Source organism: Micromys minutus, assembly GCF_963924665.1.
Source record: "Micromys minutus genome assembly, chromosome: 3".
NCBI lineage: Eukaryota > Metazoa > Chordata > Mammalia > Rodentia > Muridae > Micromys > Micromys minutus.
In genome coordinates this window covers 74,792,630-74,864,718 of record NC_137972.1, presented here as the reverse complement: position 1 = coordinate 74,864,718, position 72,089 = coordinate 74,792,630, and the positions used below count along the sequence as shown (strand labels likewise).

At 46.1% G+C, this 72,089-nt stretch overlaps 1 protein-coding gene across 1 annotated transcript; it reads right to left on the bottom strand.

Annotated features, from left to right (window-relative positions):
- Positions 1 to 26,733: 26,733 nt before the first annotated feature.
- On the bottom strand, positions 26,734 to 70,272 carry FAM174B (family with sequence similarity 174 member B). Its single transcript, XM_080913961.1, has 3 exons — positions 69,869 to 70,272; positions 38,264 to 38,395; positions 26,734 to 27,252 (listed from the first exon to the last, which is right to left on the bottom strand). The coding sequence occupies exons 1-3, from the start codon at positions 70,210 to 70,212 to the stop codon at positions 27,249 to 27,251; spliced, it is 480 nt and encodes a 159-aa protein (XP_080770087.1). The 5' UTR covers positions 70,213 to 70,272; the 3' UTR covers positions 26,734 to 27,248.
- Between the last annotated feature and the right edge of the window lie 1,817 nt (positions 70,273 to 72,089).

Genomic DNA, 72,089 nt, shown 5'->3' with positions numbered 1-72,089 from the left:
TTCGGTGAGAGGAAGAGCCATGTGCATCAGCAGGAAGTGGGTATGTTCGGGGCATGAGCTAAAGAGACAGCAGGAAGAAGAGCCATGAGAAAAGTCACAACAAATACTAAAATCAGAAGAGCCTCGGGGTCAAACTACAGTCTATGACATACAGTGGAGCTTGATGGTGACTGCCTTCTCTACAGTCTCTCTGATTCCTGAGTTCAGTGTTCACCCAGAGAAACTTTACACCCCTTGCCAGCCAGTACTTTGGATCTTAATGGCCGGGTAACACTGCCCTTCCTACACACACACACACACACACACACACACACACACACACACACACATCTGCCTGAGAGCTTTAGTGACCAAGAGTCCCAGAAAACACAACTCTAGCCAATGGCACAATTCCCCCAACCCTTCTGATCTAGGAAAAGAGGGTGTGTCCCTTAAAGTAGCTACCTCTACAAATGTGTGGGTCTTTTTTATTTCAGCCATCTATTTTCCCATTTTAAAGGGAGATGTTTGGGAAAGGTTCCATTTGCTTGGATTATGCACAGGTCACTTCAAGAAAGTGTTATGTATTTCAAATACTTAACAATGCTCAGGTGTCTACACTACATTCTGGAACATAGAAACCATAAAAAATATCAGGGGGAGGTGCAGGGGGAAGGATGGTGACAACTGTGATATTCTATACATATGTGACCCTTCAGGGAGTTCAGTCTGGTACAAGCACACCTCACTCGCAGATCTCAAGATTTCCTCCACATCACTTCTCCTTGCTGTGAACTACATAGACCTCTGTTAACTCTAGGATGAACAGATTTCCTTCCCTGTCCTTGAAAAGGTGGAAGATCCTTTTGGACATTGTGCCAGGCATGTTTACCTTATGGCTTTGGAAAAGTATGTCTTTCTAAAGATGTTGCTATTGGGAAAATAACATCCTAGAACTCAGGTGCTTGGAGCCCTCCAGGCTTTCAAGTCTCCCCTGAGTTGTTGTTCGGCTCTTAAATATTCCAGTAAAGCCCATCTCTTTGAAAACCTGAATATATATATCCACACACCTTTGCTTTTAACTTGTGTATTTTAAAGCAAATCCCACCTACCATTTTTGGGCACAAATCACAAGAAGCCACGTAACTCCAGCTGCTATTCCAAAGGATGTCTCCATTCCTTCAAGAAACATCAGCCCCCATGGGGATTCCCCTTCATGAAGTCTTCTGGCCAATAAGGAGATGAGCTGCTCAGAAAAGCATCCAAGATGCTGGTGTTCCCTCACCTTCACTTTGCCCAAAGGCGGCAGCCCTCACATCTTGAGCCACTGAAAGGCAGAGTGTCGGACACATGATGAGTGACCCAGACTCCCATTCCTCCATATCTACAACAGGAATAGCTTCCTCCCATCTGTACACCCCAGGAGTCCTCAGAGATCTTGGGGTGAAAGCAGTCTTGTGCATGTTACTCACGCTTTTATAGATAACTTCCCAAAGGGCAGTCTCTTCAGGTACCTTTGAAAAGGACCTGTGGGGAAAAAAATAAAAGATCAGAGCACATAGGTCAGCTCTGGAACCCAAAATCTGGGTCAAAGAAAAAGAAGCTCAGACTTCAAGGTTAGTTGTGGAGGCTGTCTACATCCAGAGGAGGCAGAGACAAAAAGGTATAGCCTTTCCTTGGGACCCTTACTGCCACCTTAGCCAACTTAACTCTAGAAGTTCTGCTAGAGCTCTGCTAGATGCTCCGGTAGAAGAATTCTTTTTAGACTAATAATCATTTGAATCAATAAATGGAAGCATCTCATGTGAGTGCATCCTGTACCCTTGGCATGCCTGGAGATAAGTTTTCATAGGCATTGCTCAGCCTACTCTGTGCACTATCATCTTAGCATTGTCTAAGACCGACTGAATTATCTTCCAACTCCTGGTTGTAACCTATGGAAGGACATGAGTGGTGGACCTTGGAATTAGAAATCACCTGAGGTGGCATGTGCTCATGAAGAACTTCTCTCCAGCTTGTTCCCTGTGGTGAATCATGACAAACATCCAGAACTCTGGCAGAAGCCCCATCACGAAAACGAAATGAAGTTTGGACAACCTACATGTTGACTGAAAGACAGGCCCTGATTGAGAGGCCTCAGCGGAGCACACCCTACAGATTCACCAGAATCTCACCCTTTTCTCCCTACCACTTACCCCTGCATACTTTCTGTCACTTTTTAGGTAGAGAAGCCAAATGTTAAGGTCTCTGGGTAACACACATGAGCAGTGGTGCCCATGGGAAAGACATTAAGAGAGGGGGAATTTCTGGGGTTGTGGGAAAAGCAGACACTTTTCTCATCCCTGGGTCTCATCTAGGTTAAAAGCCAAATTACCCAGTAAAAACTTTACTCTTTAAGCCTCTCGCATGCACACTCCTTTCTCTTCTTGCTGGCAAACATATTCTACCCGGGGGTAGGACAGTCACTCAAGGAGTCCTTGGTCTTTGACTCCACTACATTTCAAACAGAGGGTTCATTGGGAACTTCTAGAGTTGAGAGCTACTGGGAGTGCTTTCATTCCCAACTTGCAGAAGGTAAAGCTAAAACCCCTTAGACACTCGAGAACTAAAGGACTCCCTACCTGGCCCACTTCCCTCTACCTTTCCCAAAACAAGAAGTCTTATCTGAACATTTCTGAAGGCATGGTGCTGCTCAAGTTAGGGAAAGTGGCCTCATCTTGTTGACTTAGGAACACTGTTGCTCTATCGACTGAGCTGTGTTCCACAGCTCCTAGCACTCTGGAATTGCCAGACCCCAAATGGACCAGACTCTGCTGGTCCATACTGGTCCACTGTAGCTGATACATGCAGAGAGGTTGGGATTCCTTTTCTTCTCTCCTCCTGCCTGATTCCCCCCATTCCCTTTTTTCTAAGCTACCTAGGACACATCCAGGAGATGGATTTTCTCAGTCTTTACAAATCCAGTGATATACATCCACATCTCAGGATTAGGACCACCACAGTCTCCTGAGCTCTTTCATATTTCCACCATCATCTACAGATGTATTCATGTCAGGATAGGAAAAATAAAGAAACCAAACATGATTTTGAAAGAAAAGGGCACCAGACATTTTCTATCACACCATCACATACAAATGCCCCCAGTGTCTCACTGGGGAGATATGATGGGTATTGAGAAAAATATATTCAACAATCCAAGCAATGTATAAGTGCCTTCAAGCAGGCAGCGTAGAGTGGATGATGGATTGATTGATCCATACAGACAGACAGAAGGATAGGTCAGTGGGTAGGTCAATGACCATGGTAGGGGTATGCAAGTCGAAGAGGACCTAAGATACCAGAAAGTAAGGACACAGGACTTGAACAAGAAAGGAGATGTGGGGAAAATGGTTCAGCCAAAAGTTATGAGAAAAAGACAGTTCATAAAATATGCAATTATGATTCATGATGACCTTCTAAAACATCTATGGATTAATGTTGGCTTTTCTCCAAAATATTTCTCTCTCTCTCTCTCTCTCCTCTCTCTCTCTCTCTCTCTCTCTCTCTCTCCTAGAAATACAAACATTAGAAGCAGCATCACAATTTGAGTGGTGACAGCGAATCCAAGTGACATTCTTGGTGACATGCCACAGCTTTGTAAAGGCTGAAAACAACAAAGGCTGATGAGGACAGCATTTCTGCCTTCTACAGCCAGAGACTATACAGTCCACACCTGCCTCTGCACTTCCTCCTACCTGAGTCTCTCACCTTTTGTCACAAGGTATAGAATATGTTTAGAAGCAGAGGGCCTGATGTTTACTTCTTTCCCAAATCAAAGCATCTGAGATACCAAGGGGACAAAAGGTGCAAGGGATAGGAAAGAAAACTCTGCACCTATGCTGTCTTGGACCTTAGGAGATACCTGAACTCCCAAGTCCAAGATCTGCAAGTCTCCCTCTTCTGATCTCAACTCTATCCTCTACTTCTAAGGTTTCTAGGTGTGTGGCTTACTGGCTACTATCCATTTTCATTGCTTAGTAGAAAGCAACTACCTTCTTGATAAGGAGGATAGAAACGATGCGTGCCATCTCTAGATGGCCGTAAGACCATGTGCATCCATCCCCCTGTGCCCTGTGTGCTAGAGTGATGGGAAAGAATAATGGAATGACAGTAACCTTAGCAACCCTGAAAGCCAGTTGTTGATATGACAAGCGGATTAGCCCCATCCCCTGACTGCCAACAAGGCACAGCCTTGTCTCCCTGCCTGCACACCAACACATTAGAGCAGCTCCCTGGACTGTGTCTTGAGAAAGAGAGAAGCATCTATTGTGTCTGAATGATTATCTGTTGTATCTACTTGCTAACATGACCGCAAAACCAGGCTCTTCCTTAAAACATTAGACTGCACGACTAGCTACCCAACTGTTTACAGTTCTAACCTATGATACTTGAGGGCTACGCAGATATTTAAATGAAGGGCTACATAGTCAAAAATGTTTGGAGGTGTCATCCTCTGCTAAGCTAGCCCTCCATTTGAAGTTAAAGGCTGGAGTGAAAATATGCACGCTATGGAAGGATCTAACTGAAGTTTGCCCTTCAAGGGCAACCTGAGAATCTCCCAGAAAGATCCAACTACTCAAAAGAGAACTGGATTCGACATAAAAGATGAACCCTGTCCCTGTCCTGGAGCACAGAGCATGCTCAATAGAGAGCTAGCAAATGGCGGGCTATGGAACACTGTCCTTTCGTCCTGAGCTCAGTTGTGTCTGAGCTCTCTGGCATCCCTGTTTAATTCTGACTGAAGCTGTTATCAGAAACTCGCTGACCTTGGGACAAGGTTTCCAGGCGCTCAGCCTTGAGCTGTACTTGATGCCCTACTCTGCAGACCCCAGTGTGGACATCAAGTGACCTTCTAAGAACATGGCACTCTGTATTGGGCTTTTGTAAAAGTGGGAGATAGGGCGACTTGAATTCAGTGAGTAAGCGGGTTCTTGCCGACCAAGCTGCTTAGAAACTGATGTAATGCCATTAGGTTGGATTGTGTGAGAGAGCAAAACTTGAACAATTTGAGAAGGAACAACGCTGCTCGCTTCCACCCTTAAAGTCCTGTAGAGCTCAAAGTCCCTTCGAGAACCTTCTGAGAATCTCCCCAATAGACCAACTACTACTGCACTGTTTGGTGTTAACTGACATGGCTGTGGTTTGGGGCGATGTAGAAATCTCTGTGGATAAAATGCTAAAAAGAACCTAGACTGGGGAAGACTGACACCCAGCCAGCCACAAAGACACTCTCATAAATCCCTAAGGATGCCTTCAGCAATTCACTGCAACACACAGAGTGCATGTTTACATGTCACACATGGTGTACCTGATGTGTGGTATCTCCCCATTTCCCAATCAAATTTCCCTTGGGATCCTCTATTAAAGACATCTTGCCTAATAAAAGCAAGAGACTGTTCCTACGCTCTCAAAAAAAAAAAAAAAAAAAAAAAAAAAAAAAAAAAAAAAAACTATCCCCAACTCTGTGACACAGAAGCTTCGCCAGACCTGAGGGTGCTTTCCCCTTTTCCTAGTTGTCTTCAGTGACAATAGGATGATGGTCTTAGCCTCATCCTCACCAAAACTGTCTCTGAGGGAGCCACTTCTCTTGATCTCATAGCCATGTTTAGCAGGTGACTAGGCATGGCTTTGGAACATCACTAAAAAGATATTCAAAATCCAGGGCTATAAAAATGTTACCCTGGTTGCTTCCTTCTTCCTTTCTGGCCCCCATGTTCTAGTCATTACTCTGATTTTTTTTTTTTTTCAGAAAGGTGGATTCGGTAAATTTAAGTGCCCTGACTTTTCTGAGCATCAGTGGTGGGTCAGGTGTGCAGGGTTAAGACAGAGACCTATGTTGTTGTTCTTAACAAAGGAGAGACTCCTAGGAAGGTGGAGGAGAGATAAAGGCACTGGTAGTATTCATAAGAGGAGCATGAATGACATTTTGTCACATGGGCCAACACACACACACACACACACACACATGGAGAGAGAGAGAGAGAGAGAATGAGAGAGAGAGAGAGAGAAAGAGAGAGAGAGAGAGAGAGAGAGAGAGAGAGAGAGAGAGATGAAACAGAAATAGAGTCAAGCATAGAACCCAAGGTTTTATGTAGCTGAGTTACAGGGGTAGATGTGGAGCTGTTTTTCTCAATTCTAACCACATTTCAGGAAGTTCAGCAGAAGTCTAAGGCCAGGGCACACAGTAGAGGCCCTTTGTCGTAAAGAGTCAGAGCCTGAAGGTGTGCTTTGATATTTGAGGATCTGTAACCTGGATCAAAGTGATAACGTGGTCCACCAGCCTCAGAAAACAAGTGCCAAGACTTGCAGGAGGGACTCATTCGGGACCACCAGTGTCCCTCCTGGCACTGATCCAGCAGCTTCACTGATGACATGTGGAGGCTCAGCCACATAGATATTTTTGAGAACTGTTAAGCTGCAATAATGCACACACATTCATAGCACATAACACTTCTGTGTCCACATACTGGAAATAAGATGCAAATGATTGTCCGGAAGACACTGTGGCTAAAACGAAGCCTTTCTCAACGTCTGTCTGGTGACAGCAGACCTCTGAACCCTCCAAGTTGTTAACTGGACTCTCAGCTTCTAATAGTCTAACTAAATGAACTTCTGCTCAGCCTAGTCTTTCTAGGCAATAATCCAGGCTGCCTCTGCCTGGCTGGCTGGCTGGCACACTATCTCCTCAACTCTGCACAGCATCCTTGATTTAAAAAAAAAAAAAAAAAAAGGTGCTGACTCCCATGCAACCTGCCCTTTCCTGCAGGTATAGACAAGATCTACCCCCCAGCCCCAAAGGCTAATGATAAAAGTTAAAGAAACTCCAGGTGTCCAGGTCTGTTAGCAAATACTGAAGAGAATCATTCTCCCCTAAGAACAAGTAAAGTATTGGGGGAAAGGGTTGGGTTTATAACACAAAGAGAGCAAAATTTGACCCCATAACATGGAGAATGAAGGATTCTCAAGCTCATCCTCACACAAGTAAAAAAAAAAAGACCCGGGAAATGTGAAATCCACGTGGGCAGGGCTTTTCTTTTTATATTTGTCTGTTTGGGGGGAGGGGGATTAGTCTGTCTCTGGTGTCCAACGCTGGAACTGGCACATAGTGGGTGCTCAATACTTGTAAAATGAATGAATAACTGGGTGGAGAGGTAAGCTTCTTTAGAACTGAAAGTTGATCTGTGGAGCTGTGGGGATGAGGAGGAGCCATGCTAGCAGAGTTACCCAGGCCAGCTCCCCATAAAGCCAGCTGCTGCTTTTCAAAGGATACGTTTTTCCTGCGAGCAGAGAGGACCAGAGAAAACGTGAGGTCTCCACCTCACATTCCCAATGGTAGAAGCCTGGGGAGGTTGTTTGTTTGTTTGTTTTGCTTTTTTGTTTTTTGTTTGTTTTTCTCTGCATCAAACACTGATGAAAAGTCAAGGCCAAGGGAAATGTTTAGACAAAAAAAAAAAAAAAAAAAAAAAAAAAAGAACAGAAAAGAAAAGAAAAAAAGAAAGACAGGAACCACAACTCTTCTGTCCTGGGTTTACCCTGCCTGCATGGTGGTGGCGACTCTAGTGGCTCTTTTGGATGATAACCGTTGGACCGCCCTCTGCTCTCAGTCCAGGGTCCAGAGCCACTACTCTGCCCTTGACCTGAGACCTACCTTGCTTGCTGAGCCTGTGAATCTTGGAAGCTGGTGAGAAACCCCCAAACTAGGCTGGACCAGGAGAGGGTGCTAAGACTGCCACCTCTTAGCACCCTCTCTGCCATATCCTGAGAGGCAGGTGAAACCATCCCTTGGAGCCAATAAGGAAAAGAGGGCTAGACATTAAAGCAAACAAACAAAAGTAGTCATCTTAAAGGCACCAAAGAGATAAGTTCTGGGCAAATTTAGTCACAGAGAAAAGAAGTCAGGAGAACAAGCCCAGACTTAATTGCTGCTTTTTGTCTCAATGACACGGGTAAGATCCAAGTGGATCGGCCTAGAACCTGAGCTCAACTTTTGATTAACTCACTGCCCAGGATCCAGCCATCCCAAAGGATCACTCTCTCAGAATTAATAAGGGCAGACCAGAATTAATCAAACCGACTATTAATGGGCTTGTAGTTCACCTCCCCAGTGCCTCAGAAAACATCAAGTGGTAAGGTTGGATGAGGACCAGGGTGTGTTAGTGCCAACCTACAGCTATTTGCCAGAACAGAGAAATACCTTGTCTGAGAAAAGAAAGCATCGTCCAAAGCTTGGGTGATTCCTAAGGGTCAACCACCCTATATGCCCTTCCTCACCAAGAACTCCTAGATTTCCCTCGATTACAAAATGCTTTTTATAAAGTAAACAAGTAAATCATAGAGGCTCTCCCACAGGGATGCTGATGCTGTCTGGACCATAGAGTGAGATCCTCCAAACTCTCACTGACCCTCACTCTCCTCTTTTCTGGGATGAACCTGGATCCAGATGAAGACTCTACGGAATCAGTTGTGTCTTCCCTAGAGGCTGCTTCTTGCTAAGTGAAGTAAATAAGAAATATTCTAGTTGGGACCATTCAAACACCCCCTCAATACACACACACACACACACACACACACACACACACACACTTTTCACTGTAAGGAGCTATAATGCAGTCTTAGCCTCTGAGGAGCTCTTTCCTCAGGAGGGAAGCAGACTCCAGAAAAGTGGCTCCAGGCTCTTTGCCAGATGGTTTCCCCTGTGAGGTACTCAGATCACATCCTATTTCTTAATTATTTTTCTGAGCCATGCTCGAATGCTCCCTTAGTCCTGCAGTTAGCTTCAAGGCTGACCACTTCTTGAGCTTTTGTTCTACGTCGGGCAGGGGGTGACCACCCTGTCATCTCTTCTGAAACTCTCAGCACGACCACAGATTTTTGAGGGTTTTATTGATTTGTGTCTCAGCAGCTTAATGACTCTGTTTAACGTAGCAAAATTCCTACAAAAGCAGAAACGAGGACTTGCTTTGTGGTCACGGGTGTTCTCAGTTTCTAGAACAGTGCCTGGCAAGGAGCAGAACTCAGAGCCCACTTCCAGGAAACGGATGTCATCACATCCCATGCCTCTCCTGCAGTGCTTGGCTCCTGTTCTTTCTGGAATCTCCCTGCTTCATTTTCTTCCTCTTTTGTCTCCTCCTTTTGTACAAGACTCTCCCTCTTACAGCAAAGTGATAGATGACTAGACTAAAAATAGTCCCAAAGGCCATGGAGGCGATCCTCTGGCTACAGCTGTCCACTGTCACCATGAAAAGTGAACCTTGGCTTGCTGCTCAAGTGCAGAATCCAGGCAGAAGGCAGAAATGCAAACGTCTTTGCCCATTCCAAACTTGCACTGACTGAGAGGCCACAGCAGGGATGTAAGCAAGTGTATGAGGGCTGGTGGGATACCTGGTCTCCTCTCAGGGAAAACTATTAGCTTAGGGCAGGCATGGGGGTTTGGCCAGAGCGAGGAGAGGGCCCCATGCCGAAGCTGAGAGAAGAGGAGTCAGTGGCAGGCACACGGTGAAGAGGAGGTGGACGGTTTTAATTAATCTGGGTTGGGGGGCGGGGTCAAGGTACAGTTGAAAGCAAAAGGCAGACAAAAAGCAGAGATGGTACAAACAGGAGGGTGGACACTAACCTAGAATAAAGAGACTGGCCCATGGCAACTAGACAGGAAGAATGTGTACAAAGCTCTAAGACAAACTTGTGAACATGTGTGTGTCTACCATACACAGACTAGTTGTCCCCAGAATACCCTTCCACAAGACCAAATTACTAACCCCCCCCCCCCCGAGCATTGCATCTTAATCCCAGAACAATGTCTTAGACAGATCTGACTGATACTGGCAGGATCAAAGGACCCTTTGATTCCAAGCACTCCAGCCTCCGAGGAAACCTTGCAAGGTAGAATTGCATCTGGGTTCCTGCGGATACCTAACCCTAAGTGGAAAGCATCCTCACTTCAAAAGGTGGCACTTGCCCTGAACACTGACCTTGGAGAAACCCATGCAGAAGGCATGTGGCATGTTCAGAAACGAGATTAGAAAAATGGCTGTGGATGAGACAGGTGGAGCCGGAAGCAGGCTTAGAGTCTCCTGAGCTCGGTGAATAGTGTCGACTTCTAATCTGTTGTAGTAGGGAGCCGTTGGATCTGTCACCCAAAGGTCTCTACCGATCAGATCGTTTCTGGGGTTAAGCCCTCTAATGGTGTCTGAGGGTCTCCAGGGCAGTCAGGGGACTCTGCAGGAGCAGCTTGCGCACAGCCGACCTTGTCGGGAATGGGGTGGTTGAGAAGGAAGGGAAGCTTGGAGACAGTGGCCAGAAAACCGGCAGGAGTCGGGGAGCAGTATCTGGTTCTCAAAGGGCAAGACAGGAGCTGAACTGAAGATGATGTAGAAAACGTGAGAGAAGCCAGACCCCAGAGATCCCCAAAAGAAGCAAGGAAACTAGGGTATAAAACTATTTTACAATTGAAAGTTTTATTTTAGAAATGTATTCACATCCACAATTTTTTTTTCAAAAATGTCCGTCGCATGAATGCATTTCATAAGAAATGACTACATCGGTGCTGGACAGCGAGCTAGTGTACCCTTCCTGTCTCCTCTTGTGTTTGTTTCTTAAAGCTTATGTGTTCGCATATGCCTGGCTAGCGATGGATTCCTGATGCTCCAAGTAACAAATCTCAGCCTCGCCTTAAAAAGACAGGACAGACAGACAAATGCTGATCACGTGAACAGACTGATCACACTAAAACACAAAGAGTAACAAGGAGCCGGCGACTGCATTACAAACGAAATTTGAATTTTACTTTACGAAATTTGAGAATTTCTTCCTATCCTAGTAAAAGCAAAGCCTGGTCTGTCAGACAGACTGGACACTGGTTTTGCAAACTGTACTTGAAGCAGCTGTAAATGGAGGGACTCTGAGTCAGGCTTTTACTGAGCTGAAGTGTGCCCAGAGCCTGGGAATACGTGAGTTCAGTGACTTGTCAGTGCGAGGCTGATACCATCTTCAAGTGCCTCTTAAGATTCAAAGTAGTTGCTAGAAGAGCGTAGGTACTGAACCGCACCCAGGCGACAACAAAGGTCAGTATCGCAAGAAGAAAAGGTGAAACTGGGACCGTTGTAAAAAAAAAAAAATCATCACTTGAAATTCACTCCCACAAAGTGGAAGAAACAAACTTATCCATAGCCTGTGCTCCCTTAGGCAGGAAGAGTAAAGCCCTGGCGGAGAACACTCACTGCTTTCTGAATGAACAAAGCATGCAGTCACTCAGGCTTCCCGACCCGTTTACTTCCTGTCTAAGTCAGGGCCCGGCCTTTTGCGAACTACCTATTGAGGGGGTCTGGGCTATTAAAAATTCATTCCACGTGACAGAAAATAGCACTTGGTTTTATTTTTTTAATTTGTATTTATAAAGTAGTTTCCAAGATGTAAGTCCACGTCATAACAAACTATTTTGCAGAAATATGGCAAGTCTGTTCATTTACATACAGTAGTGAGTCTAAGTGAAAGGAACTACAAAAAAAGTGTTTGCAAGTTCAACTTCCATTTTTACTGAGCTTTGTGTGCCAAAAAAAAAAAAAAAAAAAAAAATCCAAAGTCTAATTTTTTTCAAGGACAAATGCCACTGTCCTACCTTTTGTGAAATTAAATTCTGATTTCTCTGCCAGACATTATGAAAGTGAAGCCAAAGCGGGATTCCAGTCTAAACCAAACCCTGTGCACAGCAGGTGCAGTGCTTAACCAAATTCTGAGAAGCATGTACATGCTAAGGCTTAACGTAAAAGGGACACGCAAGAAATGGAGTTTCCAGTGAAAAGAGCTCTCAGAAACTTAAATTGAATGTATCAGTTTGAGAATTAAAACAATGGCAGTTTATGACAGTTTTTACAGCTTAGTAAATGAAGACTTAGTAAATGAACCCAGGCTGAAATTCCTGGGAGAGGGAAAGAAAAGTAATCTCTTTTCTCCAGAACCTTAGGGAGGAAAATCCCACAACTTTAATCTCAGGGCTGGTATTGCTGCTCTGGGCCATCTCACAATATGAGAGTCCAGAGAAGGAGAGAGAGGAAATGCATTCATGGAACACAGCCATCTAAAGCGCCTTTTTTCCTCATACACTGGTCTCAACTCTCAGTATAGGACCTGCACAGCGTGCTTTGTGTGCAGAATTTCTCCCGGTCTTAGAGATCTCCTAGACACCAGCGCAGAGGAGGTGACCCTCTGCGTCCCAGATCTTAAGGTGGTCTGACGACATTGCAGTTAGATACTGCTGGCTAGCAAGGTTCGGTGGATAGAGATTTCATGGCCACTGGCCATATCGAACCCTGCCCCACACCTTCTCCGCTGGATAGACCCTGAGGCTTTCTTTGTTTCTGTTTTTCTGTGGGTTTGTCCTTTATAGTTTTCTAATGACCAGATCTGTATTCCCGAGTTAAGAATATGACAAAGTAATCTACCAAAATCACAAGGAAAAACCACTGACTGACTCACACTGCAAATGTTGTACGAAGCATTTCAGGTATACCACAGATGCCTACAGCCTTCCACTATGATTGGCCAGACTGCAGCAGGATTTGTGGAAGAGATGCAGTGAAATGCTTGGGACCCTAATTCTCTTCCCCCGTCTCCTAAGTGGCCAGGGAACCCTGAGCCCCTGTCTGTCACCCAAACTTGTACTATTACGATCTCCTGACCACTGGCAGGCAGGTGGCATGGTGCTTTTTTTCCATCTGGGAATGCACATTTCTCTTTAGATGTTCCTAGAACATGCTTTTCCACATGTTTTCTTGCTCCAGAGTTTCAGCTCTCAATGAAGTCAGAATGTGGAGCTTATTTGAATACAACACTCTGAGCTACATGATCTCATCAAGCCCTACTAAGGGCCCAGCAGGCTTGTGGGCTGCAGAAAGTTACTAAACTCCAGGTCCTCCAAAGTGCCTTGAGAGGGAAACTTCTGGCCCAAGTGCTATCACTTGATGGGGGCTGGGGGTTCTTTTTTTTTCTTTTTTTCTTTTCGAGAAGGTGCTTTTCTGTTTTCTGTGAAGCCAGGCTGGCCTCAGGCCATCTGGCATATCAGTAGACATTTTAGTAGTTGGCAGAGATGGACTTACACAAACACTAATGAATGTGACGTCAACATTAGGGTGCTCCTGGTTTGCAAACCACTGAGGAGAATCTTCTCAATCTTTGGAATCCCGGAGGCAATTGCATGTTTTCTTAAGTGGGATCCATTATGGAAAAACTTGGGGAAGCTGTCCTTCAGAGGCCCTTTTGTTAAGCTCCCATGGTGCTGGTTTTGCATCTCATAGCCATCAGGGTGAGCATAAGCCTTGTGCTGGGCAGCGCCAGGAACCCTGTCCTCTCCAGCAGCAGGTACCAGCTGACCTGCCGGGCAGTGTTCTCCGATGAGGCAAAGGGATCCTAGCTCTTCTGCCCCAGCCATTTATACAGGGTCTGTTAAACATGTGAGTCCCATCTTTCAGTTTTAGGTACACATTGTTTGGTGCCTAAAGGGGTACCAAACAGTCAGAGGGGACCAGGCTCGGTTGTATTTGGGCAGGTGTTTCGCAGCTCCAAAGGAACAACATCAGCGCACTTTAAAAGAAAAAAGAAAAAAAAAAAACTCCAGCTCGACCCCTGGCACGGCCGCTGTAACTGCTTCAGACCTGTGTTTTCCAGATGTTGGAGTATGCCTAGTCTGTCTTTGCCTCTGTAGGTGGCTGGCTACCTACCTATCTGGAAGCCAGCACATGACCTCTGAGAGGACGCAGAGTGGCAGGCTTGGTGGTTCTCCAAGTGGCACAGGTACGGGGCCCTCTCAGTACCAGACGTCAGAGGTGGCTTTCCTGACCTTCACTATGCTCGTCTGAAATGCTAGCTTCCTCCTTCCGGGCTTGAGCGAACGGAAGAATCTTGTCTGGTTTGGACACAGAAGTGCGGTCCCCATGTCAGGATCCCTGGTTGTAACACTCCCTCCTGAGATACCTAGTCTGCCTAGTCACTCTCACTAGCAATCTGCCTTTCGCAGGCTCTTCCAGGTTTGCCCTCCTGGCGTCCTGGTTCTGTTAGGACTCTGCCAGCTTCCTAACCACATTCTCCTCTGCACCATTACACTTGAATTTTCCCAACACACACACACACAGAGAGAGAGAGAGAGAGAGAGAGAGAGAGAGAGAGAGTCTGTTCCCATCCTTTGGACTAGCCTCATAATTCCGTACCGCAGCTTGAAAAGTTTGGACACATTACATTTTTATATTGCAGTTGAATGCTTCTCTTTCTCTCCTCTGCATCTCTTTCTTCCTGGAGCCAGTTCTGTGTCACTGCTTGGCTAGTTTCCAAATGCTTTGTTGTATTCATTTTCTCTAAACAGTGATTGACAGTGGCCCCTACTTTCTCTAACCCAGACTGAACCCCTCTACTCATGGCCCCATCCCTAGAGCTTTCAAACATGCCTTTATGAACTAACCTTTCCACCTTCCCTGCCAAGCCCTCGTCTGTTCAGACTGAACCAGTTCGTGGGGAACCCATGGGTGAAGCCGTTTTCCTTGTGGCTTGCTCCAGGCCTATGTCACACGTAGTGGGAAGGACTCTAAGGCAAGACTCCTTCTCACAAAAAAAAAAAAAAAAAACCTGCCAAGGCGAGTGAGCCCTGTAGGTGTACCTGGCCTCCTCCAAGGACTAGAGATGCCTCTTTTTCTTAATCAGTTTTCCCGGCCTGTAAGTTGGGGTGAAGGGAAGGAAAATCTGTAGTACTTTTTGAAGTCTTTTCTACTCATCAGAAAAACCCAGGCCAACATCTGCACGGCAGGGGAGGGGTTAACTTTCATCCTACCAGGTTAGTTAACCCTTCCTCAGATGTCAAGACTATCTTCTGAAAATCCAGGTCCTCAAGACAGAGTGGGTCCCTGGAGACTGCGGGACCTGTTCTCCACTCAAGTGCCTACTGCTCTCCAAGATGGATGATACACCCCACCAGGCCTGCTGGTCTCCAGTCTCTGGGATGGTATTTGGAGTCACATGTGTGACTCTCCAGCCATGACATCTTTGTCTGGTCCCCATGAGTTTGATTTCAGGAAGTGTCATGGTATCTGAGAGTGCCAGGGACTCAGGTTGGGGGGGAGGTGGGAGGGGTTGTTGGAGATAACAGGGATTGTGGCTCATGCTTGCAAGAATAGAGCACAGAAAGGCAAGAATCAGTGTTGAAACATGGTGTTAGAGAAAAGGCACCCTAAAAAAATGTTCCCTCTCAAGATGGGGCCCTTAGACCACGACCACCAGGGCCTCCTGGAAGTTTGCTAGAATACTGTCTTTGTGACTGCCCACACCCTGAAACAGCATTCTGCATGACAGGGAAGGTTTTTGTGGACAGTGCTGAGGAGTCTTCATGTGATATGTGGCTTTGACCTTGGGGGAGGTGCTCCTGGAAACCCCACTAAGCTTGAATGTTGGTGTCCATGGACCCAGCTCCTCTCCCAATCACCTCTCCTACCCGCTCACTGGGCATATGACACAGCATCTTCTCTCCTGGCTCCAGAGTGCCTCCCTAGGCTCCCCAGACTAGGAAACATGTCCCAGAAGCCTCCCATCCTTAACTCCAGCAGAAGTTGCAGTTGGTTGGCCTGGCCATCTAGTTGGGGTCAACAACCCTACCACTAAACAGTGCCCCCTGGCCCCCTAAGGGTAAAGTTGAAGACTTTCAGACTCCTAAAACTCCTGGTCTCGAAGCTGAAGATACATTCATTCATTTAAAAGTTCACTGTGTTGTGAACCTAAAAAGATTTTACTTGGGAACCCAAAACCATATTTCTCCCTGATGCATGAAGTTAGTCACACACTCCAGTCAGTGCTCAGATGAGTGGCTGTTGACCCATCTCATTTCCTCCTCTGGATCAGAAGGGGATCCCTAGGACCCAGGTGCCCCAGGGAGCATGAAGAGGAGCATACCCCCCAGTCTTGCTTAGACACACACCCCCCAGTTCAAGTGGCCCAGGTGCAGAAGAAGTTTTCTTTCCTGGGGCAGGAACAGTTGGAATTCATATAAACTCTCTGAGCCCCAGTATCCCCTGGGGCTGAATGAGTACACAGATGTCTGCAGTCTCTGTAGCGACTAGATCTCAAACACCTACACTACAAATTCCCAGGATGTCATCCTGCCCAGTGGGGTGCCATCCTCAGGTAGACCTCTGGTAGACACTGCAAGGTGGACCTTTCTGCATTCTATGACCTCATCCCAAAAAAAAAAAAAGGACTAACATGTTAGAGAAGAAAGACAGCAGCCTTAAACACAAAGTCTGATAGAATTTAGTCTGTGACCATGACTATTGGATAGAAACCTGGGCACAAACCATATTGGATCCAAAGCTCACATGACAGCTGTTTCAGAGACAGAAAAGAGCATCAGGGTCACCAGGGGCTGTGATGGCCAAGAGAAAGACTGGTGGTGGGGTTGATAGGTGGTGGGACATGAGCAAGAAGCTCCCACCCCATCTCCTCTGGGGGTTCCTCATAGGACAGGGTCCACAGGGGCAGCAGCTGCCTCTCATGGGCCTCGCCCAGTGTCAAAGTGAGAACAGGTTCAGAGTTGGTGCACTGTTCCATCCGGATGGCTGGGCTTGCCAGGAAGACCATGTTCCTCAGTTGTGCTACGAACATTAAAATGGATCGCCATCCTGCAAATATCATACCTCCATCATTTTTCAGACTGGAAATGTAAAAGGGGGTGGGAAGGAAGGAAGAAGGCTATTCGGCATGTGCTCTTCTTAGGAGTCATAGTGATGCTCACCTCTAACTTCTACAGAAATGAAAGAACACATGCTGTGTGAGGTGAGGAGGGAGAAGAAGGAAAACAAACAGTTCATATAATCGGACTCTCGAGGAAAAAAAGATGCCAAGGCAGAAATACAATAAAAAAAAAAATGTCCTCCATTGGAGAGCTGATCACTCACTGATCACTCACTGATCAGGCCCTGAGGCCTCATGTTTCCCTCCTAGCACTTTATTCTCTGTTGATTCTGGAAGCAAAATATTCTGGCAACTCCACCACCACCTGCACTTCTACCACCTCCACCACCTCCACCTTTACCTCCACCTCCACCACCTCCACCTTTACCTCCACCTCCACCACCTCCACCTTTACCTCCACCTCCACCACCTCCACCTTTACCTCCACCTCCACCACCTCCACCTTTACCTCCACCACCACCTCCACCTTTACCTCCACCTCCACCACCTCCACCTTTACCTCCACCACCTCCACCTCCACCTCCACCAACAACAACAATACCACCACCAACACCACCAACAACAATACCACCACCAACACCAGTACCTCCACCACCTCCACCTCCCCAGGCCAAGTCATTTTCTTGAGCCTGCCCATCAGGATGGCACCACCTGACACAAGTGAGCATTCCATGTACTTTTTTAAATGATGGGTTTGAGGAGGAGGAAGGCACAGCCTCAGAGAGAAAAGACACCCAAACACCACTGAGATGAACTGTTCTGTCTTCTTTATATACTATTCATTGTCCAAAATTTGGTGAAAAAATTACTGTTATTTCAGAACCTTTTGACCAAAAATCTGCCATGTAGACTAGCCTCAAATGTGTTCTCCTAACTCTAACTTCTATGCTACTAATCCAAAGAGCACTAGGGCTCAGTGGTGTCCGCAATAGTGGTCACTATATGACGTCCATCACAGTGCTGAGACACACGGCCTGATTAAGTCTTTAAATGCTCATTTAAAAAATATATATAAGGCTGAATGTTTGAAATGCTGGCGCCTCTCAAGTTTGAGCAGGATTCCCACATCAAATTGCCTCCCTTCTGTGGGAAGAAGGCAGAGCTGGTGTCATGGTCTGCTTCCCCCCCACAAAAGCAGTATTTGAAGAGTGCCTACAATAAAGAAAATGATGATGTGTGCAAGAGGAAGACGCTTGACCTGTGTAATGTTCTTTCCAACCCAGCTATGCCCCTCCGAGGCTGAGCCCACTCTGCTCCTTCTAGAAGCAGGACATGAACTGGAGCATCCTCTCTACCTCCAGCTCCCCACTTTCCCTTTACCAGGGCCACCACTCTCCCAAGCAACGCTCACTACCAACTTCAAACTCTTGCTTCACAGAAAGAACTGCCTCCAAAGAACACAGCCCTGCCCCTCATGTACTCTCTGCACCTCGGGAGTCACCCCACAGACCTGACATCACCAGCCACCCCTCTGTATGTCTGGATCCTGAGTAAGGACACAAAACTGTGTACAGCACCAGGCCTTCAAAGGCAGGCATCTAACTTTGCTAGTAGGAGATCTGGGCAAATGCATTACCAAAGCCTAGGCTTCCTCACTTGAAAGTAGAAAATAATACTTTATTCTGCTCCTTTATTTAAGATATAAATATTAATATAAATATTATAAATATAAAATATACTTTATATTTGCTCCTTTATTCTGGCTGCCATATACAATAACACTACTAAATGCCTGGCAGTGTCACAAAATACCTTAAAAGTCATTAACATGTTGAGTTCACAATGTCCCAGGCAAGAAAAACTCTGACTCTGTTACAGACAAGGAGGCGGGGAGAACTCACAGATGTCAAGAGACACATTACTAAGGTCACACAACACACAAGATGGCAAGTCGTAGAGTCTAAAAGTCTTACCCAAGGAGTTCCTGGCTCAGCTTACTGTGCAAAATGAGTCTCTCTATAACCTAAGTAAAGTTCTTCCAGCATCGCCTGAAACACAGTAGAAGCTCAATAAATAGAAGCTAGCATCTGCCAGGACACAGGCGCCTGAGTAAAGCAGACACACATCACGATGGGCTCTTGTATGGAGCTCATTCCCCTCCGGCTTCAGTAGCCTTAAATCTAGTGAATGTGCTGTCCACCTGGATAGCCCAGCAGGTCCCCACAATGTGTCCACAGGCCCGTGAACACCTGTAGGACACATAACAGAGCACACCTCAATTAAAAACCGCCTCACACCCTCACAACATGGGCCAGTCACTCCTCCCTGAGAACTTCAGTATCCCGGCTGAGTATTCAGTATCTCAGCAAAGTATTGGGTGGGCGGACCGTCCAGACAGAGCCTTAATTCCTAGCAATATCCCATGCCCCTGGCTCAGCTTCCAAATGAAAAAGAGATTATTCCATTTCATTAACTGCTTTATGCAGTGCTTATACAGGCTGGCTGTTCTTCACTTTTGTTTCCACAACATTTCCAGTAATTATGCTCCATGCACAATGATTCCAGCTAAAGTAAGGTGAGAAGAGGACTTGGGTGCTTACTGAGGCCTTGAGGGGATGAGGAGGGAGAAGAACCTCAGATAATGGCATAGATGTCAAGGCAGGCAGAATGAGTAACACCCTCAAGCCCTTGTAACTCAGAGAAATGAGGGTTGTGGAGGAAAGCACACAGTTCTGAAACAGCAGCAATCCCAACACTCATGTGCAAACCCTCAACAGGGGAAACGTCCCACAAACCAAACTCCTCTGGGTCACGGTCCTATGGTCACATCACAAGCACCACATGGGCTTCTTATTCTAAATTTGACACAGTAGGTTTGCATCTTGGTGAGTGCAAAGCCAAAATGAGCACAGCCAAGACATGAAAGAGTGGAGAAAAAAGCATCACCTGTAATGGGCAATGTGCAGGCATGATTGCAAAAGTCACCTTCCCCAAACAGAGAAAGCACAGGATTTTATCTGGAGAGGCAATATATACATATATGTATAAGTATACATATATTCATATAGGGGTCAGCCCATTCTTGAATATGCTCAGTTTAAAAATCAAATTCTTAAAAAAGAGCAAACATTTGAAGGCATGCTTAGCATCAAGTCATGGAGTACTTGTAGTACATATGTAAAAAAAATAAGAGGCAGGGATGGTTTGCACCATAAAGTCCTGTCTTTTTTTTTTTTTTTTTTTTTTTTTTTTTTTTGGTTTTTGGTTTTTGGTTTTTTTGGATTTTCTGTCTCAGACCTTCACACAAGTGACATCCTGCTGGAACTACCTACCCTTCATTCAGGCCCTGGGACCCAGCACACAGGCAGAAACCCATGCCAAAAGGAGGCCAAAACCCAATTTATCAAAGAAGTCCATAGTTCTGGGACTGTATTAACCTTTTTTTTTTTTTTGTCTTCTGTAGTTCCATTTCTGGCTAGCTGTTCTTGCTAGGTGAGGATGTGCTTTTAAAAAAAAAAAAAAAAAACTTTACCCTGAGAAAGGTTGAGGGCTATACTGGGATGACCAAGAAGTTTTCTCTGGTGGGTAACCTACAACAGTTTCAAAGTTTTAATCTTACCTTTGGAAAGGACACCGCCTCCCACTTCACTTTCCTCCAACCCTTTCTACGTATTTTCCTCCTCAAAACTCATGGCTTCTTTTTAGTTGTTTAATTTTTAATTCTTTTTAGTTGTATATATGTGTGTATATATACCTAAATATACCTGCTCAGTTCAGATAATGTTACTTGTATGTATATGATTTCAGGGCTGAATTGAATGAACAACTAGAGGAGTTCTCCCAATCACGGCATGCCTTAGTTACCTGCAATTCTTGGTCTAGGGTTGGGGGCCTCATAGGATGTCAGCATGTCTGTTGTTGGAATCCTTGTCCAGGTTTTGTTTAGGCTCCCATGTTGATGAAACTTCCATGAGTATAGCTTCACTAATGTTTCTAGGAGCCACGGTCTCGTGGTAACTCCCTGACCAACCCTGTGGTTCTCACAATCTTTCCAGCTCCTACTCCATGAGGCTCCATGAGCTTTAGGTGCAGGAGTTTGTGATAGGTCTACCAGTTGGAGTTTGTGATAGGTCTACCAGTTGGAGTTTGTAATAGGTCTACCAGTTGTAGTTTGTGATAGTCTACCAGTTGGAGTTTGTGATAGGTCTACCAGTTGAAGTTTGTGATAGGTCTACCAGTTGGAGCCAGGATCTCCACACAGTCTCTTCTCTACATTCGGACTAGCTGTGATTCTCCTGTAATGGTCTGTTGCAAAGAGACATTTCCTTGATAAGGACCAAGAACTACACTTACCTGTGGGGGCAAGTATAAACATTTAAAACATTTAGAATGTAGCTCGGGGTTATGCTGACTTGGTGGTGTTTGTGGCTTTTCCTCCACAGTCCATTAAGGTTACCACACCATTACTAGTCATTGTTGTAGTTTATAAGCAATAATAGCTAGGTAGGACTATTGACTGCTTCCTTTCCTTGGAAAACTGTATGCTTGGTACCTTCAGGTCAGAAACTATCCTCCCCACCCCCGTCTTGGCCCTCTGAGTACTGTGTCTGAAGTTTGCAGTGTCTTTAGCAATAGGGGCTTACCGTCTACCTCTAGGAACAATCAACAATGTTTTGGGAGTCTCTTGGGGAGCCCTGAACAAAAACTCAAAAAGGGGATTCTCATGCAAACTGGTGGTTCTGTCAGTCTGTGAATTTGGGGGAAGCACTGCCAGCCCACAGTTAGAAAGAAATGTCTTTAAAGATGTTAACCAGGAATCTGCCCAGAAGATGTTTGGCTTGCTTATTAACACCATGATGAGATCAGAAATAAAAGGGAACTTTTGAAAGAATCCCTAGTGAGAATAGCCCGCCCCCCCCCATACCCTGAACCCAGCTTGGGGCAACTGTAAATGGTTCTGCAAAGCCCCAGGTGCCCTGGTAGAATTTAGAAAGGCAAGGCCAAGAAAACTGCTTGCCCAGAGCACAGTCCAAGTCAAGTTATGGTCCGCTCAGCTATTCCTAATATTTGCTATGTACAAGGCCTGCCCCAATATCACACTATAGATGGAATACGCCACTCAATTAACCTTCTACCTCCTATATGATCTAGACCACATATAGCTGGGGTAAAATTACAAAGACATGACACAGCTGCATACAGCTCAGGCAGGAGGAGGCAGGAGAAAGTGACTAGAATCTAAAGTGAAGGTCTAATTAATGACTTTGCCAACAGCTGCCTTTGACAAAGGGCTACCAACAGGTCCAGCCTATGCAGATCTCCTGCAGGTAGTTGGAGCTGTTCTGATTTACATAGTGACAGCCATAGTATACTCACAAGACAGAGTTCCCAACAGGCTCACAGACATTTAAGTGCTCCTAGAAAGGACAATCCCAGCATACCCCTGACCCAGCTTGGTGTAACTGGACAAGGTACTCTAAAGACCCAGGTGACCTGGTAGAATTTAGAAAGGCAAGGTCAAGGGTTCCTGGGCATATAGACCCTTCATTCTGCAAACAGACTCTTTTACTCATTGGGGAGCTACCACCTAAGTAGGGTGCCTCTTGGGACATGTGACCTTAATTCCCATCAGCCCAAAGCTGAGGCATCCTCTGCCACCCCAAATGGTCCTAAAAAGCTTTTAAGGGCCTAAAGTGCTGTCTCCCATCTCTCCACATCAAGTAAACATGTTGGAGAGGGTAAGAGGTTCATGTTCCAAGGCCTACCCCTTACAAGTCTGTGAGCCTGTGTGGTAACTGACTTTCCTAGGTCAGTTCCCATGAAGACAAAGAACTGCCAACTCCATTACATGGTGCTGGGACTTAGAGAATGTTCAAATACCAGACAAGCAGTAGTTGATTTTCTGAGGGAAAGCAATGGGTAGGGATATAGTAGAGAGGAAACAGATGATGGTGTGTGGAAATGATCACAGAACCCCAGAGCATATTCCAGAGATAGGCATAAAACCCACCTTAAAGACCCACTGAGAAACTGAGGAAGAAATTATATGCCAAGGCTCCAGGCATATGAAGAACCCCAAAAGTTGATAATGGTGACTATTCCCAGACACCTATAGGTGTCTCATGCCCCAGTTCTACCTTTTGGTGGGAGGGGTCACTGCCTGGGCTAAGTCCTAGCCTGGGTCCTTCTCCCACACCTCATTCCTCCCCAGTCACCTCTAGATGCCTTCTCCCAGGCCCAATGACCTGTTCTTGACTCTTTCGTTCACTCTAGCATTCTCAACCATGAGCCTATGCTGCACTTTGGCAACATCCCCCATGTGTAGAGTCTTACTGTTCTTCTTGATGACTTTGTCTGGTGAAGCACATGGGACTGTGGAAGCCCTAAGCACTCCCAAAACCTGAAGCTTCTGAAGGTGATGGAGAAGCCTAGAGATGACTGGTTTTGACTCCAGTAGTTGAAAAAGGCTTTCGGGCAGAAGCTACAAGGTTTTGTGGCTTGAAGTCTGTCTGAGAGATACTCATCACTGAGCAACTAAACTAAATCTAACCTCGAAATGATCACAAGGGCTAGTGGAGAAAGCTTGCCCTGGTTCTGTGAATGGCAAGACGGGAACCACACCGGCTCTCTATAGTTCACTTCTTCCCTACCACCCAGCTGGCTTCTTGCAAACTTAACAGATCACAGTGATCTCACCTACTCACAACAGGGGTGTCAGATGGACCAAACATTTAAATTAGAGGCTTTGCTAACAGATACATGCAAATTCATTGTGGCCCCTCCACTTCATCAAAAGCAGCCTATCTCCAGGAAGTTGGAGCGTGCTGACAGATAGTCTAGCCCACTGAGCCTAATGACAGCAAGAAATTTTGAGGCAATTACCAAGGGCGCGGGGGGGGGGGGGGGGGGGGAGTGTTGGGGGGTGGGGGAGGTTGGGAATACTCTGCAGACCGATTACTCAGGCCATAGTGCAGGTAGTGGTTCCAACAACTTCCTGAAATGTTGTTTGATTCCCAACAAGAACAGGAAATAGTGATCTCACAAAGTTGTTTGATATATATTTTACATTGAGGCCACAAGAAGGTTTCCTGAATTCTCAGATAAAAGTCACAAGAGTTCTACCATAGCTGAGCTAGAAACAAGCACTGTCTGCCACCTGTGATGGGAAGACACCTGCAGGCTTTTTTTGGTGGCACATCTATGTGCTTCTGCAAAGCAGAAGGAGTCATCTGACTCTTCCCACAGTCTTCACAGAGGGTGAGCCATAATGCTCTTTGCTGATGCTCAAAGCCTACTCCATCCCCTCTCCCAGAGCTAACAATACTAAGAAACTAATCAAATCTCTTGAAATAGCTTTGTGTTGCCAAAGCCTCATCAGCAAACAGAGGGCACGTGTGTACTCACCCTGTAGAAATTGGTTATTTTCCAATTCCATTTGAAAAGTCCTGAAAGCCAGCATTTTGCTGAAAAAGGCAGGAAAGGCACATACTATAGTCTTAAGGCTTCCACGGGGGCTCCCACGACTTTAGAAAGTACCATTTTTTGAGTGATGTTCCCCCTCTTCCCTACTGTGTCAGCACTTCTGGTAGAAAAATGCAGGTGGCAGGGGGGTGGGTAGGTGCTGGGGGAGACAGGCTTGGGGAGCGAGCCATGGACCATCTATCTCTTCCCTCCTGGACTCTAGTGATTCTTATGGGGCACATGGGGGAAGAGGCTAGGGTTTAGATGGACCAGCCACAAATGGACCCCTGAAACCAAAGAACAAGCTGCACTCGTGGCCAGCCCTCCACCAAAAGAGGCACTGCTGGATTGAGAGTCCCTCTTCCCTCCTCAGGCTGGCGCATCCCTGGATGTCAGGAGGAACAAGACTGCCAGGAAAGCGCTTGACTACAAGAAGATGAATGAACGGCCAGAGAGTCAAGTAGACCACACCCATCAAGTTCTTGGTGATGTCCAACACTGCATGATCACGTGAATGTAAGTAAGCCACTCTACGGTTTTTATCCACCAAGGGATTAATCTAGCCTGGACATGCTTAACTCGCATTTATTTTATAGAACTTTGGGGGGGGCTTTTCTATTTTTTGAGACAAAGTCTTGCTCTGTATCCTGGGCTGGTCTCTCCAGCACTGAGATGACAGGCATGTCCCATCATACCTGACTGTCACGGAAATCTTTCACTGAAACAGGTATGAGGCAAGGATAAGCAGATTTGACTTGATGGGTTCTACATTCTCTGGACACCTCAAGAGTCTCCAAACAAATGGGGGTTCAATACTTCCCCGTCTGAAACAGTTTCTATAACAGGAACAAATGTACCATATGGGGGGGGGGGCAGGGGTAGGCATTTTTCCCTGGCCCTGTTCCATTCATATGCCTCTTTCTAAATCACAAGGACACAGACACCACCCCCCAAGACCCCAGCTCACCCCTATGTGAGCTGTTCCTAAGGTGAGCGTGTGTTCACATTCTTAACCAGTGAATCATCTCACCTGCTCCATCAGAAAGTATCCAAACCCACCACACTTGTGACTCAATCTAAGGGTTATTTTTTTGTTTGTTTGCTTAAAGATCTTTATTTATTTAAGTGCCTATGGTGCTGAAGTTTCACGAGGATTTGGAAGGTCACTGTCCCACCATTCTTGCCAGTCAGTGATGAGTGGCTGGCTGGCAGCCGGATCCGTGGTGTTCATACATAAGGCAGGAGAATGGAGAATCCGGCTTTTCCAGATGGTTCGGCTGCGGTTCTGGGACCCTTGAGTCCCAGCTCCCAGGCTGAGAGGGTGCACAGCTTTGTGATGGCCAGATTCCTAGACTCACCACTGTGCTTGAGTAATGGTGAGAAGAGAGACCCACCTGCTCTGTTTCAAAACCCACCCCTCTGCCTAATGGCAGGAGGACCAGAGAAGTCAACAGAAAAGGCAAAATAAAGGGATCCCAGGAGCACAGCACACCTCATGCTGGGGCTGAAGGAACTGGTGCCAAGCCAGGCTCCAGAGCCAGGGTGGACCTTCCCACCTAACGCCACCACCACAACCCCAGTCGGGAACTAGAGAACCTGACAATAGGATGGCGCTGGCCAAGGTACAAGTTTCCATCCGAAGCCATGGAGGGGGACATTAGACACAAATACACAAACCCTAGATAGAGACAAAAAGGAAACAAGGGCCACCTTCCCAGACCTGATGCCCTCCCAGGGTCCCAAAGGCACTGCTATTAGATCTGCACAGAAGTATACCAGCTACAGCAATATAGGAGAAGGCCAAGTGGGAGGCCTTTGTTTACCTGAGCAGTTAGTCCAGGGCCTATTTCCTCAGGGCATCCCTGGGTACCCAGCCCCCAGGGTACGTGCCCACCTGAGCTCCTCATGAAGAGCCGTGTGAGACCTGGAGAGTTTCCAGTCCAGTTCAGTCCACCATAGCCTGAACTAACTTCCAACAGAGTCCTGAACAGTGCCACCGCCACCGCCTCCTTCCAGCCAACCAGACTACCCTTTGTTTACATTGCTGCCGTGACCTCTCAGCATTACACTTCTAAGACACCGCAGCACTGAGGTGGCAGAGAAAGAATTTACAGCATACGAAAAAAATCACAGAGTTGCCTGACACTTTCCATCCCCACGAGAAAAGACATCATTTGATGAGTGTACACATCCACCCACACACCTACCCCTGCAGTCTGATCCCTGACAATTTGAAATTCTTCTGTGGCCTATTGTAGGGAACCTCTTAGACCGGGTATGTAGGGATGGGAACTTACACATCCATTCTGAAATACCATACGAGTCTCCCCTAAATAAAGCCAGATCTGAAGAAGCTGAAAATCAGGATTCTCCAAGGTACATCTGAAAGTCCTTCAGGTTTTTGAAGTGAGTGTGTGAGTGTGTGTGTGTGTGTGTGTGTGTGTGTGTGTGTGTGTGTGTGTGTGTGCTGGCAAATGTACACGGATGTAGAGGCCATAAATGAACTTTGGCCATTATTCTCTGGAGCCAACCAACTTTTCTGTGGCCAGGTGTCTTCAGTGGGACTCATTAGGCTAGGCTGGCTGAGTAGTCGACCCCAGGGACCCACCTGTCTCCCAGTGCTGAGATTCCAGGTGTGGATCACCATACTAGTTTTGTTTTAATGTGAGCACTAGGGACCAAGTTTGTGCCCCCTGATTGTAAGGTGATCAGGTTATGAGCTAAGCCATCTCCCAAACCCAGCTTTACAAACTCTTCTCTCAACTGTAGCTTCACTGTTATCTGCAGTGGTCCTAGAAAAAAATGCTTTGAAATCGATGTTCCCATCTTCATCTCTTAGGAAGGTAGAAAACCCCTCAAGACAACAGTGGAAAGAGCACTTCAAAGGGGCATCCGAGGGTAGTCAAGGTGACTCTCATCTGGAGGCTGAGAAGGAGCATGACAGTGACATCCCAGGCAGATGCTGGACATGTAGGATGAAGCCAGAGTTTCATAAATAACATCGGTTTGTGTTTCAACACCTCAGGTGAGAGACGGTGCCCAGACGTTGACGGCCCAGGCTGCAGCTGACCAGCTTCCCCACAGGATGCGGAAAAGCCAGGGAAGCTTTACCTGAAAGAAAAGGAGGAAGGAGAATTGTCAGTTCTGCTAGAGCTCTAGCAGACTCCAGACTCTACCATCAGACTCCACCCTGGCAGTTTCTACCCCGCAGGCCACACTGTCACACTCTGTCCCCCTTCCCATTCCTGCTGTGTGAGCAGTCTTCTTCTTTGTGTTCTCTACAGCCCTTGCTCCTCAACCATGAGGCTTTTGAAAACTGTGCTGTCTGAAAGGCACATTCCACTCTTCCATGTAACTGCCCTTTGGCTCCCACACAAGACTCCCGGGACCCCTCCCTCCACACATAGCCCCCCACCCCTCTTAGAACACATGCTCTTTTTTTCCTCAAATCCATCCCCCCTTCCTAGTCCTCCTACAAGTTTTCAGGCCAAAGCATCCAATGGTAACTATTTTAAACCTTGTAGACCCTGCAGTCTCTGTGTCAACTATAAACCCTGTTGTCATGACAAAAAAAAAAAAAAAAAAAAAAAAAAAGGCAGTCAGACACAGTACAGAATCTGAGGATGGTCGTGTTCAAAACTTTATGTATGGGCACTGAAATCTGAATTGCAATCAACTTTTAGGCATCCTGAAATAATAATCTCCTTTTGGTTCTTTTTTTCAAACATTAAATTGTAGAAATCAGAGTTGGGCATGTTGGCACAGACCTGTAATCCCAGCAGTTGGGAGGGGAAGGCAAGAGGACAGGGTGTGAGTAAAGCCTGGGCTGAGAAGCTGAGGCAGGGCACACATAAAACAAAGGTAGAACTCACACTTTCAAGCTACTGTTGCAGTCTGGGATCCACAGTGCCTTCCCCTCCACCCACTGAATAGGCAAGATTGGCACTGTCCTGGGGTAGCAGAATCAGAGGTGAGGCCCAATGGAAGGCTTCCTGGTCATGAGTAGAAGGGGGGAGATTGTGGAACTCTAATCTCTCCCTTTTGTTCCCTGGCTCCTGATGTGGAGAGGGGTTTTGTTATACCACACCTGCTGAGATGGGCTGCAATCAGGGACTGAAGCCTCTGATCCTGTGAGCCAAAATAAACCTTTAAGTTGTCTTGGGTGTTATAATTTAGACCTGGTGAGTGCAAGAACGGTGTGCCAGCCAGAGTTTGATGAGTTGGGCCTATGTAAGCATATGAGGTGTGCCAGCCAGAGTTTGATGAGTTGGGCCTATGTAAGCATACGATCACTGTCTCCTGCTAAGACTGGTTGAACAGGTAGGATCCATGTATGAGCCCACTCATCTAGAACTCCAATTTGAACACAGTGCTGACAACACCAGGGGTACAATATTTTTACCATGGGTGTAATAACTCCACCAAAAGAGCTGAGGAGGGAGCTGAGGATAGACCCATTAAAGCTACTTCCTCCATTAGTGTTAGACTGTGGACCTTACAGAATCATTCTTGAAAAACATTCAAGGGCTGCTGATGGTGTAAGAGAGCAGAGTCAGAGCCGATCACCACCACCACACCAAAACGAATGTCTACAAAGGACAGCCAATGACAGTGACCTGCTGACCCCAGGAAGAGCTGGTGATGAAAGCATTGTAGCATAGGAATATACTGAACAAGCATCATGTGACATTGTCGCCTGCCTGGGTGTTCAAGTTCAGTTGTGACCCCTCAGCTCACAAGTGTCACAGAAACGCCTACAGGGAACAGGGTCCTGTAACGTCACCCCATGAGCTGTAGGAATGAACAGCCACATGTATACACCGGGCTGCAGAGCAGAGGGAGCCTGAGCCCCCCATTCACAACAAAGCTAAACCCTGGGGACATGAGGCAGGCAGAGGAGTCCCTGAACCTACCCATCCCAAGCTCCTTAGCTAGGAAAAGCAGCCATAAGATGCTGGCATTGGAAAGCTATTTAGCCTTCAATTAAAAAGCACTCAAGGGCTGGAGAGATGGCTCAGCAGTTAAGAGCACTGACTGCCCCTCCAGAGGTCCTGAGTTCAATTTCCAGCAACCACATGGTGGCTCACAACCATCTGTAATGAGATCCAATGCTCTCTTCTGGTATGTCTGAAGACAGCGACAGTGAACTCATATAAAATCTCTTTTTAAAAAAATGCTCCAACATATGAGGACACATGCTCCACCATGTTCACTGCACCCTTATAATAGAAGCTGGAAGGAACCCAGATGTCCTTCAACAGAAGAATGGATACAGAAAGTGTGGTACAATCCAGTTGTCCTTCTATAGATGAATGGATACAGAAATTGTGGTATATTTACACAATGGAGTACTACTCAGCTATTAGAAACAGTGACTTTATGAAATTCCTAGGAAAATGGATGTATCTAGAGAATATCATCCTGAGTGAGGTAACCCAGTCACAAAAGAACAGACATAATATGCAGTCACTGATAATTGGATACTAGCCCCAGAAAGCACTGAACACCCCAGAAACAACTTACAGACCTTATGTAGCTCAAAAAGAAGGAAGGCCAAAATGTGGAAGCCTCAGTCCTTCTTAGAAAAAAGAAAAAGAAACCATGTATTCATCATATATTATTATTTAACAAATTTTGTGAGCTATAGTAATATTTTATAAAATAATTAATAAAAAAAGCACTCAACCTTAGATGAGAGGGTCGTCTCTGCTTCCATCTCAAACCTGCTCTCCAGGGGTCTGGCTGCCCAGGAGATTAAGGTAGGCACGGTCTCCTATGCCACGCTGGTGTCTTTGAAATCTAATATTCCTACAGGAAGCTCTAGCCACAAAAGAGGGGCAAACAAGCCTGCTGAGAATTCCAGTCCGCACCCTGGAGGAGCCAGGCTGTCTCCACACACAGAGAGCCCATCTCAGCAGGATGCGGACTGGCAGGGACAGCAGCAGCCAAATATCCTAGCTGCTTTTCCCAGCAGCTGGGTACCTTAGGCTGCACTCAATACAGCTGCCAGGCCGCCTGCCTGCCAGGGATGCCTAGAGGGAACAGAAGTCTCCCGTGGGGTTTGCATAGACCCAAGACGCTGACTGCAACTGTGCACCAAAGCCAACCAAACTCAAAGCACAAGTGAAATCCAAACGCCTCCCGAAATACAGAACCATCCTAAACCTCCAGGGCTCATCGTGCTCCACGCAGGTATTTTTCCCAAACCAAAGCATCCCAGGTATATGAAACATACAAAGAAGGTGAAGGATGAGCTGGGGGTGGAGCTCAGCAGCCGAGTGCTTGGCTAGCCATACCTGAGGTCCTAGGTTTGATACCCAGCATTGCGATTGGGGGCACTGTACCTAGAAGCCTTCCTGGCCTGTGATGTCTTCTCTCTCTGACTGGAAACATAGAGGAAACAAGCCTGGCTGATCCACACGGGTTCCAACTCTCAAGGTGTGATCAGAAAGTTACACCTCTAATAAGAGGCACTGGATCCACCTCACCACCGTGGTGCCAAGCACAACGTTCCTCTTTCCGCTCCATCGTAAAATAACCCAAAGCCATGAATCATCCACATCCGATTTCAATAAGTGTGCTTCCTGGAGGGAACCAGAAACATTTGGTGGACAGGAAAAACAAGACTCTGTGAATAGGTTATCAGTGTGCAGACGGGTCCTCAAAACCACTACGTGAAAATAAAAGGTGACCTTAAAAAACCTTCATTCTTTCATGCTTCCGACATAAAAATACACTGTTCACAGTAGGACACTCAGGGGAGAAAGTGCGCTAAATCGGCCTTAGTAGCACGGGCCTATTTCAACAGAGAAAGCAACGCCCACAGACGTGTACTCACACACTCTGTACTGGCTACTGCTAAGTAGTGAGATGACAGAGATCACAGCAGTCTCATCCCCCTCGGCCACTCAACCCTGCTTTCTCATCTCCAGTTCCCATACACCTGTACATTAGGGAGAACTTCTGAGGCTCCCGGCGGTCAGTTTTCTCTGGACTGGAGTGGCCTTGTGTCTGACCGACTCGCCTCCAAGTTCATTCCCATCATCGTTTTGGTTTTTTTTTTTTTTTTTCCAACCACAAACAGCAGGAGCTTCCATGGGGAGCTCCCGGAAGTTCAGTTCTTCAGGGACCCTGAGGGGAGGTGGGGCAGACAGGACCTGGCAGCAGTCCTGAATGTCTGCGGGAGGCTCTGACACCGGCTGCCCCAGAACAATACTGATTCCAGCGGGGGAAGGCCAGCGATGACAGAAAGGGAGGAAGAAGGGGCAGGAATAGAATGTGCACAAAGAAAGCCGAGGGACCAAGATACAGACAGCAATGGAAAACTGATCATCATGAAGGCTATAGGAGAGGCCCAAGGATGATCCCACGCACAGAGTGAAACTTCCTGCAACAAGGGGAAAACGGGGGGTGGGGGGTGTTTTCCAGCCCAGTGACGGGCCAGGCAACCGCCATCAAGACTCAGAACCTGCCTGCAGACAGCTGAGCCCCCAGAGAAGCCTTGCAAGCGCTCTCCCACCTGAGCCCAAGGTAAGCCCTAAGCCTGCCTGCCACATACCCTCACCGGCTGCGGGGGAGGGAATACCTGGTGATCTCCTGAGCAGACAGGGTGATGAACTGTGGGATTGAGCCTTTGTGGCCCAGCAGGAGGGCCAGGTGACCTGCCATCAAGACTCAGGACCCCACTCAGCAGAAGGCTGAGACCCCAGAACAGCCTCACAAGCGCTCTTCGACCAGAGACCACAGGGAGCTAGCCTCACATCCTACAGGCTGTCCCCAGAAGGGGATCACCTGGAGTTCCTGGAGGACAGATATCTTGGTACACTCAGGGATCGGGTCCTTTCCAGCCCAGCCAGAGGACAGGGTGACTGCGCCATCAAGACTCAGGACCTACCTACAGCTGTCTGAGACCCCAGAGAATTCTTCCAAGAGCTTTCCCACCTCAGCTTACAGAGACAGAAAGGAGTCACTACAATCAGAACTCACCCCCTGCCCGAAAAGAGACCAACAACCAGAAGCAATGTCATTCCTGAGCCTATGGGCCCTCAAATACACAGGAGAGACAGACTCCAGTCAGAGACAACCAGATCACCTATAATCACAGACAACAGGATGGCAAGAGGAAAATGAAAGAACCAAAGCAATGGAAACCAAGACAACCTGGCAACATTAGAACCCAGCTCTCCCACCACAGCAAGCAAAGGATTGCCAAACACTCCAGCAAAAAAAGACTCAGACTTGAAATCATACTTCATGATGATAACTGAGATCTTTGAGAAGCATAAATGACTCCCTTAAACAATTACAGGAGAACCAGGTGAAATCACTTAAAGAACTACAGGAAAACACAACCAAACAGATAAAGGAGTTGAAAATGGAAATAGAAATAATAAAGAAAACACAAATAGAGACAACCCTAGAGATAGAAAACCTAAAAAAGAAATCAAGAGTCACAGATGCAAGCATCTCCAACAGACTAAAAGAGATGGAAGAGAGAATCTCAGGGGCCGAAGACAGCATAGAAAACATAGACAAAACAGTCAGAGAAGATGCAAAAGCCAAAAAGCTCCTAACCCAAAATGTCCAGGAGATCCAGGACACAATGAGAAGACAAACCTGAGGATAACTGGTGTAGAAGAGGGTGAAGAATATTAACTAAAAGGCACAGTAAATATCTTCAACAAAATCATAGAAGAAAATTACCCTATCCTTAAGAACGAGAAGACCCCGAACATACAAGAAGCCTACAGAACTCCAAATAGAGTGGACCAGAAAAGAAACTCCTCCTGACACATATTAGTCAGAACACCGAATATTTGAAACAAAGAAAGAATTCTAAAAGCTGTAAGGGAAAAAGGAAAAGTAACATATAAAGGCAGACCAATCAGAATTACACCAGATTCTCAACAGAGACTATGAAAACTAGAAGATCCTGAAGAGACATCATACAGACCCTAAGAGAACACAAATGACAGCCCAGGTTACTATATCCAGCAAAACTCTCAATCACCATAGATGGGAAAACCAAGATATTCCAGGACAAAACCAAATTTACACAATGTCTGTCCACAGATCCAGCCCTACAAAGGATGATAGATGGAAAAATCCAACACAAGGAAGGAAACTACACCCAAGGAAAAGAAACAAAAATAATCACAAAAGGAAACCAAAAGAATAAAAGCACACAAACGTAAGTCTACCTCTAATAACAAAAATAACAGGAAACAACAATAACTATTCCATAATTTCTCTTAACATCAGTGGACTCAATACCCCCAATAAAAAGACATAGACTATTAGACTAGATATGTAAACAGGATCCAGCATTTTGCTGTATACAAGATACTCATCTCAGAGACAAAGACAGACACTGCCTCAGAGTAAAAGGCTGGGAGAAAAACCTTCCAAGCAAATGGTCCCAGGAAATAAGCTGTAGTAGCTATTCTAATATCAAACAAATTAGACTTTGCACAAGAGCAACAATACCAACCAGAGCTCCCAGGGATTAAACCACTATCCAGAGAGTACACATGGATGGACCCATGGCTCCAGCTACACATGTAGCAGAGGATGGTCTTGTTGGGCATCAATGGGAAGAGAAGTCCTTTGTCCTGCCAGGGCTTGATTCCCCCAGTAGAGGGAATGTCAGGGCAGGGAGGAAGGAGGGGTTGGGTGTTAAACACTCATAGAAGCAGGGGGAAGGGATAGGGGATATGGAGGGGAACCCAGGAAAGAGGATAACATTTGAAATGTAAATAAAATGGATCAAATGAAATCAGTAAAAAATATATACATACAAGAGAGGGAGGCATGGTGGCATACAGCAAGGGATAGAGTAATCCAGCATTTGGGAGGAAGAGACAGGTAGGTCTCTGTGAGCTCAAGGCCACCCTAGTCTACATAAGTTCCAGGTCAGTGAAGACTATACAAAGACCCTGTCTTTCAAAGAAGAAAAGAAAGACCATAGCTACTCATTACAAATGTTTACAAGATTAAAGAAGAATGTTGGGAACAACTACACAACAGGTTTGTAAACTTTAAAGGGAATAGACAAAATGCCCCAAAACTACTTCTGACTAAAACTGACCCAGGAAGAAATGAAGACTGAATATTCTAAGAACTATTCAAGGAAATGAATGTCACTGATCCTAAAAACTCTACACAGACTGCTCAGGGCCAGCCAGTTTTTTGATATGCTCTACTAAACACTTAGAAAACAAATGATTCCCATCTGATCCAAACTAGTCCAGAGAAGGAAAAATAAGGAAGCATGCCCTACTCATTTTATGAGGCCAGCATAACTTTTAACAGAGCCTGACAGACTAATAATGAGACAGAAAAACAAAAGGCCAGTCACCACTCCCTAGAGAGAAAGAAAGCCTTGGACAATGCAGTGCACACAGAAAGATAACACGTGACCAAGCTGCCTCACTCCCCAGAATCCTGAACTTATTATATATTAGAAATGTAATAATTTACCACCTTAATAGGTTAAAGAGAAGGTATGCCCTGCCTAACAGAGCTAGAGAAAGAAATAAAGTGCAAAGATAACATTCAGAGATAGAAGAAAACTCCATACAGCAAAACCCACCAGCAAACTCCATTCAGTGGTCAGATATTGACCAGAAGTTAAGACAAGGCTGCCACCATCCCTTCTGATCCATAAACAGAGATAGGAAGAATCAGACTGGGCCTGGTGATCTCAAAGCTGACCCCCAGTGACATACCTCCTCCAGCAAGGCCACACGTCCTCAACCTTCCCAAACAGTCCCACCAACTGGGGACCAATTATTCACAGATATGAACTCATGAGGGCCATGCTCATTCAAACCTAACAGACCCACATATAGAGTTAGAGCGCTGACCCCTTCAAGTTGCCAAACCACCTCCACTCACATGCCAAAGCATGTATACATACATGCTCATACACACACATACATGTGCACACACCTATACAAGTAATGTTTAAATATAACAAGGCTACCAGTGATAAGGTCACAAAGTGACCACAGTTTATATAGGAAGCTGGCTTTAAAGTTATCCCCATAGTGACAACAAAGACAAGCCAGGCCTGCCGAAGAGCAGTCACTCAGCAAAAAGACCTGGCCTGTGGAACTAAGGCTCACAACAGCTTAGAGTACGACATTGATACAAGTAGATTTCCTGGGTCCTGAGTTTCCGCCTAGAATAGAAGAAATGGAGGACTACAGGGAGCAAACCCAGATCCTATACCAGTGCCAAGGGGCCCTGAGCCACTGCTGTGCCAGACATGGTGTGTGTATGTAGGGGGTGCCTCTGAAATGCCACTACATGGGTTCCTGGTTTCTCCCACCCTTGATTCTCACTCTTGTATCAGGCCATGGAGGGAACTTGGCCTTTCAGAAACCAGAAGTATTTCTAGTGCTTGGAAAGCTCCCCAGTGGCTCACTTTATCCGTTGCTCTCGGGGCTTGCAACTGTGCCGATCCAGGACTGACAATCGGCCCAAAAAGGAAATGTGCTCTAGTTTGAAGAACTGAGACAAGTGTGGAAGTCTTTTTAGACTACATTACGCTGGCATCCCGGCCTTCAGAGAGCACACCCCCTTCTCATCTTATGTTCCAGACAGAGCTTAAAAAAAGAAAGAGAGAGAGAGAAGGAAGGAGGGAGGGAGGGAGAGAGAGAGGAAGAGGAAGAGGAAGAAGAAGAAAAGAAAAAAGAAAAGGAAAAAAAAAACCCCACCACCTCCTGAATGTTAGAACAACAAGCCTGGGCTTTCTCACCCAGACTGGGGACTCTTATTTAATTACAAATAAAACAGAAAAAAACAGACCATCCTACCATGTCTCTCACAGAATTAATTTGGTCACCCAGCATATGAATTACTTTCTCTTAATTGTGATAACAAGAAAATACTTAGCAAGAGCAATTATGCTGGCTAGTGTTATGTCACCTTGACACAAGCTAGAGTCATTTGGGAAGAGGGAACTATCAGATGAGGAAATGCCCACACCAGACTGGCCTTTGGGCAAGCCTGTGGCACATCCACCTGAATGGTTATTGATGATTGATACAGTAGGGCCCAGCTCACTGCAGAAAGTGTGGACTCTGGGCTGGTGGTCTTGGGTTCGATAAGAAAGCAGACTAAGCAAACCATATAAGAGCAAGCCACTAAGCAGCATCCCTCCATTATTTCTGCTTCCGTCCATGCCCCAGCTTCCCTACATAATGAACCACACACTGTGAAATTAAAGAAACCCTTTCCTCCTCCAGGTGGTTTTATCACAGTAATAGCCCTAACTGAGACAGTGACCTAAGGAAGAAAGAGTCGCTGTGATTGACAGTTTGGAGGTACAGTCCATCATGGCAGAGACAGCACTGCAACAGGAAGGAAGCAGAGAGGTGAGCGCCGGTATGCAGCTCACTTTCTCCTTTTTATCCAGTGCAGTATCCCTTGCCCAAGGGATGATGCTGAGCACATTTATGGAAGGTCTTCTCTTGTAACCCAATCTAGAATCTCAGACTGGATAAGAGATTTGTGTCCTAGATGATTGTGGATCTTGTGCAGTTAACCATCAACAGTAATGACCACACCTAGTATGAAGATTGTAATAGTGGCTCTGAATCAAAATCGTACAGGAGCTGGCAAGATGGCTCGGTCGAAACAGGCACTTGCTGACAACCCTTGACAAACTGAGTCTGATTCCCAGAATCCACATGGTAGAAGGAGGCAATCAATACACACACACACACACACACACACACACACACGCATACACACATCAGTAATACAACTAATCTAGTCCATTAAGATTCTGTGTTGCAGGCTGGAGAGATGGCTCAGAGATTGAGAGTACCGACTGTTCTTCCAGAGGTCCTGAGTTCGAATCCCAGCGGCCACATAGTGGCTCACAGCCATCTGTGATGGGATCTGATGCCCTCTTCTGGTGTGTCTGAGGATAGCTACAGTGTACTCACATACATAAAATAAATAAATAATTCTACAATGTACTCATATACCTAAAATAAAGAAATACTTTTTAAAAAAAGATTCTGTGTTGCATAATGTACCACACGCATGTTGGAGGACACAGACCCTTTTTATTGTGAATAATAATGAAATCTTGGAAGCACAGTGTGGTGGTACACTTGTGTAATTCCAACACTTGGGAAACTGAGGCACAAGAAGCACCATGAGTTAGTACACAGAAAGTTCCTGGCCAGCTCAGGTTATGAGACCTTGCCTCAAACAAACAAACAAACAAAAATAATAAATAAAAAATGTGAGAACTGCAAGAATTGCCTGATAGAGGAGCTTGTTATGAAAGCCTGGTGACCTGAGTTTGACCCATAAAACTCATGCAAGATATATGGAGAAAAACTCTAAAAAATCATTCTCTTACCTCTATGCTCATGTACTATTCACACACACACACACACACACACACACACACCTATACACATTTTGAAGTAGAAAGCACAATCACTAATAATGCCGTATATGTTTTATTTTGTGGTATAACTGAGTATTGCTAGTTGATTTCACTCTTTCCTTAACAAAATACAGGTCATAGATTTCCTTCTACCTGTGTTATCCAGAGTCAACCAGCTTCAGTGTGTGGTTGTTCTTTATAAAATCAAGTGTGCCAGGTATGGTGGCACACACCTTAAATCCCAGCACCTGGGAGGCAGAGGCAGGAAGATCTCTGAGTTCAAGGCCAGCCTGGTCTACAATGCAAACTCCAGTACAGCCAGGGCTACACAGAGAAATCTCTCTCTCTCTCTCTCTCTCTCTCTCTCTCTCTCTCTCTCTCTCTCTCTCACACACACACACACACACACACACACACACACACACACACACACAAAGTGAATAAACTTTAAATGTAAAGGATTAACAAACTCTGTTTCTAAAGCTAATATGACATAAAACAACCAAAATAGTGTGAGCTGTTTTTTTCTTTTTCTTTCCCACCACCCCCAAATAAGCATTTACCCATCAGCCCTGTTCTTCTGGATTTTTGAGTGCTGCTACCATGGCAATGATGGCAACAGGTCCCACCATGATAGGAACAAGAGAACAAGAGCTGTGGCCAAACTATTCTACCACTCAGCCCAGGAGAAAGCCTCTGTTCCCAGCACACCTATATCTGATGTCAAATACTGCAGAGTCTTCATCTTCATCCTCCTCCTCATTCAGTGGGGCCATTTCCACACGTTCAGCAGGGGTGGTGATGATGTCATACTTGCGGGTCTTCTTCAACCTCTTTCCCAACCTAGAGGAGGAGAAGCACATTCATGAGACCATGCCTGGGAGAAATGCTGATGAGGCCAAGCCTCCCTACAGGTAGAGCAGCTTGAACCAAGTTAAGCTCACTTCCTGACATCTGGAGACAAAGTTTGCTGCCACCTCCAGCCAAGATGCTGCAGCTGTACCTGGGAGACTTGGTACCCAGAAGCTGAAGGCTGAAGAGATAACTCAGGGTAAAGCATTTGTGCAAGCAGGAAGACTGGAGTTTGAGTCTCTAGCACTTATCCTCAGCCCCAAGAGAGAGATCCAATGCTAGATGGGTATAACGGCTCTTCTGTAATTGTAACACTCAGGAAGTAGACAGGGGATCCCTGGAGCAAGATGGCCAGCTAGATTATGTAAACAGGCAAGCTTCCAGATCAGCAATAAACCCTGCTTCATAAACCAGAAAGCAATCAAGGAAAAACCCACAAAAGACACTCATGCAAGCACACACACATGCACACACACACACACACACACACACACACATGTGCTCACACATACTCCACAGATACATACATACATACATGCATGCATACATACATATGGATGGGAACCCCAGGTAGCCACAGGACTGAGTGAGTTATCAACTTCCTAATCCTCCCCATCTTCTCAAAGCAGAGCCACGTGAGCACCAACAACTCACTAACTGAGAGAGAATACACAAATGCAGCAGCCGGGTAAGATAAAAGCCTGCAAACAATGCCTGATAAAAAGATAAGGGCAGCCTGGTTGGAGGTACAAGGGCTGCCTTGTGGGATCTGGATCAAAGTCCAGCCAAGTTCCACTTAAGTGAGGTTCCTTCAGTCTCTTCATAGGTAAAGCGGGATAGGAGTGGTCCTCCTTGAAGGTGAGGGGTGATCGCTGAGGTTGCTGATGCCATTGATAAGCCTGGAGACAGGAGGCTCTTGGCAGAAGTCATATTGAGCTGATAGCAACAACTACAAAAGTCACACATGCTCTAGCCCCCCCCCCCCCTCTCTCTCTCTCTCTCTCTCTCTCTCTCTCTCTCTCCCCTAAGATCAGGACTTGTGAAAAGCAATCGGTATTGTCTCTATGGTGCGGATTAGAACACTATGCTTGTTACCTACAACATGGCAGAGGGACACTGTGGGCCACGGGAAATGAGCAGAAACAAGCCCCTAACATATGGCTTCTTGTATGGGGACTGTAACACTTCTCAGGGGGTGTCTGGAAAACACACAATGTCACAGGGAAAGGCTTCTGCTGATGACCACTGATGCTCCCTAAGCCTGTCCCTCCGTGATCCTAGATCTGGTCCCAATTGTTTATGTCCTCTGCCAGCTCCTCTGAAAAAACCTGGACACTCTCTATGAAAAAAAACAGCCAATCCAAAGCATCCTAAGTGGGACACTGAAGAGCCTTCCTGCAGATGGCAAGCCGTTTCTGAGACCACTTGTCAAAGACTGCGGTAGGTCTTTTTACCTCTTACCATGAGAAACTGTGTCGCGTTCTCATGAAGCATCAAAACAACCTCACTTTTATGTCCTCCAAACTGTCTTGCGAACAGCAACATGCTCCTGGCTTACCTACTATCAACTACCAGAAACATGGTTCCCCAAACTGTCATGTCATTTACATACCAAATGTTAGCTCCGTGTCTCTGGCATAAATCAGCCTGTATGATCTATAGCACCTGCTCTCCCAGGCCTTTGAGGTGTGAAGCTGATTTCTCTAGACTGAAGCATTTCTCAGGGAGAAGAGGAAGGCTCAGAAAACCCACAAGCTGCAAGAGAGTTAAAAGACTCCAGAGGCTCCCTCCCAAAATTACACAAGCACTGAACAGTTGCTGGAGGCAGGGGGGACTTCTGTGGAGTTGATGCTTACAAGCTGTAGGGAGCACCAGATGTGCACAGTGAAATAGACCGTTCAGTGGTGCAGCTGTGTGGTGATTTGGGTAGGTTTGGCCACCAAAGGTGAATGTGTTTGAATGCTTGGCCATAGGGGTTGGTCTATTAGGAGGTGTGGTCTTATTGGAGTAGGTGTGGCCTTGTCGAAGGAAATATGTCACTGTGGGGTGGGGCTTTAAGGACTTTCATGCTCAATCTACACCTAGTGTGGCACACGGTCTCTCCTTCTGCCTTCGGATCTAGAAGTAGAACTCTCAGCTCTTTCTCCAGCACCATGTCTGTTTACACATGCCGTGTTTCCACCATGATGATGATGGGCTAAACCTCTGACACTGAAAGCCAGCCCCAATGACATGTTTTCCTGTATGAGAGCTACCATGGTCATGATGTCTCTTCGCAGCAATGGCAACCTTAACAAAGACAAGCTGCCTCTAAGATATCTGTGTCTCTAAATAACTCACCGGTCACCAAGGTAGACTTCCATAAGATCATAGCTTTGGTGTGTTGTCGAGCCCCTATCTGGATTCCACGTCTCCTCCTCCCAAGAAGCCTTGCAACAGCACAGACAGAGGGGAGACCATGGCAAATAAAACCCCAGCAACAAAATCTGAATCCTTGTTACAGAGTTATTTTTCCTCCCAGCTGTCCTCACTGGTATGCTCACAAACACAGCTGTGGGGCTACCTAGATCTCAAAACTAGGATGAAGAATGAATGGTACAGATGTCAAGCCGGGTAGCAAGACACCTAACCAAAGGGACACAACCAGCCACCTTGCCACAAATAACACTTTGAGTATCAGAGGTTTGTAGGCTTGGCTTGCAAACCCACTAGCTTGTAGCTCTAACCCCATAGAACTAGAGATGTATGGCTCGGTCATGTAGACTTACAGATAGGTGCGTGTGCTCTGAGCATTGATTGGCAGCTGCTTGGTATCCAGCTGCTCCTATTACCACTCCAGAGGAATGATGGGACCTTCAGATTTTAACCCTGGACAGTTCTACAGGAAAATGGAGTTTTTGGGTTTCATTTCCTCTCACCTTCAGGAGCCTCAGCTCTCTACAGTGTCGGTCCCAGGCCAGCCTCTGATTTTTCACAACTGCCTTCTTGCTGCCTCTGGATAAGTAGGTTAAACCAGCCCAGCCCATTCTAGCCATGACATATATTACAGATAGTTAATAAAAGACCATTTGAGAGAAGCCTAATGTCCTAATATGATGGGGGCATACAGGAGCAAAATCCTAAACTAGCTCCCCAAAACAGTGAAAAATAGCCTGCTTATACAGCCAGAAGAAAAGTATGGCATGTTTGTACACAGATTCTAACTCCGCCAATTGGTCTTTATGTATTACTTACTGATCACAGACCTCAGAAACTAATCATAAGCTTTGCATCACAGGAATTGTAGACGTCTGGATGAATCAGGATATGGGGGGAGCTTTTCCCTCTTAGCCGAGTTGAGAGTAGCTGCAAGGTGAGCATCAGAATCCAGAGGCCGTCCAGAATTGTCCTGCCTGGGCTGAGTCTTCAACCATGAAGCACATTGCCCAGAATGGTCTCGGCAGAAGGAAGGCCTCCAGACCCAGAGTTCTGTGGCTTCAGCAGCTTCTTCCTTGCAGCTAGATTGCAATTTCTTCAAGGTATTCAAAGCAGATGGGTTATCATGATGACAGCCTACAAAAAAAGGCTGCTCCAGCCAGGTACAGTGCTACACACCTTGTAATCCCGACTCTCGAGAGGCAGAGGCAGATGGATCAGGATTTCCAGGCCAGCCTCGGCTACACAAATTAAAGGTTAGCCTATACTACCTACGACCTTAACTCAAAAGTAGGAGGAGGTAGGAAGAGCCTACCTGATCAGAAGCACCTCCATCAAGACAGCCAGGCACAAGGGAAGACTCTAACCTCCCTCTGAGGTGATCACCCATTAACACAGTGTCCCATGTTGTGGTGACCCTCAACCATACAATTTCCATCAGTACTTCATAACTGTAATTTGCTAGTGTTGTGAACCATAATATAAATATCTGATTGCAGGATGCCTGATATACAACCTGACCCCTGTGAAAGGGTCACTTTGGAGCCATGACCCACAGGTAGAGAATTACTCAAAGGTACAACAGGGCTGACCCTAAGTAGTTTAGTTTAGTTGAAAAAAAAAAAAAAAAAACGTAAACACTAACGGGTGTTTATACAACCACATTAACAACCTTACTAGTACTTAACAGTGTTAAGTACTACTACGTACTTAACAGTATTTAATACCAAGTACCCTTAGTGAGCTTTGTGTCCCCATATCACATGAATCATACCAGTGACAGGAAGCATGCTCTGTTCAGAACAAAAGTGTTAACCATGTCAGCACCTTATCTCAAACGGAGCTCTTATCTCTCCACCTTCCCTGATGAAAAGGAAGACAATCCATCCCTAGTCATCTGGGAAATGCAAATCAAAACAGCCCTGAGATTCCACCTCACACCAGTCAGAATAGCTAAGATACAAAACTCAGAGGACAGTAGATGCTGGCGAGGATGCAGAGAAAGAGGAACATTCCTCCACTGCTGGTGGGGTTGTAAGCTGGTACAACCACTCTGGAAATCAGTCTGGTGGTTCCTCAGAAAATTGGACATAGTACTACCTGAGGACCCAGTTATTTCACTCCTGGGCATATATACTCCAAAGATACTCCACCATATTCATAGCAGCCTTATTTATAATAGCCAGAAGCTGGAAAGAAAACAAATGTCCTTCAGTGGATGAATGGATACAGAAGTTGTGGTATATTTACACAGTGGAGTACTACTCAGCTATTAGAAACAATGACTTTATGAAATTCCTAGGAAAATGGATGTATCTAGAGAATATCATCCTGAGTGAGATAACCCAGTCACAAAAGAACAGACATAATATGCAGTCACTGATAATTGGATACTAGCCTCAGAAAGCTCTGAATACCCAAGAAACAACTCACAGACCATACGAAGCTCAAAAAAAAGGAAAGCCAAAAAGTGGAAGCTTCAGTCCTTCTTACAAAAAAAAAAAAAAAGTGTATAGCACCCTCTCAGAGTGGGGTACAGATAGACCTTAAATCATTAATAACTCAAGAGCTAATAAGATAACCTTGTGGCAATTTTTGGTATTTAAAAATCATTATGTTTAATCTTTACACACCAAGAAAACTTTGACTATTTCCACGTTATGCTTTGTTCTACATGTACTTTATGATCATTACAAATAGTAAGATTTCAGTGCATACTATCAAACCTTTAAAAAAAATCAAGTACTGATAAAAATATATTCATATAGTTTTATGCTAAAATGCTTTTAATAATATGTACATGTATCTCTGTTTTTTTTTTTTTTTTTTAAATAAAGTTGTAAGGGGAAAAAAAGAGAAAAGGAAAGAAAGGCAATCTTCACATCCTGTTCTAAATGATTCTTTACCCATGCCTGCTCCCGCTCTTGTTCCAGACTGGGAAACTTAAGTTCAGCAAAGGTCCCAAATGCCACAAGCCACCCAAGACCAACTCACAAGGGAGGCCACCCTTCCCCCAAGCCCTTGGGGTGAAGGTCTAAGTCAGTCCACGCAGACCCACACACCTTTCTCGGGAAGCCAACCTGCCATCTCCCCCTTGCTGGTTCACAGATGTTTGGGTGCACTCGGCTTTGAAAATCAGTGAAGCTCCTTTTCCTGTTTGTTCACTGTGACGTGGGCCTGCGCTAAAGAAGTATCTGAAGTGCTTAGAAAAGACAATGTCCCCAAACCTGAGGACTTGAGAAAAATACCTGTATGTGCTCATGACAGCCATACCCAGATGGCTTTGAGCTAAGACGTCACAGCTCTACCTATCTTGTTCTGTATCATGAACTCTGCAAAGTACAAAATCTGATCTAAAAACTTCTGTGTGCACGTGAAATGTGGCGGAATCATTTGTTATCGACGCTGGAGCAAGACTGGGGCAAAGGCTTTGTATTCTGTCTGCTCGTCCTCAACTGATTAAACTTGCTTTCCTCCTTCACAACTGTTTATGTTGTGAAAATTAGCCTACTAGGCTAAAATATATTTACACAAGAAAAATTTAGGAAAGCATCACCAACCTCAACACCTCCATGACCCTGTGATGCTTTAACACCAGCATTCTCAGCGACGCAAACTCAGAAAAGAAGCATGATTGCTGGAGAGATGACTCAGTGGTTAAGAGCACTGACTGCTCTTCCAGAGGTCCTGAGTTCAAATCCCACAACCATATGGTAGCTCACAACCATCTGTAATGGAATCTGATGCCCTCTTCTGGTGTATCTGAAGACAACTACAGTGTACTTATATATAATAAATAAAATTTTAAGAAAAAAAAAAAAGAATCATGAGTCCCAAGATGATAGTGAGGAGGGAACAGGAACATTATGTGTAAAATGGTGGGGTTATGGACACCCAGACACACATGGTCACACATTAGTCTGAGTGTTTCTGAATGGATTTAACATCTGAAGTAGGTAAATAAAGCCTCCCCAGTGTGGGTGGGCCTCATCCACTCAGGTTCTGACTTCCCCTCGAGGAAGAGAAGTTGCCTTACCCCTATACATTGGTTTGTTGGTTGGGAGCTCTTCGTTTGGTTTGTTATTTTTGGTTTCTGCAGGAGTCTTATCCAGACTTTGCTCAGATTCCCCTGCCTCCACCTCATGGGTGTGTAGTGCCCCACCCTGCCCAATATACTCTCTTTGGAGTCATAATCAAGCAATGGCTGCTCCTCCTACTTAAGTATGTCTGCATTTGGACCAGAACCCAGGGACTAGAAAGACTGCTCAGTGGTTAAGAGCACTGGCTGCTCTTACAGGGGACCTGGGTTCCATTCCCAGCACCCACAAAGTAGCTCCCAACTGTCTGTAACTTCAGTGCCAGGGCGACTGATACCCTCACATAGAAATAAATACAGCCAAAACACCAACACACATAAATCAAGAGGTCTGCCTCCCCATATGGGCTGGGAGCCACTCCAGTGAGCAAGTATACAGTGGAGAGAGAGGCGAGAAAGATTGGTGTACTATGAAGAGAAACAAAGTGGGGATTCGAAAGTGCTGAGGCATGAGCAGCCTGCCCTGGCACCTGAGGTCATGGCACTATCTGGGCCTGTGCTGCAGGGGTCTGTGTCGATATCCATGGCCCAAGTTACTACCAAAGGCCATTCAGACATCCATTGGTCTGGGCTAATTTGGGGACCATGTGGCTGTCTGAGGCCTGAACTGAGGTGGCCCTACCCCTCACTGGCACTCAGGAGAGCTGGCCCCAGTGGCTTAGGTGTGGGAGAGCTGGTGGGCTTGACTAACTCCACTATCACCCAGGCTCAGCTCAGGCATTTGAGTTGGCCCACCCCAACATCTATGAACTGTCAGATCATGTGAAGGGGCCAGTCCTACAGATCCAAGGCTGCAGGATCTCCATGACAGTGGGCAACATCAGGATAACTGAGAGGAGTCCTGGTGAGGATCCAATATTGGTAGTGTAGCAGAAGCCAGGCCTTGAAACAGACCAATGACTCATTGCAATGAGAATGAGCAAGTAAAGCTGTGCGGACAAAGGGCATACATACTGCGGGACACAGTGTCAAGCACTCCAGCTTCCATGGCAAGATGCTTTTGTTTTGTTTTGTGGTGGAGACTGAAGGGTGAATATGGAAGGGACAGGGAGAAGCCTGGGATTGGGGTGTAGGATGTGAAATTCACAAAGAATCAATAAAAAGTTGGTTTTCTTTTTAAAAGACTGAGAACCTATATCATCAGATCTTAATGAGCAACTTCCTATAAGTACATGATGCACCTCTCTCTTACACACACACACACACACACACACACACACACACACTGGGGGGAGAGAGAGGGAGAGGAGGAAAGGGAGGAGAGAAGGAGGGAGAGGAGAAAGGGAGAGAGATGGAGGGAGAGGGAGAGAGAGGGGGATAGGGAGGAAAGGAAGGAAGGAGGGAGGGAGGAAGGGAGGGAGGGAAGGAGGGAGGAAGGGAGGGAGGGAGGAAGGGAGGGAGGGAGGGAGGGAGGGAGGGAGGGAGGGAGGGCCATCAGTAAGGGTCCTCATGTGTACTTCAAACACCAGCTCTGACATTGTGAGCCAGAGAAACTGCATTTCAAGACAATCAACCCTCTGACACAGAACACCCTTTGCCAGGGAAGCCCAAGCCTTGCTGTTTGGTCATCAGACATGTTAATCAGACAGAGCTGAGACCTATGAAAAGCTGAAACACTTGGGCGATTGAGCAGAGCTCACATCACGTCATGCCTCGAAAAGGCCATCCAACAACAGGAGGGACCCTGCAGTGGGCAGGGAGCGGGAGTCACTTCTTCCAAAGGGGCCTTTATCAGCTGTGCACCAGGCAGAAGCAGGAAATTTGAGAAATAGAACCGATCGGTGCTTCTCAGACCTTCAGACTCTGGAGTCTAACTGTCCTGGGTGCAGACAGCCTGGACATGAGAAACTTGGATGCAGTAGGCCTAGGAGCTGTACTTGTGGCCAATGATACTAAGCAACTCACAAGTGTGTTCATACTTACAACTTCTTCTCCTTGCATGTGTGTGTGTGTGTATGGTATGCACTCACATGTATGTGGGTAAGTAGACAGTGTGTGTAGCATTTGTGTTTTATCTTCTTCTACCTCCCTCCATACAACCTGGAGCTCACTGATTGGCTACATCGGTTGGCCAGGGATCCAATCAACTCTACAACTAGCTTTTCTGTTACTATCATATCATTTTCTGTATTTGGGTGATTTGTCTACATATTTGTCTGTGCACCATGTGCATGCCTGATGCCTGTGGAGAGGAGAGTGCTGCGTTCCCTGGAAGTAGTTACATATATATAGCTTTGATGTGCTGTGTGGATGTTGGCATTGAATCCCAGTCCTCTGGAAGAGCATCTAGTATTCTTAACTCTTGAGCCATCTCTCCAGCCCCACACCTAGCTTTTGACTTGGCTGCTGCAGATCCAAACGCAGGTTCTTGCGCTTTTGTGGCAGGTGCTTTACTGACCAAACCATCTCCCCAGCACCCATAGGTACAACGTCTAAATAATCTATAAAGCAATGTCACTTATAGGTCTTTCTTCCTGGTAATGAAACTGAGATCAGAGAGGTCACCTTGCCCACAGACTTGTAGATAATAGGGTAGTAAGGTTGGGTTTGAAGGTCAAGGGACCAAAGACCTCAGAACTGCACCGCTGCCTCCTCTGCACATGCCACTCGGGGTTTGAAACATGCCATGAAGAAAGAAAAGTGTGGATCAGCTTAGGGGGGTCTCAGAGAGTCAAAACTGCCTCAATACTGATTTCACCAAACCACCACTCCACACACCTTCCACTCCCACCAAAGAGTTGCACTACACCCACACACACACACACACACACACACACACACACACACACACACACCATCACCTCCCCTTGACTTCAGTACCCAAGCCCTCTTTATTTATTCCCCTTTCAGTTTCTGGAAAGGTATCACTGAACACAATTCACACATTCCTACTTCACAAGGATCCAGACAAACCTCTAACAAACTCTTGTTGAAGTGAGACTCCCCTAGGACATGGCGGCACCCATGGCTAACCACCTTTTGGCTTCTCTATCCTCCGTGTCTAGCCACACCTCCAGTTCCAAAAGGAGACACACAGGATTGGGTGTGAGCTAGTCAATACACAGCAATTACAACCAATCAGAGCCAACCACTAAGTGCCCCACCCACTAGTCCCTGAGGCACAGATAGTGTATAAGCTGTCTTAACACTTGCCAGAAGAGAGGCTGAGGAGAAAGAGAGGGAGGGAGAAAGGGAGAGAGGAAGGGAGGGAGGGAGGGAAGGAGGGAGGAAGAGAGGGAGGGAGAGAGGGAGGGAATGAACTCAAGTCTTAACTTTGCTTTGAACCCTACAGCGCTCTCTCCACAGAGCTGGTTCTGCCTGGGTTTTTGGTCCCATTTGACCTAAAGTATTTATGCCAGGGAGTCTCAGAAGAAAGGCACAGAATGAACTGAAACCAACATTATAATAAATGCCACCTTGAGATTCTTTAATATTTTAATAGTAAGGCTTCCACAATCAGTGTAATTTTCCCATTTGCTATAACCCTTTTTAAAACCCTAAAGAGCCACTTAGTGACAGTAGTTTGAGGCTTTTCTACTCAGGCATACCCGAGTGTGGGTTTTCCAGTAGGTAAGCATACAGTAACACAGGGCTGTTGGCAAGCTCGGTGTCTTGAGAGGAAAGCAGAAAGCACATCCCCTATAAAATGTGAGGTCACTCTTCCCTTCAAACCAAAACTCACTGCCTATTTTCTGTGTCTGTGTGTTTCTGCTAGTGGGGCACATGTATGCATCCATGGAGACCAGAGGTCAACATTATTTGCCTTCTCAATCACTTTCCCTTTATTCTTTTAGACGGATTTCTCACTGAGCCCAGAGCTCACCATTAGCTAGGCTGACTGGTTAGTGATCTCCAAGGATCCACCTGCCTCCACCCACCCCTGCCTCATCCCGGAACTGAGATTACAGCTACAGCCCAGCACAGCAGACTTTCGATTCAGGTGCCCAGGATCTGAACATCTCCATGTCTTCATTTCTGCACAGCAAGCAATTTATACACTGAATCTTCTCTAGAACCCTTTAACATTGATCCCCAACAAGAAAGACAGAGGGGTAATTCTAAACTCTTCCATTCTCCCTTGTACTGAGATTTTCCTTTATTAACCCATGTATACTGGGAGTAACACTGTCCACCCATGCAGAGTGATTAGTTCCTTTGCTCACCCCCTGTGGCCTCTCCCACCCATGCTTAATCATTTAATCCTGGATGTTTCTCCCCTTCTTTCTCCAACGCCTGGCTTCTCCCACACCCTTGTGCACTGGGGTAATCCTTTTATGCATAGTGTAAAGATTATCTTTGCATTATTCAAACACTGATTTCTGTGCCATCAGCTTTGGTATTCGTACGGCTGCATCATATTTTGTAAACCTTCCCTAATTGGTTCAACAAAGAGAAAAATGTCCAATCACTGGACAGGAGGACTTCTGGGGAGAGACAGAAACTCTGGAGGGTGGAGAGGAGTTAGGCCTGCCTGAGAGACTAAAGAACCAGACTCAGAGGAAGAAGCAGGTTGGGACTGCAGGAGGGGTAACTAATGAGCCACATGGTGGAACTTAGATTAGTATAAACGGGTTAATTAAGTCACGAGCTAGTTGGGAATAAGCTCTATTATAATAAATGTGCCTCCATGTCTTTATTCAGAGTTGTAGCAGGCATAGAAAGTCTGTGCGGTTTTGCCTGTGCCCTCCCTACTTAAGCCTTTCTGCTCTCGGTCTTCCTCCTTTCTCCTTCTCTGTCACCTATAACCTATCATCCCCTTCCCTTAATGTGCACGACCACAAAAGCTCCTTCCTCATTTCCCGGCTTCCACCTGTACTCCAGGTTAAACACAAATAACAACGTTTGAAAGTGGGACCTGCATACAAGAGGGGGGGGGAGGTGTTTGTTTTTCTTGGCCTGAGTTACATCATTCAGTATAGTTTCTTTTTTCCCCAGGTCTATCCACTTACCGGAGATTTTCACAATTTTCTTCCTGGTCATAGCTGTGTAATATTATTCCAATGTGTATGAACTCGTTCATCTGTTCTTAGGCATTCATCTATTATTGATGGATACCTTGGTTGATTCCATTTCATAGCTACTGTGAACAGCACAGCACTGACCGTGTATGTGTGTCTCTGTAGTAGGACATTAAGTCCACTAGGCATATGCTCAGAAGCGGTATTGCTGGGTCATATTGCCAGTTGTGTTTCTAGTTTTTTATGAGAAACTTCTACACTGATTTCCAGAATAGTTGAACTGATTTTCCTTCCCACCAACATCACATATAAGTTCCCCTTCACTACAGTTACGTCCTACTACCAACGTCGTTCATTCTGACTAAGATGAGGTGGTGAGCCAGAGAGTTTTCATGTCAATTTGACACAAGCTAGAGTCATCTGAGAGAAGGGAATCCCAATTGACAAACCGCCTCACTAAGAGTGGACTGAAGACAAGCCTGTAAGGCATTTTCTTAGTGAGACAGGTAACACCTTAAAGCAGTTCTAATCTGACTTTTACCTGATAGCTGAAGATGTAGGACATTTGTAAAAAAAAAAAAAAAAAAAAAAAAAAAAGTGTTTTTGAGCCATTTAATTCTCTCCTTTTGAGCTAAGTTATATTTTAGTCAGGAAGGCCCCAAAGATATACCAAAAAAATGCAGACTCTTCCCTTTGATTACTCACCATAGCTTCATAGTAAGAGTCTATTGCTGAAGATACCACATACGTTGACTGAAGAACATGGAGAAATCAGTCTTGAACCAGCAGTAAACTTCCTGCTGGCTAGCTGTCACAGTGCAGTTGTGTTATAGGAGCTGCTGGAGAAAAGGCATCAATTGTCTTACCCAGAGTTGGACCCTGCTTGCTACAATGGTGGCCTGCTAGGCAAGATATGCCCAATGGTGTGATAGTGGCACTATCTGTTGTGGATGTAACCCATCACTTTTAGGTTGGTTGTAAGGCCTACTCCACAGGGCAGATATTATGCCTGATACCATAAACCTGGCCAAAAGCCTATGACTAGGGAAAACCCAGAGCCTTAGGCAGAACCTTTTATTGTTATTTTGCTAAATGGGCAAGTTTTCAAAGTATCTCCTAATTACATGTATTTCTGTCCATCTATACCTGGGATGTTCTCAGTCCTGGTTAGAGAAGCTTTTTTGTACAGTGGGCAGTAGTCAATAGGGAGATACATAACTGGTCAAAAGTACTAAGAATAAGATACTGAGTACTCAGTCCTAAGTGGGGCATCTGTATCAACCCTACCCTACTCCCACTAAGGCTCAGAGAATACCTTGGAAGAAACATAGAGAATGTAAGAGCTAGAGAATGGGGAGGGGTGCTGTAAAATCCTGTGTTCTGGACACAGGTTACCATCACATTCATGAACTCACAGCAGCTGTGGCTACCTGCACAACACCTACACAAAATCAAGTGGGTAAAAAGCCAGTATAGACATGGTAGATGACTCTAGGCCCTACCCTTACTAAGGAGCTACTGGCAGAAGGTAGTTGCTGGGAGGAACACCATTCTCTTTGAACATATGGACACTGATAGGATTCTGATGCTCCAGTAGATGGCTCCACACCCATGCACATATGGAACAGCACTAGCTAGACTTACTAGGTTATTTTAAAAAATAAAAAAGACATGAATATGAGACAGGGCATGTTGGAAATAGGAGGAGACTTGGAGAGCAGAAATGGGGAACATATGTGATTCCACTGTATACATGTACAAAATCCTCAAGAATAAAGGAAAATTAATGAAAAGATAAGAGAGATGTATTACAAAGTAAATACATGTTTTAAATTCTTCCACTCTGGAATGTCATCCTCAGGTTGAGGATTTATTTACCAAGAGGGCTCTTCAACAGATGGCCAGAATCAGGTTTCCAGTGAGCCTGCAGGCCCCATTTAGACAAACAAGGAGGCTAGGGGAGCAAGCTCCAAGACCGGCAGAGCAACTTGGAAAGAAACCGTCCAGACTTGCCCTCCCGACAAGGCAGAGCAAGGCAACACTGGGCCATAGCGAGTGGGCTCGGTTTGGAGTACGGCAGGCAGAAACAGACCATGGATTCCAGAGACGAAGGTTTGAGGCTGAGCCTTTATCCTTGTGCTGTGAGTGAGCTGCTCATCCTGAATCCAAACTTCCTCACTTGAGTCTGTTTCTTTCCAGGAAGTTCTAGGGTTCTGGCGGTAGATCTCGAAGCCAACCTACTTCATAGGACCTTAGGTTTTCCCCATTTCTTCCTGAGGTCATTAAGAAAACCCAGCTTTTATCCTGACTCCTGTCAATAACCCTGCTGAGGGACACAATCCACCTGTGATTTGTAAGCATGCCTGATCCTCTATACCAATGGGGTATATACAGGGCCTGTGGGTTGTGCCCTTTGAGGGGGTCATACATCAGATATCCGCATACCAGATATTTACATTATGATTTATAGTTAGGAAGGTGTCTTACTTAGAGTTTTATTGTTGTAAACAGACACCATGACCAAGACAAGTCTTATTAAGGACAACACTTAATTGGGGCTGGCTTACGGGTTCCGAGGTTCAGTCTAGTATCATCAAAGCAGGAACATGGCAGTGTGCGGACAGGCATGGTGCAGGAGGAACTTCGAGTTCTACATCTTCTTCTGAATATTGCTAGCAGGATACTGACTTCCCAGGAACAAAGCCCACGCCCACAGTGACACACTCACTCCTATAGGCCACACCCTCTAACAGTGCCACTCCCTAAGCCCAGCATACACAAACCATCACAGAAGGCTAACCTGAGCTATATAACCCAACACCATCTGAAAAGAACACAAAACAAAACACAGAAGTGGGCCCAGAGCCAGAAGCCTTCTGCAAAGGAGGAGTGATAAAAGGAGCTGGTTTCTCAGCCAGTAAAGCCAGTCACGGTGCTGAGCTAACAATGCTTAGCTATGCTTCCACATCAACAGAGCAGTAGAGTACCCAGACATAGACCTCTCTGCCCCCCGAAATCCAGCACAGAGTAAAGGTGGCGTTTAAATGACTCAGGGAAAGGTTTCCTTATCCAAGGTTTTGTTTATAATGACTCCACTCTGTATCACAATAAATAAGATAGACAGACTTAAAGGTAGGAAATAAAACTATTACTAGGAAACATGGAAGACATCCAAAAGCCATGTAAAGAATGGTGAATTCAAACACAGAAAAATAATGTAAGTCGGTGGGAAGCACGGGGCAAAATAATAATAAGTCAAGATAAACGATTTAAACGATAAGCTTGGGGAAACATCCAATTTGCAGTATGGGTGTAAACTAACCTCATTAATGGATGTAAGGAGTATCTACAAATCAATTTTAAAAAAAAACAATCATCTAATTGAAAAAAACTGTCAAAGGATATAAAAACTGGCAGGTCACGGACAGCGGAAAAGCAAACAAATGGCCTTGCATCCTGCAACCTCACAGTAAGATACATTCCAACCCAGCCTTTGAAGAGATTCCCGTTAACCACCTGTAAGTTTAACAAACATCAAAGTCACTGACGATACACAAAAGATAAGGGTGTGAGAGACAAATGCCCTCATTATAAACTGGATGCACAGGCCGTCCTACGGGGGTGGGGGGTTCATCAATGTCTGTCACTTACAATGGTCAAACCTCATCAAGACTTTCCCTTTCGGGACTTTGTCTTAATCATATGCTTCAATAAGACATACAGTGTCCATTAGTAAGAGACTAACCCCATGAAGTGTGAACCCTTTGTATCATCAACATGGAGCTGTTGACCTCTCATATATGTGAGATTGATGGGTAGATATATTTTTTTCAGGATGAGAGACACAGTATATGTGTGAAAGAGAGGAAAGATATCTACACGCAAAAAATAAATAAATAAGTTTTGAAGCCACTTCCCTGGTAGAAAAGGTAAAACATCAAGCCATCATACAAAGAAATTACCTCTCACAGAGTATTTCTGGAGAAGTATGTAAATGTATAAGACGTAGCGCTTAGCTAAAGCTGTAAATTTCACTAAAGAAAGCACAGGATAAGCCTTTGTGACCTTGGATTAGTCAATGGCCTCTAGGCAGGACAGCAGATGGTAAAGCAGGAAAAAAAAAGTATATAGATTGGATTTCATCAAATAAAAATGTTGTGCTTCAAAGAACACCATTCAGGAAGTAAAAAGACAGCCATAGCGTAGGATGAAATTGCATTTATAACATAAAAATATTCTTGCATCTCAATAATGAAATGGTGATCCCTTTTAGAAAAAAGCAAAATGTCTATTTGTTTTGTTTTGTTTTATTGTGTATGTTTTCTACTGAGGTTTCAAATGTTGTGATGAAACACTGATCAAACGCAACTTAGGGAGGAACAGACTGACTTAGCTTCATGTCCTGATCACAGACCATTGCTGAGGGAATTCGGGGCAGGCGCCCCTGCAAGGGCCTGGGCAGGAACCATGAGAGATGCTGTTTACTGACTTTCTCCCTGTGGCTAATGCAGCTTGCTTATTTCTACAGCTCAGGACCACCTTCCCAGGGATGGCACCACCCAGAAGGGGTGGGACCCTCTCACATCAATCATTTATCAAGAAAATGTCTTATAGGCTTGGCCACAGGCCAGTCTAATGGAGGCCATTCCTCAATTGAGGTCCCTTCTCCTCCAGGTGACTCGAGTGTATGTCAGCTGGACATAAATTACCAGCACAGTGTGTTTGAGTGCATGTGTGATAGATGCATGTGTGTATTACTGTGCATACACCTATTCGCATGTGTAGAGTGCAGAAAAGGACTCTCCACCTAATCTCAAAACTGAACCTGAAACTAGGCTTGCAGAAACGAGCCCAAACATCCTCCTGGCTTCCGTCCTCCACCCTCACACACAGTGCACAGCACTGGGGTCACATATTCAACTAACCACACTTGGCTTTTTACATGAGTGCTGAGAGTTCAGATTCAAATGCTCTTCCCTGAGCTGTCTGCCCCAGTCCCTAGGCAATAGATCTTTACACTGCTCTAAAACAAACATGCAAGTGACCAATAAGTGCCTACTGGGAAGGTCTCACCATCACCAATTGGCACAGTGCACACAGAACTCACTGAGCCGTTTCATGCTCCCTAGAGTCACAACCCCAAAGGGGTCGCATATCAGGTATGACAAGATATTATATTACAACCCATAATAGTAGTGACATCACAGTTGTGAAGTACAAATGAAATAATTTTATGGGTGGGGTCACCACAGCATGAGGGTCACAGCACTAAGAAGGTTGAGAACCAATACTCTAGGAAAGACAGTAGCCAAAGGTGGTAAGGATACAAGGAAACTGTCTTTATATGCTTCTAGTGAGACACAGAATATGATGGCTTGCTAAGCAATCATCAGCTTTTTAAGTTAAGCACAGATTTACCAAATGACCAAGCAGGTCTACTTTTAGCTCTATAACCAAAAGCAAGTAAACCCCATGTCCACACAAACACTTACATACAAATTGTTAGACGCAGCATTGTTCACAACAAAAAAGGAGCAACAGTTCAAATATTTAAAAACTAAGAATAGTTTCCCTGTGACTTTTCTTCTATCTTTTTCTTTCTGTTACTGATGCAGCTCCTACACCCAAGATACCAAACTTCAGGGGGGAAAGCCTGAAAAGCATTAATTTATGCCTTGTTTGACACCACATTCACCAGTGACCAAAAGTGAACAGCAACACAAAGGTGACCCTGTGACTTTTTCTTTTGCTGCAATAAGGCACCATAACCAAAGCAACTCATAGAAGAAAAAGGTTATTGGGGCTGACAGCTTCAGAAGGTGAGTCCGTGGCCATCATGGCAGAAAGCATGGCAGGAGGCAGGCAGCTATGATGCTGGAGCAGTAGCCAGAAAGCTTACATCCTGATGCACATGCATGAGGCAGAGAGAGAGCTAACTGGGAATGGTATGGACTTCTGAACCCTCAAGTCCCATCCCCATGACACGCCTCCACCAACAAGGTCACATATCCTAATCCTTCCCAAACAGTTCCATCAACTTGGGACAAGGCATTCAAATCCATGAGCCTTTGGGGGCTATTCTCATTCAAACACCACATATGGATACATGAAGAGTGATATCCAGAGCTGGAGAGATGGCTCAACAGTTAAGTACAACTATGACGCTCACAGAGGACCCAAGTGTGGGTCCCAGCACCCACACCGAGCAGCTTAAAACCACTTGAAACCCCAGCTTTGGGAGGGGGGACCAAACTCCTCTGACCTCGACATTCAAATGCAAATATCCTGACCCAGACACCCACACATACCCACAAACTCTGAATGAAGATCAATCTTGGAAAAATACGGTGATGTGTTAACTAAACAGGATACTACTACTGGGGGGAGGAGTGGAAATGAAGCAGTGGTTCATGCTACAAAACAACGCTAAGTAAAACAGGCAATATGTATGATTTCAGTTGCATGATCGTCCAAAATAAAGAAGCCCATAGGTTCGGAAGTAAACTAGTGGCCGCCTGGTGCCAGGGTGAGCCGTATGAGGAGTGATCCATCCTAGATGCAGCAATGAACACGTTCTAAACTTGACCTTTGTGATGGATGCATAACTCTACGAAGAACCTACAAAAATGGTGTGGGATGCTTGAAAGAGGTGAACTGTGTGGCATGTGAAGTAAACCTCAGTGGAGATATGTGCGTATGGGTATTACACTACCTAGTCTCTATACTTACCATCTCTCTGAAAATATTCACAAGAAATTGACAGTATCTAGTGGAGAAAACAGCTGGAGATACAGTGAATTCGGTTCAGTATCTCCTCCTGCTCCTTGTGCATTTCGAACCACAGGAATAAACTTTTGGATTGCACTGTTGTTTTGAGACAGCGGCTTAGGCAGGTCTCAAATGTTGCTATGTAGCCAAAGATGGCCCTAAACTTCTGCCTCCTGTTTCCATGTCCTGAGGGATGAGATAACAGGCATGGGCCACCTTGCCCAATTTTATGAACCTGGGCACTCATGCACGCTAAGCGAGCATTCTACCAACTGAGCTACATACATCCCCAGACCAAGGCTGGTGCCAAAGGAATTTCAAAAGTTCAAAGCAAATCGTTGAATCTGGAATGAACTAGGCTGCCCCTCCTAGAGCCCACTCAGGGGCTGCCATGACTCATCCAAGTGGCTGTGTTCCCCTGACCTGGTAACTTCAGGACCCACACTCAGAAACTCAACATTGCTGCACCCCAGCAATTGCATCCTTAAACCCTTACAGCCCTGCTACAGCTTGAGGCTACATATGGTGGCACCTCTGTCACCAGGAGCACTCAGCCAGGAAAATGAAAATGGGATGTGGGGACTGGGGACACCAAGCCGGCAGCTGCTGAGTATCAGTGGGAGTTCACCCTGCGGATGAGTCCTGGTGCCTCGAGGTTGTGTCCAGGATTGTGAGGACGTGTCTGACATTTGACCTCTGAGCTCTGTTCTGCACCTTGTCCTCAGAACATGAGAGATAACTGGGTTCCCCAGAAAAGCAATTAAGGAATGGTGGAGAACAACCCAGAACCTCCTTTCCGGAACCTCTGCCATATCCTGTACAGAAGAGGTGCCTGAGTCCAACCTTAGCTGTGATCTTGACAGAAAAGCCATCACCACCTGTTACCAATGCCCTGTTCCCTAGCAACCTGCCCTGAGAACAGCCCACTGAGCTCCATCTTCAAGCACCCTGTCAGAAAGTCTCTATGAGCCAGTGTGATTGAATCTCATCTTCCTCTACTACAGATGGGCAACCTCAATTAAACACATTCATGTGAAAGATGGGTGTGTCCCTTTAACACAGCAATGACTTTAGGATCTCCGAGTGGCCTGGGCTCTGCCTCGGGGACTCTGCGTGCACCTCCCAAATGCTGTGTTGAGATTCTTAGCTGACCCCACCCTCACCCAGTCAGTGTGCTATCTCTCCTCATGTTGCTGCCTCAGTGCACCAGTGGCTCAAAGCGGCAGGTCAACAACCCTTGAGGTGGAAATGGTGTGACAGAAATTTGGGGACAAACATGATGACAAATGGTGACCAAGCACTGCTTTCAAACCAGAAACAGGAAGAGCAGCGACTGGGGGTGTTGAAACAGCTCAGTGAATAAAGGTGCTTGCTCAAATGCCTGGTTATTTGAGTTTGTTCTCTGGGACCCAAATAATAGAAGGTGATTATCAACACCCACAAGTTTCCTACACATACACTACCACATACGCTCACATACATGTGCAAACAAACACACAATAAATAAATGTCAAAACAGCACATATAATTGTGCAACCACACAACAAACACATAAATGCACAAAATGGTAAGAACAGTGCCATGCTCAGTCTAAAGGGGCAGCAGCAGCCAGCGCCTGTCCCATCCTGGGTCAAGGGCCCAAGGGGCACTGTACCACCAGGTATCCTCACCTGAGGGGCCACAAATCTTTATATTACGTGTACTCAAATCCCCCAGTGTTCAGAATCAGGACCAGATCAAAACCAAGCTGAACAGCATGCCTGTCTGGGGTCTAAATTTCCAATCCCCAGGCCTTCTGTTGGCAAAATTTGTCTCAGTTTCTTAGCATGGTTTATATGGTCATAAGTGATAGTTAATCACTCTACTAAAAGCTTACGAGCCCCAACAGACGTAATGATATGTATTTCATCCAGGATCCCTTCCTTTTCCCTATTCCCTGGCAATTCTGCCATGGTCAACAAACCAATCTGCTCTTTGTCTCCACTCCCTTGGGACTGGCAAAAATGGTACCAACTATAGATAAATCTCAACACTGGCATCCAGGACAGAAGGCATAGGGGTGAGTCAACGAGAGCCAGACAATCGTCAAGAGCTCAGCTACAGATCTAGGAGCTATACATCCAACTACCCAATAACCTGTCACCCTCATACTCTCAAGGATGTCTCTTACTCTCCAAGACAAATACAGCACGCCCAGCGTCTGACCTGTTGCAGGGACCCATGTGAAACATGGCCACAGACAAGGCTCCTGGTCCTGTTCTTCCAGCTGCCAGGTGTGTTTGCAAAGGGCTGAGTCTGTTTTGTTTGCATAGGAGGCTGGGAGCAGGGGAGACAGAGAAAAAGAAAGAGTTCACTGTTTGGAGAACACTGACCAGTCACAACAGGGGCCCACAGGATCCTGAGAGGGGGGTCACCATGCTGTAGGATTCTCAGTAATTGACCCTGTTGGCATCCAGACATCGTTGCCATGGTGAAACACGTGTCGGTCTCACTCTCCAGCACTCCACGAACCCAAGTCTTTGCAGAGGGAGAAATGCCGAGTTCCAGGCCTGATGCCCAGCTGCTCACAGGCTTTTCCGTTCACAGAATTTACCTGCGCTTCATCCTAAGTCAGAGTTGGCCCAGAACGGGCCCGGGAGTTGGGAATCCTGACCACAGACAAGCTTTTCTCTTTAGCTTTGGCCTGTAAAGTGATTTTTTTTCTTAACTAAGAGAGTTGAGAACACTTAGAAATTAGGAGTCTTCATGTGAAGGTCGGGGGAGGGTTAACTCCTACAGATGGGGATGCCTGACATACAGAGATAGGAGGTAGCACAGCGTGGTCCATGGCAGAGGAAGGGGCGGGGGGTTACTGGCTGCACTCCTCCATGTTTCATCTCTATCCTCATCAAGCCTTCTCCATGCCTGACCTCTCCTACCCTCTTCACCATGCCTTCCAACTCAGACACTTTCCTTTTATCACCTTCATCATTATCGCTATCATCATCGTCACCATTATCATCATCGTCACCACCACCATGACAGAGCTCCAGCACTGCCAACTGCTCTTTCATCACCTTTTCTGGGTCTTTGCCTACCCAACCCTGGAAAAAACCCTTCCCCTCCCCACTGCCATAATCTTCCTCCTCTCCGACCAGGCCTATCTCCAGCCAAAGCCACTTGTGATTTCTGGCTCCCCTGTTGAACTACATGGCTTCCTTCCCACCAAATGGTCAATGAAGGGTGTGACCATCCCTTCCACATTGATGTTCCTAGGTCTCTGGGGTGCTCCCCCTTCAGCACAGAACCTGTGTTCACAGAGGCACTCTTGAAACACACTAGGAAGAATGTACTATCTCTTCAGCCAAGCTCTCTCCTAGCTACTGGGCTGTGTTAGGGAGAGCCACTTGAGAAGACCAAAGTACAACCTGCCACATCTTGGAGGCCCAGAAAGGACCCAGATGAGCATACAAGCACCTGGGGTTACATCATTCCCAGCTACAGGGTCTAGGTTTCAACTGCACAATGCAGAAGATGGAGGAAGGTCTACACACCTGAGAGGTTACAGGGCCCAAGGCCTCCCAGATCTGGGAGATTCGCACCAGAGTTCTCTGTGCTCTCCTCCAAGCCTCTCCTACCCACAATGGGCTTCCTTCTCCCTGCATCCCCAGAATATAAACATGAAGACTGTATTCCTGGCAGGTCGCCCTCAGATTAGGAGATGTTACTGATGCTCCAAGTGCTACATTAAGAACACGATTTTAGGCTTTTCATGGCCACTGTGCCTCAAGATCTTCATGCCAAATCCAAGTCATAAACTTTGTGTCTTCTAACCTCAAGATCTGGATCACAGAGTCTCACTGTGTATCCTTGAATGACCTAGAACTCATTATATAAGCCAGGCTGGCCTTGAATTCAAAGCTATCCAGAGATCTGCCTACATCTGTTCACAGAGAACAAGGATTAAAGTCTTGAGCTACCACATGCACTGGTCACAGTGTTTTACTACAAGAACAAAAACACATAATAAGATTTATTTATGTATGTATTTTATGTGCATGGGTACTTTGCCTGCACATCTGCGCATCAGAAGATGTCATCAGACAGTTGTGAACTGTCAGGTTTGGCTGCTAGAAATTGAACTGAAGACCTTCAAAAGACCAACAAGTGCTCTTAACCACTGAGTCATCTCTTCAGCCCCAAGTTGTGTGTTTCTTATATTCTGAGTAAGTAATGTCCCTCCAAAGTTCATGTCTTAAATGAGAGTTGGGGGGATCGTTAGGAGGTACGGCCTTGAAAGACAGCATTATCTCATCCAGGACATAACAACAAAGGTAATTTATAGTATCTTGGTCCCTTCCTTACTTCCTGCTAACTCTTGGCTCATGAGGTAAATGACTGTGAGATCATGAAAGGTACCCTGGTCCCCAGTTGAGCCAAGGTTAAAAACCCCAGTGGCCCTAAGGGATAATAGGTGTTTTTGTCTGACTCTTGGGAAACCAGCTGGTCACTAACCACAGCCCTCCATAGATTTGTGGCCATCAGTCACATAAGGGTAATGCCCCAAACCCCTCCACAGGATATGACCACAGGTCACTTAGGCTCAAGACAGATCTCCATTATAATGAGGTACCTAAAGGCCTAGAGGCTTAGCCAATGAACTTTCCTTCCAAGACACTCCTCCCTGAAAAATGTATTTAATCTCAGGCCCACCCTGAGAAGTGGGGTACAGTTTTACTTATCCACTTTCTTCCATGACAATGAACAGCTTAAAACCATGAACTGTGTCTTCTCAGAGGATCCACTGTGGGGAGCAATAGAGTAGCCCTTAGTTTACAGAGCCTCTGCCTAATCTCCTGTAGAAGGCCTCTCTGTGTTCCCAGCCCCAGTCACCACTAAGCTAAGCCCAAGCATGCAGCCCACCATGGTCAAGCTAAGGACTTCTCACAGAATCAGCCGGAGTTCCGCACTTCCCCTCAGGCCCTAGGCTAGATCCAGCCCATGGATGTGGCACCTGGGTGTCCAAAAGCCGGAGAACCAGACAACCCTGAACTCATAGCAGGCCTGGGGACCCCCAAGCCAGCTCCGGCTGTCTTCCCTATACCTCAGACCAAGCTTCCCCACCCCAGGAGTGGTGCCCTGTGGCTTCCCTACAGCCCCACCCCTACCCGGTGACAGCATGGGGTAATTTCGGTCCACTTCCTTCATCCTGCCTCCCCCACAGGACTACAATAACCCTACAAATGATGTCTCCATCAATATTCACTTTATGATGTGTTGTCCTTGCCTGAGGTCCAAACGTATTGGACCACTTAACTATGGACCGAAACCTCTATAACCTCTATACACTTGTCTGTATATTTGCTCTCCTAATTAACTTCTTTATGATAATGAGAATGTGACTAATGTGTCTTTGCAGAAGTTTCTGAGTCTCTCATATTGCCTATGGACAAACATTTCTTCCTGTAAATAACTGGATACTTAAATAAGGTGACTAAGTCACACCAGATCCCATAATGTATAAAATTTCAGCAATAGTCTTTCCAATGTTTTATTCATCCTGATTGCACCCTAAATGTGATAGAATAATCAAAAACCATTTTTGAGAGAGTCTCATTTTACCCAGTGAATGTAATATTGAGCTTATGAGACACCCCAGAGCTTGAAGAGAAAAAACACAGTCTACTGACTAAAAGATTACACATTTTCAACTTGGATCTGGCCATGTTACATGTTCATACAATAATCATACATGTTATACATTCAAAAAATGCATTTATTGTATAATAGATGGTATATACCATTATGTAGTATGAAATATTGATATTATACCTAATAATAACTCATGTTTACCAATCTAGAGGTGGTCAAACCTGGGAGAATGGAGCCAATAAATGATGTGGACTAATGTCCTTGCAATGGGAACTTCAGAGCTTCAGAAAATGTATACTCTGGGAGTTAAGAGGAGTCACATGAATAAAGGGTACAATCACTAAAACAAGCCTCACCTGCTGTCAAGATGTACATGGAGCAAGACATATTTGTCCATAAAGGCATAAAAAACAATAGCCAGTTGTCGTGAATAATCTGGTGTAAACTCACTCCTATCTGCTACACTGAGAAGGAGCATAAAATTCAAAAATGATCTCATTTTTTTTTTTAAGAAACTGAGGCCATGAGGCCAAAACTCTTGTCTTAGTTTCTTGAAGTTTTCTCAAAAATCTCACAAGACTTCATTCTTTGACTGCATTCTGACAAAATATTTTTTGCATTTGTTATATTAATATATGTTTATTATATGCAATATGTATTTATTATAACATATGGTTATATGTATATATAATAATGACTACGTAGTATGATAGGGAAAAAAGAACACAATTTTAAATGCCTGCTTCCAGATTGTCCCCCTTGTAAATCTTTAGACCCAAGCCTGCACCTGAAACTAAACACACAACACAGGAGGCTTCAGCTCAAATCCAGGAGGGTTTCCTTTCTGGTGGGACACACCTATCCCACCCCCACTTAGCCTTATAAAAGTCTGGTATCACAAGAACCTACACTGAGCAATACGTGTGTCTGGGAGTCTGGTAATGCCACATAAGCCAGGGGCTCAGGGTTAAATTAAAGAGGGATTTGTACTTCCCTTTTCAATTTGCTAGAAAGAACCAGGAGCAGGTGCCCATGCCTAAAAGGCCTATTCAAGAAAGTGGGCACAAGACACCTCCTTTGCTGGGAGCTGAGTATTCAAAAGGCCTCAGCTGAGACAACTCCCAATATTGTCTGAAATATGCTTAGAGGTGCATGCCCCCTGCCTGATTATTTTGACAACATGGCTGCCCCTCTCACAAGCAGAAACTACTTCTGTCTTAAGAATCCTATTTTTCAATGCCACAGGACACTTGGCTGCTTAAAGGAGAAACAGAGACATGTTTGACATGGTGTTGGTCTAAATACCCTGCCAGCCCTTAGAAGCATGTACTTTAATAGTGGGGAACAGATACCTAACAGGGTTCAGAAAACTGCTCACAATGCCAACCAGAACAGCAGAAACAAAAAGTCTGAGAGTTCTTCAGCCCCAGTACCCTGGATGTTTGCAGCCGCATGATGGTGATGATTTTATATATATTGTGTGTACATGCCCAAGTATGTGTGTGTGCATATGTGTGTACGTCTGTATGTGTGTATGTGTCTGCATGTATGTGTGTGAATGTGTATATATGTGTGTATGCATATGTGTGTGTCTCTGTGTGAGTGTGTGTGTCTCTGTGTTGCATGTGTGTGTGTGTGTGTGTGTGTGTGTGTGTGTGTTGGCACTGGTTATCTTCCTCAGTTACTCTCCACCTTGGTTTTTGACACAGGTTTTCGAACTGAGGCTGGAGTCCAACCACCATCAGCGTGGTTGGCCCGTGAGCTTGACGGCTTCTCCTGAAGTGCTCCACCCCAGGCCTGGAGTTACTGTTTATATTTAACGTTTCTCCTTGTTATAAATAATAATAATAGAAAATTTGGGAAGTTCAAGATAAGTAGAAATGTTATCCCCTTTTCAAAACCCTAGGGAAGAAAATGCGGTGTGTGAGGCATCACTGTCTCCGAGCATTCTGGTTACTCCCTTGCCACCACATGAAGCAATGTCACATCACCTAGACTTTCGTCCTGCCAAGCCCAGGGGAAGCACAGAAACAAATTCTTTCAGATGAGAGCATTTCCCAGATATTCGGAAATAAGAAGGAGCTGAACACACAGATAACCGAGAAGGGAAAGAAACAGCACCTGTTCAGTAAAACTAGGAGAGCAGCCAAACCAGCGTCGGAAGCTGTGGTTTCAAGGTGTAAAGTTTCCAAGGTCTGCAGCCACATCATGAGAGAGGGAAGTCCAATTCCCAAAGCTCAAAGGATATTTTTGATTTACGGATATTGTAAAGGAACCCCTGGGGTAGAAGGTCCTGAAAGAGCAGTCTCTGTTCTGAGGGTCTCCCCCTGAATCCACACAAAGCCACCATGATCTCCCAAGGTCAAAGCAAGTAGGCAAAATCCTTTCTCCTACATATTCCTCCTCCTCCTGCTTCTACCTCTTTCTCCTCCTCTCCCTCCTCCTCTCCCTCCCTTTCCTCCTCCTCTCCCTCCTCCTCCCCCTCCTCCTCCTTTTCTCTCCCTCCTGTTCTTTCACAATAGCATCATGAAGCATACCCAGAAGTGTTTCCTGGAGGTCTGGACCTCCAAGACCCTCACATGCACCATGTGATCACCAGAGGATGCTCTAGAATCAACCCACCTTTCTTTCCAGATTTGATCTCCTATATAAGATTCTTTGATGGCAAAATATTAATACATAGGGCAAGTATGGTGTCTCAGTGAATAATGGCTCCTGCCACACACCCTGAGGACCTGGGTTCAATTCCTGGATATCAAATGGTGGAAGGAGAGAACTGACTCCAACAATTTGTTCTCTCTCTCTCTCTCTCTCTCTCTCTCTCTCTCTCTCTCTCTCTGTCTGTCTGTCTGTCTCTCTCTCTCTCTGTGTCTCTCTCTCTCTCTCCTTTTCTCTCTCTCTCTTTCTCTTTTTCTTTCCTCTTTCTCTCTTCTTTCCTCTCTCTCTCTTCTTCCTCTCTCTCTCTTCTTTCCTCTTTCTCTCTCTCTTTTTTTCCTCTCTCTCTCTTATTTCCTCTCTCTCTTCTTTTCTCTGTCACTCACTCTCACTCTCTCTCATACACACACACACACACACACACACTAAATAAATGAATGAAATGTGATAAAAAAGTAGAACTAAATAAAATTCAAAAATATATATTTATTAACACATAGAAACATCCTGGACTCTAACCCTCAAAAACCAAAGCCCAACTGAACTTTTATAAATTGCCTTGGTCACAGCATTTTATCAGTAAAGTAACTAAAACAAATAGGAAAATGAGATTAAATGCGGGTCCTGGGGCTCCATGGGTAAAAGCATCTGTTGCACAAGCATGGAAGTCAGAGTTCAGATTCCCAGAACCCACCAAAAGCCTGAGTGTGGCTGAAGGTACTGTAAGCCAGCACTGGGCAGGAGAGGCAGGAGAACCAATGGAGTTTGCTGATAGCCATCCCTAATTTAAAAAAAAAAAAAATGAACACCAAGTACAATGAATGATCCTGTCTCAAGGGAACAGAAAGCAATGGAGGAGGACACCCAAAGTCTCCTGAGACCTTCACATGCACATTGTCACATGCACACACATGCACACACACATACATGCACACACACACAAGAAAGATGCATGAGAAGAAAGAGAGAGCTGTGAACAGCTGCCAAGCAGAAACTAAAGAAACAAAAAACAAAGCAAGGAGATACTGCAGTACACTGAGCACATGGGAAAGCATCAGAAAGCCAGGTGACCCTAGACACTGCTACACAGAGCATACCCTGATACCCAACCAGGAAAACCAAGAATGAGGGATATAGGAATCTCATGGCCAGGGGTAGACCCCAGATGTCTTCCCAGATGTCTGGGATATAGTGTGCATGCATGAATACATGATTCAGAGCTGTAAAGGAGTCCAGATGACACTGAATCATACCATGAATACAAATACATACAGGAAGAATGCCCATATTTACAAGGATGCACACATGCTAATATATTCCTTTGTACACTCATATATGCATATATTTATAAGTAAGTGAACTGAGCCCACATGGCATGCCGTTGTACAATCTGCAGCATTTGACAATACATGGCTGATACTGTCACTGACATTACTTTTCCCGTGGTCTGAATCTTTTGTAATTCACACCACCACCTTCCCGTGCCACTGCTTTTAGCAGCTCTTAAAGATTACACATGCTGTACTTTTCTTGTTGCTCTAACAAACTACCTGAAATAGAAACTTAGGGAAGGAAGAGTTTCTTTCAGCTCACAGTTTGAAGGTGCAACCCAGCATGGCAGGGATCCCACGGCAGCAGGAAACAGAGATGTGAACACGGACGATCTGTACTAACCCATCCCGGAGGCCCTCGTTTCTTTAGACAGTGTCCATTGCTGGATACGTTCTGTTTTGTTTCGACAAGGCCATGTTGTGTAGCAGCCAGCTTCCAACTCAGGATCCTCCTGCCTCAGCCTCCTCAACATTGACATTACAGGCATACACCACCACACTCAGCCCTATGTATGTTATTTTTTTTTTCACTATGAGAAAATAATTCTCTGAATATCCCAATATGTACATATTGCATCTTTCTTCCTCTAGTCAATCACATCAGAAAAATATCAAAGGGGAAACCATGCCGCTACCTAATAAAAAGATGCTGGTTTTCACCGTCTGCATCTCCCCTGTTTCTAAACTCTTTCCTTGGGTCCATGTTTGTCTGTTGCCTGGGGAGGTGATTCCTCCAGGGAAAACAAACAGGCATGAGTGTTAATGTTCAAGCAACGATACCGCACTTTCTTCCCAGTTTTCTAAGGCAATGAACAGGTACCACCCAAGTTCCTGCCCCAGTGGCTGCATCCCACAGTGACCGAGCATAGTCGAAGGCGACACTTGGAGGGCCATCAACAATGTAAAATACTCAGGAGTTTGACATTCTTTTGCTAAAAATATCTTTATTAAATGCCAGCCTATTCCTGGAATGACAGAAGGTGCTAACGAGACAAAGAAGCCCAGCCCCCCATAGCCCTCAGCCTGGTAATGCAGAGGGACAGGAAATTCTAGACTCCAGTGGGCTTTGGGGACTGGAGAAGGATGGGAGGGCTGACCAGGGAGCTTTCCCAGGTATAAACACAAAAAAGGTCAGTAATGAGCTGCTCCCGTACACTTGGTGTCCTGGGGGGATCCAGGCAAGAAGCAGATGGAAACAAGTGTGTGTGCTTTCTCTCTCCTTCCCAGTGGCCAGAAAGTACGCAGCTTTGTCCTGCCTGGCCACAGGTCCACAGCACTGCGGCCGGAAACCTCTGAAACTACAGCTCAGCTCATGCTCCATTCCTGGTTTTATTGAGATTTTGTTACAGCAGCATAAAAGGGCAACACAGTATCAGTCTCTCTGACTTTCTGAGTCTGTTGTGAGGTTCAGGCGAGACCAGAGATTCAGATATGAAAACCTAGAGCGAGACATGTCGGCTCATGCCTATAATCTCAGCACTTGGGAGGCTGAGACAGGGAGATTGCCTGCTCCTGGTAGACCAGCCGGGTGGCTCAAAACAAACAGAGACCTGAAGACATGGTTAAAACTGCCAGGCACTTGTGCATATCTACATGATCACGCACACTTGTGTGTGTTTGAGAGAGAGAGAGAGAGAGAGAGAGAGAGAGACAGAGAGACAGAGAGACAGAAAGACAGAGAGATAGAGAAACAGAGAGGCAGAGAGAGAGAGAGAGTTCATAATCATTTATTCCTTTTCAGTGATTTAAATTGGGAACCTGTCACAGACTTGAGTCATTACTAGTCTCAGATTGGAATTGGAATTGTGGTATCTACAGTCTTGATTTTAATATATTTAACCCAATACATCAAAAAAAATTTTTTTTAATGTTGCTTCAAAGATTTAGCAATAAATAAATAAATAAATAGTTAAATATGCCTTAATAAATTTCATGTGATGCTCATGGTTACAGTGACTCCCATTCAGAAAGTTATGTCTCCAGTTCTCCATGTGGCTAATGGCTACCAGACTGGGAAGCACAGGAGAAACTGAGGCTTTATAGGATTGGAACAGCGGATCCAAAAAATAATTAAATGCATAAAGGTTCACACGGTGCTTCCAGAGAGCCCCGGGGTCATCACAACTACGGGCAGAGGAGCACTGGGCAGAACTTAAGGGAGGCTCAAGAACAAGGCAGAATGCCTGTCATGAAGAGCCAGCCTTGCCCCCAGGTCCAAGAATTTAACGTAGAAGGTCGAGAGGGCTGAAGAATGAGAGCAGCAAGCACTCCAGCAGAAGAGGGAGGGCGGGAGCAGAGGGGCAGGAACCCCAGCCTAGAGAACATCACCGTGACCCAGGTGAGGTGAGCAAGGAGCAATCCAGCGAAGGCGGTGGTGGGAGGGAAGCCTGCAGCAGGGAAAGTACAGGCCTGGGAGGAATGGTGTTAGGAGCTCTGGGTGATGGAATGACTAGGCCTACAAGTGAAGAAGATGGAAAGCAAACAGGTCCGAAGGACCCCAGGCAGCCCAGATGTGCTGAAGCTAGTTAACCAAGTCCACAGGATCCAATGGTATTTGTCCCACACTCTGAGGAGCAACATCGCCAAAGGAACACTAGGGGAACGGGGACCATCGAAGCCCCTCCCTGCGGTAAAATGCTCCAGATCTAATCCACACCAATATCCGCACTGGCAGCTGTCTGCCTAGAAACTCAGCTAACAAGCATGCCTTCCCGAGAAGAGGATCCAGATCACGGCCAGAAGCACTTTATCTTATGTGCTCTCCCTCCTTCCACCCCCAAGCCAAGGACTCTCCCTTCCAGGCCTGAGTGTGCCACATCCCCCCTGTCCCCTCACATCTGGCCACACGATGCTTTGCCCCCCCCCCCACTCTTCGGTAATAAGGAGCAGACTGGCAAAATAGTTCAAATGCCTTCTTTTAAAAGTACACAGCTGTGTGGGCTGGGACTATTTTGAGCTAAATGCTTAAAACCTCCAAGCTCAGAGCTGTTCTGGGCGTTCGCTGACTCCAAGTGAACAAAGCTATCATGGGTCTGAAGCCTGTAACTAACATCAGGTGTAAAGCAAGTGTCCCCAGTTTTCCTCTCGAATCCCTCTCTCCCTGCTTCTGCTTTTTTGTAGGTCAAAGAGGGGAAAGGCTGATGGGACAGAAGAGAGCTGCCGATGGGAGAGGAGGAAAGGAGCAAAGTTAATGACAGGAGAACCCTGGACCAAATTGTCCCTCCACCGATGAGTACCTGTACAAACCAACTTTCTTTGAATGTTTCCTCATCTGTGAAGTGGAAACTCAGAGTTGGCCTTAACTGTAAGGAAAGGAAAGCAATAGAATCTAAGACTAGGAACACACCAAACAGCTTGGGGGGGGGGGGGGGACGGTTCCTGAGATGTGCGCCTGGAAGAACCAAACGCACGCGCCGACCCTCCGAATCCCACCCGGGCAGGGAGAGCAGAAAGGTGCGCGCCTGGCGGGAGCGCGCCGAGAGCGAGCACCTGTGCGCGCAGGTGGGGCAGGCGCGCGGTGACAGCGGCAGCGGCAGCAGCAGCAGCAGCGGCAGCATGGCGACGCCGCCCGTGGAGCCAACCCGGCAAGGAGCTGGGCGTCGCGACCCACCTGAAGACTCGCAGCAGCAGGCAGGCGATGAGCAGCGCGCTAAAGGCGCACGCCACGATCACCGACGCCTTCAGGGTGGGCAGGTCGCGAAGCAGGCTGGAGATGCGGGTCACCACCGCGTCGACGCTGCTGTTGGAGCCTCCCCCGCCCGCCAGGCCAGATCCCAGCTGGGTGGCATTCCCTGGGCTGGGCGGAGGCTGGTGGTCTGCTTCGGGCTGTGTGGCGGAGGCGGGCTCGGCTCTGCGAGCGAGGACAGCGGGCGCGGCCAGGAGCGCGAGCAGCAGCAGCAGCAGCAGCGGCGGCGGCGGCGGCGGTGGTGGTGGCGGCGGTGGCAGGGCGCTCATGGCGCGCTGTGCGCACGCACGGTGCGGAGGTCTGCGTCCCAGAGGCTTGCACCCCGGAGGCCAGCGCCCCAGAGGCTTACACCCCGGAGGCCTGCGCCGGGGTCTCCCGCGGCCGAGGCGGCTGCGCGATGCTCAGCAGGAAGCTGCGGAGCCCGGAAGAACCCGCGCCGCCGCCGCAGCCACCAACACGTTGCACAGAGTCATTCGACGGGCTTCGGCCCCGCGTGGGCGGGGCAGACCTCGGCTGGGTCCCCGCTGCGCCCCGCCCCTGGGTGGCCCAAGCCGATCAGGACCTAAGACCCCATGGAGGAATTCTAACTGCTTGGCTCATTTTGCTCGGGCAGGCTGTATGATGAGCGAGCGGTTCACGCGGTTTATCTCATTCAGTCTGGCAGCCCCCTCTGGAAACAGGTATTCTCTCGCCCTGGTTTGTTGGCTTAGCACTCAGGGGGTCATTTCACAGCAACCCAGATTTCCCACCTGGAGTGTGCAAGCATTTTGCACTTTCGCTGGTAAATTGGTCTGCTGTGTTCCCACCGTTGGAAGTATTATCTAGTTCTCTGGACCAGACTAAAGTTTCAAACTCCAAGGAGTAATTTATTGTCGTGCTGTCCCTGATATATAAACTAAATGATGTTGGGATGGGGGGAAACAGCTATGGACATTCTTTTGGGAGCCCAGGATTTGATACAGTGTTGAGTAGGTTCCTGGAGCAACAGTTACCGACCCCTGGATGGTCTGGAAGGCACGCCCCAATGATCAGTAAATATCTAAACATATAGAACAAGGACCCAGAGACTTTGATCAGCTCATTTCTGGTCCTGCTAGGGAAACAGACAAATAAAACGACGCATTCATTGTCTATAGTTACATAACCAAACTATCATAACAAATTATCCACAAACAATCCTGGCATGTTATCTCAGACCCAGCCTACCTGCGTTCTCCCATTTCAAGGTGAAACTTGTTAGGTTTAAGATCAAACTATTACTCCCACCACCCACCCCCAGCTCTCCTCGAAGCCCGGTCTGTCTCTAAGCTCAATTGGCTTCCCCTAGGGAGACCAGATACCCCATTCCCCACCATCTGTCTGTCAGAAGCTGCCCTAAACTCTAACCGAGGATTTCTAACAGAGCTTTTTGGCAGCTTCAAAGGATTAAAGCCCAGTTAGCAATAGTCGTTGAGCAAAATGGAAGACAGTTCTATAAAACTTAATCGGAAACGTGACATCCCCACACTTTCTCCTGAATCAGCTCATCGGAAGCATGTGGCCACACTTGTTCACAATCCAGGAAAGAAGGCAGCCCAGTGAAGTAAATAACAGGAAGCTGGGGCCTGGGGGCCACCTAACAGCTGTCCGCCATATACAGTGTGATGAGTTTTTATTTGTGAACAAAACCGATATTCCCAGAAATCATTGCCCACCAAGCACTTTGTGAAATGGGAGTTTGCAAGCATGCCACATAGGTGACAGATAAAGGTCATATGCTAGACACGGTGGAACACACCACTGATCCCAGCACTGAGGAGGCAGAGGCAGACAGATGTCTTTGAATCTGATGCCATCCTGGTCTGCGTAGTGAGTTCCTGGACAGCCAGAGCTACGAGATGAGATCCAAACCCAAAAGAAGAAAAAGGAAAAGAAAAATCATTATGGCTCCAGCTCTGAACTACATTGATGGAAAAGCCTTGTTTTCATATCAGAATATAGACCAAAAAAAAAAAAAAGTCCCTAAAGATCTAGGTGTGATGTCCATAATTCCCCAAGCTACAGCCTTGTAATTTGTTAGAGAAAAGTCCTGTAGAGTAGAGCAAAGGTGTTCCCAATGTAAAGCCTCTCAACCAGAATGGAAGTTGACCATTGAGCGTCCTTGGCC

Coding starts and splice junctions, on each gene's coding strand:
- FAM174B (XM_080913961.1), bottom strand. CDS start 70,212: ATGAGCGCCCTGCCACCGCCGCCACCACCACCGCCGCCGCCGCCGCCG. Junction 38,396..69,868: donor CTGCTGCTGCGAGTCTTCAG/GTGGGTCGCGAC, acceptor CTCCTCCTCTAG/GTTGGGAAAGAGGTTGAAGA.